The sequence below is a fragment of the Populus alba genome, chromosome 17 (assembly GCF_005239225.2).
Source record: "Populus alba chromosome 17, ASM523922v2, whole genome shotgun sequence".
NCBI classification, from domain to species: domain Eukaryota; kingdom Viridiplantae; phylum Streptophyta; class Magnoliopsida; order Malpighiales; family Salicaceae; genus Populus; species Populus alba.
Genome location: NC_133300.1, coordinates 16,278,010 through 16,331,501, shown reverse-complemented (window position 1 = coordinate 16,331,501; position 53,492 = coordinate 16,278,010). Strand labels below are relative to the sequence as shown.

Here is a 53,492-nt window from a genome sequence, read left to right as displayed (position 1 = left end):
GTTCAAAGCAAGATCAGTCGTGTACGAAGTAAATGGAGATGCCTATCTTTATGACCTCGCAGCCTGCACGCCCATATGGCACCTTAGTAATTAACAAGAATCAGGGTCAGCACAAAAATTCGTTTCTATTATATTTAAATTGTATGCGAGTTTCTTAAAAGGTCTGATGCAAGTGATTACACTGATACTGTGGAGGGAACTTGTATGTGTGCTCTGCATCACATGTTTTCGATTATATATATCCGGCTGGTTATATAAAGTCATGTACTCATCTAGAAATCTTTGATTATTTGTTTGATTGATGATTATTTTCGAACTTAAAAGGAGGATCTGGTCATGTATGTGGAAACATGCATCTTGTCCAAATAAAACCCATATCGTGAATTATTTGGTTATTTGATACCAAGGAAATCATCGCCTAAGGACTGAAATATAAGCACAAATATAAAGAATAAGCGCCCATAAAAGAAAAGGCAACTTGGTGAGAATGTAGTGTGCTTTAACACCAGACATGTTCGTGTCAACAGAAAAATCTCCTGATCCTGAAGAAGGAATTAAAAAGAAAAGCAATGGTAAGATGACAGTTTGAAAAACTTCCAGAGAATTGATTGCTAGCCTCTCCTGTTTGTGCAATCTCAATAGAACTTCAAGAGGCAGAAAATGTATTCTAATTGGGACTCTGAGTATCTGATTGCTAAACAAAAGAAATCCTAACAAAAAAATGAAGTACACTGCATAGATCTGACTGCATAGGAAATGCTCTAAACTACTAGTGTAACTTCAGAAATTAGGACAAGGATTCCAATTCTTGAGCAAACATTTTCAATGGCCAACCAACATTTTTTTTTCCAGTAACATCCACTCTGGCTTAGTTGATAAAGAATCTTTTCTTGTCATGTCTGCTCAGTTTGATCTAAGAAATCTTCTAGCAGAGAAGAAATCCTAACCTTCAAGGCTAATTCATCCAGCTGATTAACCATTTTTTCAAACTTTTTATGTGTTTCATGTTTTTAACACGAAAATGACAAAAACTAGCTTCTGCGCTTATCATCGGCCGAAATTAGCCAAATTTAATGTTCTTCAATTTTCATGAATTTAGCATTTGGTTATATGGATTTAATCTTCTACTCTATAGTTTTGATTTGAATTTGAAGTTGTCCTGTTGCCAGGACCCAAGGAAGGGAGGAGTTGACCCCAAACGAATTGCGTATTATATTAGCTGACAATCTGTAGAAGAAAGCCTTGCTCTCAGAACAGTGGTGAAGGAGAGTGCAGGATAGCTTCTTCCCTTTGAAATTTCCTTGCTTAAAAGATTTTATGTAGAATATGTTTGTGTATTTTAATGATGTCTGCTGCTTGCTGAAAAAATTTCCTTTCCGGTGTGGCGTGATGCTTTTTTTGTTGCACTTCTTTAGTGCGGTGCTTTTCCTTATTCTGTATGCCCAGGTGGAGAAGAGAGTGTTATTGTGGGCATTGCATGTTGGCGATGTTATTCGATTGGCCAGTGAGTAACTTTCTTCTTTGTGTCCTCGACTTATCCATTAATTCTGTATCTTTCATGCTCGTAGTATCTTTCTCCTGACTGTTTTCAGCGTGTCTTTACATATAGTGTTACATTATGAAGTGTTATGGATGTTGAAAAGACATGAATTAGGAACGAATGCAACTGTTTCTGCATTTGTGTCCTTGCATATTTCTGAAATTTCCTCTTGTGTTCTTTCCTTGCACAGTTCATCTCAATTGTACATTTTTCAAGGACCATCTGACTTGATGCCACTGGTAAGATTGCTGTCACCACACACACATAAATAGTTTGCTCGATAGATATCTTAGATTTTGTGTACTTGGACATGACTCCTTGTTTCTTTCCTTTTTTTTTAATTGACCTTATTCTTAATAAAGTTTGTACGTGCACGTGTTACAACTTTATGTCTGTAATGTTCTATAAATTGTTCCAAAGGTTCCGTTTGTGTTTGCATTTATGCTGCTGCCTGGTTTGCTTAAAAAAATAAACTCGGTAAGAGTTTGTAGTTTCGAAAATTAAATGAGCATAAACAAATCATTCTCTTGCAAAGGTTTTTTAGTAGTCTGTCATAACAGTTATGTAATCTTGCTTGAATAGCAAGAACGCATCATTTGCTATAATGTATCATGTGTTGTAGTAAGCTGACCGAAAAATTCTTAGAGATGCTAAGATTCGGTAAGCCTCACTTCAACGACCAAGGTTGGAAGCAGCTCTGCTGATTGTATCTCATCGGGACATGGGAGAAGTAGTTTGCTATTGAAAGAAGCTGCGGTTATTGTCAGTCCATACAGTTTTCTGGATGTAACTTTGTGGAATTATTGGTTTTTGACGTTTTTATTACTGTCAGCAGATACGACTTCTCTTTTGTCCACATTTTTTCCCTAAGCTGCTTTGCAATATAAATATAGAACAAGTGAGATTACGGTTTGTATGCACTTTTTGTGCCAAAGAGAATGTGCCTTAAAACTATTATTTGTTCTGTACGAAGCATGCATGTTGGACAACACTAGTGTTTATTTATAGCTGTCAACACTCGTCAGCCTTACCGTCCTTGTACAGAAATTTATGCTGAGCATTTTTTCCAATCCAGATAAAAGAAAAAGATAATCATTGAGAACTTTGGTTCTTTCAATCCCAACATCTAGAAGGAACCTGAAGACCAACTAGTTACATAACTTACGCGTGTCAAATTTACCTCCAGGTCTATTTCATTTTTTTGCGAATGTTATCATTGGCTTAGATATCTCCAGAACTTCTTAAATCCTAAATTACGACTCTTAATTAAGGGTAACGCTTCGCTCCAGAAGTATGATAAAAAGCTGACACTTCTCGTTTGTTTTATGTTGTGGAATAACTAGGATGATGGTGATGAAGTAGCATGGCACACCTTGTTAAGAAAATGAATATTCCTGTATGTACTAGAATAGCAGAGGTGTTGTATAAAATAGAAGATATGCATAATTCACTTTCCATATGTACAAATTCCTAATGTGTCGCTAATGAAGCTACAATGCAGGAATCAGCAACTGATCTCCTGAACTTGTAGAATCAGTTGCAGCCTCCTTCTGTATAAGTATATGATTCAGAATCAAATACCAATTTACTTCCGCAACAAATTTAATTTTTTTCTTTTTCTCTATTCTTTTCATGGTATCCCTTCAGACGAGGTGGCTTAGAATCCCGATCCATCACTGCAATTAAATCTCTAGCCCTAGCAATTTTTCTTAGTCACCATGGTCAACAATTTGAAATGTCATCAGTATACCTAGAAACTCATACAGTTTTCAAAAAGGGATGTCAAATCCCTATTTCACCGCTCACCATTCAGATCATCCAGGTTTGGTTTGATTCCAAACCCTTGATGAGATACAACTATTCTACTTGGATAAAAGGGCTATGACCCTGGCGTTGAATTCTAAAAAAAAACAAACTCAGCTTGTTAATGCTCAATCAAAGCCCCTTCAGAAGAAACTGATCCTGAAGGATGAATGCGGCGTGGATTATTGGACTATTCTTCTCGAAATATGCAATGAAATATGGTCCATTCATGGATTATAACACTCTCAATCCAAAATTATAAATCTGATAGCGTGATAATACTACTCTACTGCTCATGAAGTGAGTGAAGACCTCATTTGACTGGTTCGATCTTCTCTGTCAAAAAGCAATGCACCCCGTATGTTTGAAATTTTAGCCTATTATCGAGATATCGCTTGTTTCAGGCTAAATAAAAAGTAATAACAACTCTATGTTTCAATTTATTACACAAAAATTGAAGGGGGGCTGTGGGATGAAACTGGGCTTCCTACAGTGAGGTCATTACCATGGGGCGCTGTAGGATCAACAAAGATTAATGCAATTTTTGATGGGTTTTAAATGAGTCTTACAGTGTTGTTCGTGGACAAGTCCTCTTGATCCGGAATTCCCCTTCCTTCGGTTCGGCAAGCTTATTCCTTTGTCTCTCAAAAGAGAAAGCAACGTCTTCTAAGTTCAACACCACACATCAATGATTCAGTCAACAACGCAGCCATGGCGGTTCAAAGCAATAACAACAAATTTAATGACAGAGGTGAGCGTTCTTACCATTCTTTTAGATCGTTAAGACAGATTGACAGATAAATATCAATGGAGGCGCGCAGATTTGAACAGCAAGACAGAGATTCATTTCATAAGTGGGACGTCAGTTTGAACAGGACAGACGCCCGTTTTGGACCTCAACGAGGACGACCTCATTTGTTCCCACTGTGGAGAACCGGACATTGGGTCCAAACCTGTTATGAGCTCCACGGGTATCCACAGGGCACCCCAAGGCAAAGCACAATTCAGCCAGACGATTCAACCACAGCAACAAATCTGCAGCAAACCATGTGTCGGAGAGTTTTGCTAAAGATAATGGCAAGTCTGTTGTTGGAATTTCGGAGACACAATTGAAACAACTCTTATCTCTACTTAATGATAAAGGTGCCGAATCCAGTTCTCAAGCACATGCTGTGACAAAACCAGGTTTGCCTAAAATTGCTTCACGCAATTGGATTATTGACAGCGGGGCAACATATCATATTTCTTCATCATCTCAATCATTTTTTCCACAAGATAATAATTGCACATTGCCTCCTGTATTACTGCCTAGCGGGGAAACGACCGATATTGTTAAAAATGGATCATTGCCTCTGAATTCAACTTATTATTTGCATGATGTGCTATGTGTACCCACATTTAAAGTTGACTTGATGTCAGTCAGTCGTTTGACAAGAGGTTTGAATTGTTTGGTAACTTTTTTCCCTTATTGGTGTATTTTGCAGGATCTGGCTACGAGGAGGATGATTGGTTTGGGTAAGCAACGTGATGGACTATACTACTTGGTGGCCATTGCGACGAAGAAATCTGTGGTACGACTGCCCCACCACTACATTGACCAGCCTGTAACTTGACCATCTCATCTACCGATCTCTGGCATCAACGCTTAGGCCATATCTCACCTCATCGTTTGAGTTTCATTGCCCAACAATTTTTAAATTTTTCTGTTCAATCCAGTCATGTTTGTTCTATTTGTCCTTTGGCTAAACAAAGTCGCTTGCCTTTCAATTCTAGTGTCATTTCATTTATAAAACCTTTTGAAATAATTCATTGTGACATTTGGGGTCGTTATCGACATCCTTCCATTTCTGGTGCTTATTATTTTTTTACTATCGTTGATGATTATACCCGTTTCACATGGATATTTTTGATGCGACACAAATCTGAAGCTCAATCTCTTATAAAACGCTTCTTCAGTTATGTTCTCACACAATTTGAATCTTGAATTAAAATTTTCCGAAGTGATAATGGTGGTGAATTTATATCACTTCGTTTCCTTTTTTTCAAGATAATGGTGTTATTTTTTCAGCATTCCTGTGTTTACACGCCTCAACAAAATGGGGTTGTGGAACACAAACATCGTCATATTTTACAAGTTGCTTGAGCTTTGAAATTTCAAGCTCAACTTCCAACCCAGTTTTGGGGAGAATGTGCTCTTACTGCTGTTCACATCATCAATCGACTCCCTTCCTCAGTGCTCTCCTTCAAAACTCCATTTGAACTTCTCTACTCAAAGCCACCTTCTTTTTCTCATATTCGGGTTTTTGGTTGCTTGGCTTATGCTACAAATGTACATCCTACTCACAAATTTGATTTTCGCTCCATGCCCTCAATTTTTATTGGTTATCCTATTGGTCAAAAGGCTTATAAACTATTTGATTTATCTTTTTAAAAAATTTTCACTAGTCGCGATGTGCGATTTCATGAAAATATTTTTCCTTATGCATCGGTCAAACCCGTTTTTGTTCCACCTCCACCCGTTGAATTTGGTCCTATTCCCCTGTTAAATCCTGCCACAACTTCTCTTTATTCCATTCCACAAACTTCTCCTCCTATTAATTTACCTGCACCTTCATGTTCACCGCCACCTGCCTCCTCACAATCCCCATCAACCCAACCTTCACCCATCTTTCGCACCTATACCCGTCGCCCCAGGCCCTCTGACCCAATCCCACCAGCTGCCCCATCTCCATCATGCACTTCCCCATCTCTATTGCCATTATCTACTGCTGTTGAAAATCCACAGCCACCCGAACCCACCCCACTTCGTCGCTCCAGTCGCCATACTGCTCCGCCAGCCAAGCTCAACAATTTTATCTGCTCCACTGTTTCCTCCAACCAATCAGCCACCTTACTGCCAGGTCCAACCAAAGGTACGCGTTATCCCATGGCAAACTTTGTCTCATATCATCGTTATACTCCTGCATATCACGCCTATGTTGCTCAGCTCAGCACTGTTCCAGAGCCTAAGTCTTATGCAGAGGCTGTTGTTCATCCTGAGTGGCAGCAGGCCATGCGCACCGAACAGAATGCTCTTCAAACTAATGGCACCTGGTCTCTCACGACACTTCCATCCAAGAAACCGATTGGCTGCAGATGGGTCTACAAAGTTAAACATCATTCGGATGGTTCTGTCGAGCGCTACAAAGCTCGTTTAGTCGCCCAAGGTTTCACTCAAATGCAAGGGGTCGACTACCATGATACTTTTTCTCCTACTGCAAAAATAATCTATGTTCGTTGTTTACTTGCCTTAACAACAGCTCACGGCTGGTCCCTACACCAGATGGATGTCCACAATGCGTTCCTCCATGGTAACTTAGATGAGGAGATATACATGTCTCTGCCACCAGGTCTTCAGCGCCAGGGGGAGGATCATCTAGTTTGTCGCCTCCATAAGTCACTTTACGGTTTAAAGCAAGCATCCCGACAGTGGTTTGCCAAATTTTCCAAAGCTATGCATTCTGCTGGTTTTATACAATCAAGAGCAGATTATTCTCTATTCACCAGGAAACAGGGTATGTCTTTTACTGTCCTCTTGATATACGTTGATGATATATTGATCACTGGAAATGATCCGGGTAACATTGTTGCAACTAAACAATTCCTGCATAAACATTTTCATATCAAAGATCTTGGTGATTTAAAATACTTTCTTGGAATTGAGGTGTCTACTTCAAAGAATGGAATTTTTATTTCACAACGTAAGTATGCACTGGAAGTCATTGAGGATGCAGGTTTGTTAGGTGTTGCTCCTATTAATACTCCTATGGAACGAGGCTTAAAATTATCGGACAAGGGCACCCTACTCAAGGATACAAACTGATATAGAAGGCTGGTGGGTCGGTTGATTTATTTGACTGTATCTAGACCAGACATAACATATGCTGTACATGTCTTGAGTAGATTTATGCAGCAGCCCCGAAAACTTCATATGGAGGCAGCTTTTCGAGGTGTTCGATATCTAAAAGGAGCACCCGATCGAGGCCTATTTTTCTCTTCCAAGAGTGACTTAAGGTTGAGAGCTTATTGTGACTTAGATTGGGCTGGCTGTCCGCTCACTAGGAGATCTACAACGGGCTATTGTGTTTTTCTTGGACCTTCACTGATATCCTGGAGGTCGAAGCGGTAGAAAACGGTTTCGCTTTCTTCTACTGAAGTAGAATACCGAGCAATGACAGGAGCCTGCTATGAGTTGACATGGTTGCAATGTCTACTAAAAGACTTAGGAATTTCACACCATGAATCTGCCTTACTATATTGTGACAATAAAGTTGCGTTACATATTGCAGCCAATCCAGTGTTTCATGAGAGAACTAGGCACATTGAAATGGACTGTCATTACATCCGCAACAAGATTCAAGATGGTTCTATCACTACAAAGCATGTCGATTCTGCACATCAACTAGCAGATGTCTTGACTAAGCCCTTGGGAAAAGAGATCTTTGTTCCTATGGTTGGCAAGTTAGGAGTGCAGGATATCCACTCTCCAACTTGAGAGGGAGTGTTAAGAAATGAAATATTCCTGTATATAGAATAGCAGAGTTGTATAAAATAGAAGATATGCATTAATTCACTTTCCATATGTAATTCCTAATGTGTCGCTAATGAAGCTACAATGCAGCAACTGATTTCTGACTTGTAGGAATCAGTTGCAGCCTTCTTCTGTATAAGTATATGATTCAGAATCAAATACAATTACTTCCGCATATTCAATCTTTCTCTTCATTCTTTTCACACCTACAAAGGGCAGCTTACAGAGAAGCAGGAGAAAACCCGTGATAAAATAATAAAAAGGTAAGTGGTTTTACGTTTCATACTTCGAGTTCCTCATTTCTAGATATTTGGTGTCAAATACAATGATGATTTCGCTTGCCTTGAACACGAGACTAATCTGCATCCAGTTTTTCAATCCCCTTCAGATTTATGTTCTAGTGTCATTTAAAATGTTCATCCTGTTACCTATACTCCAAATCGAAGGACTATTTTTAGTGATGACTTCTTTCCTTTTCTCTTTCTTCTCACTTCCATGCCTTGCTTTTTCGCTGGTATTAGAAGTGTTAAATCTAAATGGTTGTATGGTTTATTGATGGAGAAGAAAAAACATTTCATCATCGCTGCATTAGTCGCTCATTTCCTGATTTTCTTGTCAGTGCTGAATAGAACTGTGCAGCTCGGAAAGGAACTAGCCTTTCTACAATCTGAACTGGGCAGGATCTTGTTTCTATTGAAGATTGCTGACCCATCTGGAGAAGCTGATCAGAAAAGGGATTCGCGAGTGAAGGATAAGAAACCTGATAAAGCAGAGGTGCCTGTTTCTGCTACCAAAAAGCAACCACCCGCCCAGGGGACCAAAGAAAAGTAGTGCATCGGGAAAACCGACCGATGTCTCCATGCAGAGGCAGAAAACTGACTAGATTGTCATTGAAGTTTCTTGGTAGTCAACTTAAAATTATAATATTATTATAATTATAAAATTTTTATTATATCAAAATATTATTCTGTTCATAATTAATATTCTTGTAAATTGAGATTGAATAATGAAAAAAAAAATTATTCTTGTAAATTAAGATATAAAAGATATATAGAATTAATATGCAGATGTTTATTGAATGATAAATACACTGAACTAACTCTTAAGAGAAAATTCATATAAAAATATTTATTTATATTTATAGAAAGGTTCACGTAATAATTATATAAGTAATTATTAGACTTAAAATTACTAAGTTATTTTATATAAAAAAAATATTATATTTTAATTATGACCATACGTTATTATAATCAAGAATAACAAACAAATATATATTAAACATAACAATTATTTCAAAACTTTTTTGACACCACACTAATCTTTTCAAGCGAGTCCTCTAAAAATTTTATCTAAAACTTATTCTATAATTAAAAAGCACAAACACAATAAACTCTCTCGAACCTCATTTAGAAATTATTTGAACTTATTATGTTACTCACAATTGCATTTTTAGATGGTTTAACTAGAGAATTTTCAAAAATTTCCTCAATAACTAAACCAGACACAATAGAATCTTCCTTGATTTTTTTTTTCACAAATTCACTTAGACTTATTGTATAAAATTCCCTTTTCTTTCAAACTTTTTTTCTTGTTTTTTTATGGTTAGGCCTCGAAGGTAATCCAATAAACTAGATATTTCTATCCTTAAAAATGATGGAAAATGAATATAATTTACTAGAAATGGTGATGCACATATCATATAGCCATGACATATTTAAAATGACATGTTATATATCCATTAGATTCACATCACACCAATTTTTATCATGATAAGCCTAAGAATTTGATAGAAAAAAGACATATTTCCTTGATTGCTATTAAAATGGTGTTAACCCATGATATGTTATATGACTTATGATATGGAATAAACTTTAAATCTAAACGAGTTACAATATTAAAAGATACTACATGAATACAACTTTTATTATTAATGGTTATTTTGCGACTTTTATCCACATACTTGATATAGGTTTGAAAAATAGCAAATCATTCTCCAATCTTCAATTTTCTTAGGTAATGTCAAGGCACATTTGACTATACTTAACCTAGTTGTCATAAACTCTATAATGTTATGCTCATGATTGATTCTAAAGATATCACTCAAGAGTCCAAAATAATTATAAATTTAAAGTTAGACACTAGATGATCATAACATAAATACAAGCAACACTAGCTTAACTTATAGATGAAATTGAGATCATAAACATATTTTCTAAGTGAAAACAAAATACAAAAATAAATCTAATTTTTTTTTTAAATATGAAAATTAATCAAAACTAGAATATATATATATATATATATATATATATATATATATATATATAAACTACGAAGATGCAACACTAAACCTTTAAATGTAAAAGGGTCAATCAAACACTTATTTCAACTTTTTACAAATTCAGGAAAGTTTGATAATTAATAAAAATGATTAGTTGCTAAATATTAATGACAAAGTTAGTTGATAAGTAAAAAATATATAGAATAAAATGAAAGATTAGATTTTTCTCTTTTATATTTATTTATTTTATAGGCATAAAAATAATATTAATAACAATTTTGAATAATAAGTACAAAAGCAAAAAAAATAAAATTCAACTAATCAAAAGATTTAGTTATTTATCACCAACATGCATTTAATGGCAATAGACCACTTGGATCATGCAAGTTAAGTTGTTAATAATGTAGGCAGGAACGCTGACTTAGTGTTGTAATGGATAACTTGTCTGTTGATGTCATTTTTTTTTTTAAAGATTACTTTAATTTTTTTACTATGATTTTTTAATTAAGATAGAAGAAAGAAGTAAAAAGAAATACAAATAAAAATAATAATTACAAAATGGAATTTTGGCAGAAGACTCATTTAATTCCATTCTCTTTCATGTCCCTCTCGGAGTTTGATTTCCTGTGTTGTTATGATCCTCATACAAATGAAGAGAGTATGGCTATTGCTGGTATGGATTGATTTGTAATGGTGAATCTCAAATGTGGCTATCTGGTGGTTGTTAGTGTTGTGTTTTCTGTATGTGGTGGTGGCTAACGGGTGTTGCTTTGGTGGTTAAGAAGATGCATTGGAACTATGGTGGGTCACAATGATCACAAGTCTCTTCATTCATTCTTGTTCAATGCAAGAACCCGGCGAAGCCTATTCCCAGAACAAAATAAATATGCTTGCTATACAACAGCATTCAGAGCTGAGTCAAAACTCACAGACCAAATGAAGATCTTCAATGCTTGACGACTCCTTTCAAGAAACTATATACAATAGAGAGGCTAGTCTCTAGCAGGAAGTTCTTCATTAGATCACAGGTTTCCATAGCCAGGCTTGGCAAGGAACAAAGAATTAATGACACCCATAAAAGAAGGGGGCCACGTTGGTGTAGCAATGAGAGGAGGACCCCTTGCACTGAATCAGTTAAAGAAATACGGTGATTCCAACACTTCCCTCAGCTCAAAGTCTCCCCGGTCAGGCAAAGGCGGAAAAGACAACGTGGGAAAAGACTTTTCAAAGCTCTCCAACAACTGCATACATATCCAACAGTATAAATGATGAGTTCTGCTTAAAAAGAAAAAACCCTCAGACTTGGATTTGACACTGCACAATTCTTTTAAATGCTAATTCAAGTTGAAATTTATAGGCATTTTTTTTATCCCAAAACATAATTGAAACAGCAGATGAGAACATATTATAAAGAATGCTTTAATTAACTGCAACAAGTGTTGTTTCTTTTAACATATGGTGCACATATCCCTTTTCTTTGTTCTTTTACTCACAACCAAAACAACCGCAATCGAATAAAGCTAGTAAAAAATAATTAATTTCCTCTTATCCGCTCTGACAAATAAACTTCAAAAATATTGTATTGGGTTTTTGCCTTCTACAAATATATAATGATGCCAATGAAGGGGCCATTGCCCTTATGAGTTTTAGAAGAATATAGCAGTGCTAATACTTACATTCTCCAATATAGGTGTTTCATAGAGTTCAACAAACTTTTCCCTCAGTATCCTGTTCATCTCATCCACATCACATGCATGCGTCCAATATGAATCGTGAACTCCTGTGATGGTATGCCAATATACAGTAATGAGAAATTAAAACTAGGAATAGGACAGCAATTGAGACAAAATCCAGCAATGAGTGAAAAACCTGCAAAGTTTAAGCCTGCCCCTTTGCAGGCAACTGCAGTCATCATCATATGAGAACTATCAAGGGAATGAACAAAATTTGGTGGGAAAGCTGTTCTCTGTCGTTGGACCATAACCTGTAACAGTAAAAGAACTGCCAAACTTTGAGATCCAAGAGCCAGAAGGTACAACCTTTTCCCCCTTTGTTTTAGTATTTTGGTCACAGTCCAGACTAAATAAAGAAAAAAAATCACGGCAATTTAGCTAGACAAAAAAGCCAAGGCACCCACTGAAGTCTACCAGAAATCATGTTCAGAAAAATTGGTTCAGAAAATTGGGAAACAGCTAGCAGAATGTACCAATGTAAGATACTATATCCTAAAACAACATTTCAGCAATAAAAACAGGTTATTTCAGATTTTTCACAATTTCATGTGTTATCAACATCTTAGCACAGACTCGAAGTCAAAGTAAAATATTATGGAATCTTGATTACCAAAGCAGAAACGAGCAACAAAGATAAAGTAACGTTACCTTGTCAGTTTCTTTTTGTAGTATTAAAAACCTGTAGTGAAGTTTTGATCTGCAGTAATTGCACAAAAGGAAGATAAGAGTACTCAAAATGCCCTCTCTATCGATATGAATGTAACAAAATGCCAATCATTTTTTTTTTCCTGTCAGTACTATATGATCTACTATGCTTCTGCAAATGTTATAGAACTCACACTTCGCGTCCCTAATTTACGATAAGGTTGTACAACAGGAAGTCCTAGGGGAGTTGTCCACCGCACTGGCTCATTTTCAGATGCGATAATCTGGTCAGGTAAAATGCAAAGAGAAAATGTAAACAGAAAGTCAGTAATGGTATAGAAACTAGATAAAAAAAATAACCAAAAAAAGAAAATCAACATAAAGGAAAAACAAATAAATTGAGACAGACTCACCTTTGCACAATCCCCAAGCCAGTTCATGATACTTCGTGCAGCTTCAAACATCTCTCCTAAAGCAGTTAAGGTCACCTGATCAAGCAACAATATAAAATATTGTCAGTGACATGTTTTATGAAAAGGAGTAAAGCTAAGGAATTATGAATCATCACTGTTGGGACGCTCCCCTCACACCTTTGCAGCATAGCAAGAACAACCAAAGATATCTGACTCCTCTGTGATACCACGCTCGTTTAACCTCCTCTTGATCTGGTCTCTAGCACCAATGTAAGTTACACCATATACAGATGTCATCACTGTCTGTTTCACCAATTTCCTATCCACCTAGATGGAGTCAAACCACCATTAGTTTGAAAGTAAAAGAACTTATCCACATTGAAAAAAGGCAAGGTACACCCTATCTTTTGAATGGGCCTAAAAAAAAGAAAAAGCATGAAACAGTGTTGACCCAATAGTAACTAAGCAATCCCTTAGTGACAGGAGACCACTATGATCAACAATCAAAGCATGCAGAAAACCTGGTTAATTAATTCTTTTGCACGCAATGCATCAGGAAAAACATCTGGATCTTTCTGTGCATCCCTCCGCATGATATCAAGTACTCTGCATCGCAAAAGTGCATGTTTATCACAGCATCCTTTTGCAGATATCTGCTTGCTTCACATCCAGAAATGCACTACAGAAATATAGGATCGAAAAAGAAAAATTCTTGTAGAGGCTTTACAAATTTGGCTCCAATCAAACATATCCAATGAATACTACAGGACTTTGACTACTGCACATGAAGGGCTAACATATGGATCTGGTCATAGGCCATGAAATAAGAGCATTGCTTGGCTAAAGTTTTGCTTTGATTGAATTGAAACAAATTAAAGTTCCTGATTTAAGCAGAAATATTAACCTTCAATTGGATGTTACTAGTTCATTACAAATGCCTGGATTTCCTTGAAAGCCAGAAAACTCGGCAATCCTTGAAAGCCAGAAAACTCGGCCAGTGAAATACGTTCTTCTTTTAGTTTTGTGAGAGCAGGGCTTCCAAACTCTTTGTCTTTGGGATGATAATGTTAATTGCAGATTTCTATTTGATCCAATACATGCTGGTAGGTATGTTTCAGAAAAACTGGGACCCAATTAGGAAGCATTTTTGGTTTATATCCCTAGGATCATATTTGCGGGTCATCCTATTAAGAGTTGGATATAAATCTAAAAATTCAGATTCTGTCATCATGTAATTAAATGGAACTTCAGATTTAAAGAAGGGTATCCCTTTATTAAGCCCACTAACCAAGAGTTTCCACAATTTTCAGCACAAGTTTTTTAGTTTCTCAAAAAATCTCTGTGTTTTCAAATCTTCGACCTAATCTTTAAATCAGTCTGAGTAAAAACAACCAGCTCCGTTGGTTTGCTTCAACAAAAGCTGATCTTAGCTCAAATCTTTTGTACTGCATCATGAGGAAACCCCTTACCTAGCAGCTATTCCCGAGTAGACATCTGCAGGCTTCTCTCCTGCAACTAGATTAACAGTAGCTGCTCCCAACTGTTCAAGATTCCAATGATTTAACAAAAGCAGAGGGATTCAAAATATAATCAAATGCATTACATTCCTTTTTCAAAAATAAAAACGAAGTTCAAAAAATAAAAGTTTGCAGACCACTTCTAAAAAACACGACTTGAATTCAACAATGATTGGCATCAGTATAGTGCCTTAGGAAACAGAAATCAGACAAACAGATTGCACATATTGGGTTTTGTTTATCAGCAGTAATCATAAAGAAAAGAAAAACTTCATAACATCATCCAATTCAAGTTAAGGACGTTACCTTGTCTCTTCCAAGTGCAGCGTAGTGTTGTAGGCCATTGCAGGAACCATCCTACAAAAAACCATAAGAGGGAAGGGGTACATCAGAAGGCAGAACAGGTTATGAGAAAAATTATAGGCCAGAAGAACAAAGATAAGCCCAGGGAAGAGTACTTAAGTTGATTGTCCCACATAGTCCAACAGTTTTTTATGTAATAGAACCAATAGAAACCACTTAAGCTTATCATTTTATTTGTTTTCCTAAAGCATACAAGGTACAATAACAAAGAATCTTGACTCTCCTTTTACCATTCATCTTCCTAACACCTCTGCCTCTCTCAATCCATTCCCTACCATTCCAGTAAAACTGTGCTCAATTGGGTAGGATGCTTTACAATCCTTAAAAAATGTCCATAAAAAGTTTATATGAGCACAATGCAATACATTGATAAGATATACCTGATGAACAGGAATATGTGAAATACATGTTTCTGGCGAGGAGCTTCTCAAAGCTTCAGTTAGGTTAATGCACACAGCCAAGAACTGAAATGGATCTTCTGCATGCAACCACCAACGCTTTCCGTCAAGTGGTTTGTCTGCGGAATCAAATATAGCATCAAGGTGATTCTCAGTAAAAGCTATCCGTCCCTTGTAAGATAGCTTGTCTACACCACCAGCAAATAGATTTGCAATGTGTATCTTCAGCCAGCATAAGCCTGACTTTCCAAGAGGGCGTCCCTCTGCGAACTCCAAAATCCCCCGGCACAGATCTGATCCAAGATGGTTTAAGTATGGGTGCATGGGGTAGGCACGCCCACGAAAGTCAATATTGTGTGGATAATAGAAACCTTCTTCATCTTTCATCTTCCGTGCTACCTGGAGCCAATTAAGAATGATGGCATGAACGCCATCAAGAAGATTGAAAGTTTACTGTCTAAAATAAAGTAAATTGAGTCTTACAGCAAGTTTAAGTTCTATGTCACAACGCTGTGCATGTCTTTCCCTGTTCTCTTTTTTCACTCCTCTGAGTTTCCACTTCCACTTCTTAAGTAGTGCTTTATCTTCTGTTTCTGGCTTCTCAGGTAAAGGAACCTGAAATGAAGAAATTAAATGAGAAAGGTTTTTTAGTTGCTATCATGATCAATTCTTGGAACACAAAGGTAAAGGTAAAGGAGTTTCTCAGGAAAAAAAAAAAAGTTACAATGAGGAAAGTTAGAAAAGATACTCACATCACTGTGGTCTACCAAATCAGCAAGACAGCCTCCATTACTCCATATTCTATCAACAACACTAAGTACCCTCTTATTTACCCTCCATCTGGTATTCCCTAGTGTATCCAGGGCCTGGAAAATTAATTCAAACAAAAGAGAATCCTTGTTAAACCAGAAGCTAAGCTGGTAAAATCTACACATGTGATAGCATGTGAAGGTATACACAATTATCAGTATAAGATTGTGTTCAAAGAACATCACATGTTAGTACCAAAAGATGATTTAGTTCAAACAATAAAATACGCATCAGCAACCATGCAATGCATCTAATGTGTACAGACCTCAAAAAACTGGTTGTAGCTGCTTCCTAGGTGCCCTCTTAACTGCTTCACGTTGCTGTTTAGCACCATGTGTCCGCATGACATAGGATGGTAAGAACAAGTGAGCTCCTTTATCATAACTGCAAAGGGCATTGAGGTTATGCTCGACAGGAGTAAGAGAGAGGTAAATATCACAAGCTATGACACAATTATCTAAGAAGAGCTTAGAACACACCAAAAAGCTACTTAAATGCCAGGTCCTGATTTGTTACTAGAAGCAATAGTGGTGTTAAGAGTTGCTACAACTACATGGGAACCAGAATACAACCACAACCTCATTAAATGCAGATTAAAGTAGCGTATGTAAGGAACATGTATTAAGAATTTGTATCTTCCAAATTTGTATACAAGGATCCAAAATTAATTTTAGTGGGGACTATGCTAATGTGCCTCCTGCAACTTGCATGATGATTGAGTGAAAGAGCCAAGACCACTATAAACTTGCTAGTAAACAAAGTGCTCTTTCCCCAAAACCAATTCATGAAATGGTTTTCATCTGATGCTCAATCTGATCAAATTAAGATATTCATAGATCAATCACTGGTTTAAATCTTTTCTTTTTGTAGATAGAAAGTGTGCCCAGGAATCTCAGTCCTAATGGGCAATTTGCAACCAAAAGCGCTAGGGAGCTTATCAGATTTAAAGGCAATAAGTTGAATGGCAGAAGCTGCTATAGAGGCCTCTTCATATTCCAAAGCATGTGTAGTTTTTCCAATGAGGATTGTGATCACCTATTCATGAAAAACTTAACCAAAGTCCATGAAAAACATATCCTAACTAACTTGCCAAACAATAAGGTTCAAAAATCTCAGTTTGACAGCAGAGATCCGTCTATGCCATTTCTCCCATGTAATCATCTGTTGTCTCCTTGCGCTTCTGGCACATTTGAAATTTGAAATAAAAACCTATATATGAATCATCACCTAAAGAAACTAAACTACTTCAATCAAGTTCTCTATGTACTATCCTAATCCTAAATTAACTACATGTCTGACTTCACATGAAAACAACAATTCGATACTCTTATCTTTTCTTGCGCTAAAATAATCCACCACAGCATCCTTGTAGAAAACCTAACACCTTTTCTTTCTCTATATTTTATCTCTAACAGCCAACCATTCTTTTCCATGAAGTATACCTCTCCCTTTAACATCAAAAACATTATAATAAAGAATTCCATAGCAATCCCTAAATTCTCCTGCCTGTGGCAATAATGTTAATTTTCCGGTATTAGACATGGCTGTGATTAGCAAATGCTCTTCAATGTTTAAAGACAGTGTTCTCCGTTTTGTTGAGAATCCTAGACAAAACCTTCCATCTCATATCTCACATTCACCATGTTTTCAATAAACACCTGCAAGACAATTAGTTTCCCTTCCAATGGAGGTTACAGAAATGGAGAGGCAGAGCCTTGAAACATGCTGAAATGTTAATTTCAATTAACTGAAATTGGGATTGGAATTCCAGTCTTTATAATCAGAGATTCATCCCTTCATCTATTATACCATTTTAAGCATTTAACTTGACATGAAAATTGAAAACAGCTCCAGGCATCAAGCAGAAGTAACCAAAACACTATGTTAATATTTCTGAACTTGGAATATATCCAACTAAAAAATATAAAATTAAAACAAGACAATCGTGGAAAAACTGTAAATATAAAACAAGTTAACATACCCTCTCCATCTAAGTGGTGGCACCAACATTGGCATATAAGGAATCACCATGTGCCTAGCCTGTTTGGAGAAACAACATTTTTATGACTTCTTGTGCAAGAAAAAAGAATGAAAGACAAACATCTGCAACTTAAGAGGCACCATGGAAATTGCCTACAAATCTTATCTGTTTCAGCTCTAAAATCTAGAAACTAACCTATCTGCTTTGAAAGTATATGGCACCCCGACACAAGTTCATGTCATAAAGAATGATAAAATATGAAACTAGATATCACTAGAAAAACAAAATATGACAGGGTTACTCACAGTTTTCTCTAGGCCTTTGAGGACTAGTGGGTCACATTGTATAACACCATATTTTTTTTGCGCCCTTCCTGTTTAAGAAAAGGCCATTGTGCATTAGTTAGGAGCAATTACAAGAAAGAAAAGATAAATTGAGCACATCGAGTCAATTAAAGAATAACTCCATACTTATTTTCATATGACACAGTTCTGAATGTATGTACAAATGCAGGTCGAGGTTCAGATGGACTATCAGCTAACTGATCACAGGGAGGCTGTATATAAGCTGTTTGTAACAGCAATTCAATTAGACGGCTTCCAACCTGCAAAGTGCAAGGACAGAAATCAAATTGGTACACGATACATTTTTTTAAGAAAATTAGCCTTTATCAATGATTACAAGCACACAAACCTTAGCCCTAGCATCTGCATTCCATGGTTTTGAATCATCCTTCCCCTTCACAATCTTCCTCACAGCTGGCAGCTTTTGTTTTTTAATCAAATCAGTAACCTTTTTTCTTAGGTTTTCTTGTTCCTTCATGACAGCAAGGGATTCACCTTCTACACCATTCTTGCTATCATTAGCCTTTTCCTTTTTCTTCCTTGTTTTCTCCAAGATATTGTGTATTCTAATCTGTTTCATCACAGAAACTGTTACAGATTCAGTCCTCAGTTCAAAGAAAGAGAACAAGACTGAAGAGTTAGGAGTTCCAAAAATGGATTAAGAATGGTACACCTAAATATCTCTTCATTGTATAGTTCTTTTTTTAAAAGAAAACAAGGAAAAGAAAAGAGTAAGCAACTCCCATAGTCAGAAGAGACAGTAGAGCAAAGTGAGCATGCCTTTAACGTCTAAACCAAGAGAAAAACTTAAACAACTTACAAAACAAAGGCACAAACAAGAACACAAATAATTGAAATGATAAAGATAATTGCTGTCCCCAACAGGGAAATGCAAAAGTATAAATCCATAGTGAAACAATGTCGAAACATGAGATGAGCTCTGACAAAGGAAAGTTGAATGTCACTCTTATGAGTCTACCATGCCCATGCTTTGAAGAAATTGTAGCTCAAAAAAGAAAGGCGTAATAGAATATTCAGCCTAACAAGGCCCGTGATATGAAAAGTTTAACACTTAATGAAAAAATTGTAAAAACTTACTATCTAAAGGATCTTACACTACATTGTTTTTCGTACCTACATTTAGTGTCCTCCCTGGAACCATGAACAGCAGAAGAACTTGGACTGAAAGTAAAAACTATAGATATATAAAAAAGAAATCCAGAAAAACTCCATTCAACATTCGACAAAACTTTACGGAACGTAACTTCAAAATCTAATTTTCCATGCACTACTAGCTCCATAGCTGATTTTTATCTCATAATTGTACATAGTAACTTTCATCTTTCTTCCTAGTTCATCACCTCAGATGAAGGTTGTCTAAAAGTAAATTTAAGAAACTTTATGTTTTCCCTTATCTTTCAATATTTTTATACGGGCACTCATTATCCTCTGTCTACAAATCAAACCGCAAGTAAAAATAAGCAAATAAAACATTAAAAATTACTTACCTCCTGCTCAATTGCATCACCAATCATACAAGCAGCAGTCACAACTCTTGCACATCCATGTTCCCCACCTGTCATTACCATTGCTGCGAGTTGATGCATTGCAATAACAGACATCTTGTCAGCTGGCAACAGATCAAAATACGGAGCATAACCCTGCCTACTCTTCCCCGTTCCAATCAACTCCTGCTCTTTCGCAATTGCATCTGTAAAAGGCTCAAACCAACCAAGGAACAAACTCTTCATATATGGCAAATTAGGAGCCAACTTATGCTCACACATATCCTTCAAAAGCTCCTTATATTCTTTCGTTGCCAGTTCCCATGCTTCCGCCTCAATCTTCACTTGCCTTCTCCTTAAGACCCTATGCTTCCTTGACCCTATTCCAGGGTTAGCATGTAGCCTCCTCCTCCTAAAGTGCTCCTCTTTCTCCTCTTCTTTCCTCATTTCTGGCAGCAATTCATCCGCACCAGACACATTATCTTCAACATCTGTTGATGACACTGCCTCAGCTACACTCACATACCCTCTTGGACAAAATCCAGCACACCGATTCCCATTAGTACTTTCACTATTTCTCAAAAAAATAGAACCGGGTTTTCCCATAAAATCTTCATGGGTTGATACTTCGCCAATTGCTCGAAAACTCAGTCGTGGACTTGTGTTATTAAGCGAATGGAACTTGAGTTTCTCAAAAAAGATGGGTTCTTTAGAGGCTCCTAAAAAGCTGTAAGTTCTTGGAAATGAAGGGAAATTGAGGGACTTTGATTGGGATTTCAAAGTGGCTTGTTTTGCGACGTTTCTCCACATAACTGTGGATGGTTTAGAGATAGAATTGTGGGTTTCTTATCAAAATCAAAAGAACAAAATTTTTGGTAGAAAATATATGGGAGTTGGTCCTCTAATTAAAGGAAATGAAAAAAGAAGAAGAAATGGAATTGAAATGATTGAGAGATGAATTGAAATGCGCGGGTAATGCAACTTGAGAAAAGAAATGAGTTCATAGAGAGGGTATGTATGGTAGTGGTATTAGCATACCGGCCGCCCTAAATCCTGCATAAACCTTCTTTGGGGTTTTTGGCTAAGTCGTCTTGTTTGTTTCTCTCTTTTCAGTTTTCACTACTTGTGTTGCCATGAATCTAGGACTAGAAGGGGCATTTGTATAATCTCAAAAGTTTCCTAGGACTTGGGGTTATAAATTGCAAGTCCTGGGTGGATTCTTAAGAGAAAGTTGGGCCAATTTGAAATAACAAAGAAAAATAATTTTGGCATATAATTTTATTAATCTTTATTGTCTGTAATTTGCAGAGCATAATTAGGAATGTAGAATTAAATTTTATTATTTTTTCTCAAACCAGTTACAAACGAAGCAAGTCCAATTTTGGAGTAAGTGATTATATATATTAATATTTATGTGTTTATATAGTTGTGAATATAAAGCTATTAATAATAAAAATTGGTGGTGCATCTAAGAAAAAAGTATAGAAGTTTATTAATTTGTCAGGCTTATAAAAACATTGTTACTAAATTAATTTTTATTAAATTATTGGATTGAATTAATTCTTTGACGGTTAGAAGAAATTAGTTTTAAAACGTAGTTATTGTATATAAATTTTAATTAAAAATTAAATTGATGAGTTAAGATTTTGTTGAAAAATAGTTTTTGCATGAATATTAATTATAACATAAAATATTAAAATACTTAAAATTAATTATAGATAAATAAAAAATAATTTCAAAGAATTATGAATGAAATTGATGTAAAACAAATTCATATTGATAAGAAATTATTGGTTTTATCTCTTAGAAATATATATTATTTTTAATTTAAATCTAACACATACACCAAAACTAGAGTTAAAAAAATAAATTGTTAAAAAACCATCTCAATCCAATAACTTAACCTGATAGGTAAAGTCATCTTTAAGTAAAAACACTTTAAACTTAAAACTTGTACATGTTTATATTATCTTGTGTTTTAATGCTTATCAAATAAATAGAAATAATAAAAATTTAAACTTATGATCATATACCATATCAAAAAATTAATTTAATCTAATAAAATTTTAAAATATAATTTATATTATTTTCTAATGCAGCTGATCAATTCAAAATAATGGTATAAATTTTCTAAAGGTAGGCTTTTCGCAATGTAAAAGTTTTAGAGCTTGTTTAATATGGAAACAATCCTTCCATCCGCAAACATGGGATTATCCTAAATTTAAGAAAAAATACATACAAAGTAAAATGTGAATCTAATTCCCCAAACCAAAACCATGAGCAAAAACTACTGAAGATCTTCAAGCTAAAGAAACTTTTGGCGGCGCAGCCGCTGCAGCAGGTGCAGCTGCACCTGCTCCTGCTGCAGCTGCAGTCGCTGCAGCTGCAGTTGCACCTGCTCCTTCTGCAGTCGCTGCAGCTGCAGCTGCCGTTGCCGGAGCACCTGTTGCCGCCGTTGCACGAGCACCTGCCGCCGCTTTCGGAGCACCTGTCGCACCTGCCACTGCTCATCGAGGTGTTGCTGGAGCACCTGCTGCAGCTGCAGCTCCTCCTCCTGCTCGAGCAGCTCCTCCTCTTGCTTAAGCTGCTGCTGTAGCTCAGGTATAGTGAAACTGTACATGGAATCGATGTTACATGTTTTGTTGGGTGTTAAAAAAAACAATTAATAAAATATTTATAGATATAATTTTTCAACATGTTTTTGTATTTAAAAAATTCTAAGTGAAAAAAAAAATTATACATAAATATAATCAAATAAATTAAGAATTATGTGTGTTAATAAATTAAAAAAAAAACAACTATAAACTATAACTAAAAGTGAAAGTGAAAAAATTGAGAAACAAGTGTAAATTAAAATATTTAATTTTAAAAGACGAGATATTTACGTGATTGTATTTATTAAATTTATTAATTAAAACAAGTTTTTTATTCAATCAAACGATAATAAAAATAGACATACACATCAAATTGATTGAATAAAATAAAATAAAATATGCAAGGCTGTACTTATTAGAAATATTATTTGAAAATAAAAAAATTTATTTTCAAAAATGAAGTTTATTTTTACAAAATGTTAAAAAAATTATAAATGAATCAGAAAAACTTTCTCAAAGATTAAATGTATAACTAAAAAATGAACCATCATTTAAAGAGGATCTCTAAACAACATAAAAATAAGAAGAAGGGATGTTAATCTAAATATAAAATAAAAAAAAAACATATAAAAGGAAAAAAAAAAAGAAGCAAAGGTCATTCATTGTTGGGACTACTAAGCGAGTCCAATTGCCGCATTTTGTTAAGGCCCCTGCTCACTAACTTTTTTTTTTTTTAGTTGCAAGATGTTTGCCAAAAAAAAAGATGAGGGTCTTTTACAAACCATATATTTTTTTCTCTTATAAAAAAGTTGTGCATGCATGTTTTTTCGATGCAAATTTATACATAAAAAAATTTAAATTGCAAATTTAAAAGCTCATACATACATGTAATCAAATAAATTGATAACTATATGAATTAATAATTATAAAAATATATTAACAATAACTAAAAATAAAATTTTAAAAAATTCAAATGTGTTAATAAACGGAACATTTACCTAGTTATATTTTTGAATTTATTTATTAAAATTAATTTTTTTATTCAATCAAATGATATTAAAAAAAAACACACATGTATTAAATTGATTAAATAAAATAAAAATCGAAAACATATTATGCAAGGTTGTTGTATATATTATGATATCTGAAAATAATTTTTTTATACAAAAAGATAAAAAAAAAATTATCGATGAATTATAATAAGTTTTTTTTTTTAAATTAAATATGAACAACAACATAAAAAATAATATCTATCCAAAAATAAATAAATAAATAATAATTATAGATGAGGAATATTAATTGAAACATAAATTTAAAAAATATTTTTAGAAAAATATATAAAAAGGAAGAATTAATTATTACCTTTTCGATACAGATGAAATCTCAACTTTATTGAGAATATCCATCCATCTTTGTACCTTCTCCTTGTTTTCCCTAAAATTTTCTTCATTCTTATCAAAGAAAACTGTGTAACTCTCTGTTTGATCATTTGTCTTTGATTCTTCGACATCATAAGAAACTGGAAACACAGTATCCAATGTCATCTCATCCATGAATCCAAAAATCTTGACAAGTTCGTTAAAGCACCAAGGTAAAGAAACACAATCTCTTGCAAATATAATAATTGATAGCCCTGATTCTTCAATGGCTTCAAAGAGTCTTGATCTAATTGCCATTACTTTCTCTTTTATTTATAAATAGTTGGAATTTTTTAATTAATTCATGATGGAAAATATTTTTATTTTATTTTGAAAAGTTAAAACCAATATATTCAAAAAATTTAGTCAATTTTTTATTTCTTATGATGAATATGTTGTCATTTCTTCACAAATTTTATTTTTTTAAGCTAACTTTTTATTTGTTCATGCTAGATTTGTTTTTCAACAGTTTTATACATTTTAATTTTTTTTAATATTTATTTTATTTTCAAAATATAAAGAAAAACCTAAGAATAGAAAGAAGTTTATATATAAAGATTAGAAATGCTTGATCATATCAGTTCAAACCTAAGAATTTAGGAGCAAGGGGAATGGAACTGGGAGTTAGCTTGGAGGAGACAATTGTTCCTCTTTGAAACTGAGCAGGTCGTCTACCTTCTCTCATCTCTAGAAAGCTTTCGGCTAAAGTAAACAACTTCATATAAAAAAGTTTGGTCCTCTTCAATAGATGGAGGTTATACAGTTAAAACTTGTTCTTTACTTATTGACAGAATTGTGAATCCAGGGCTTAGAACTTTTAAGGCTTTGATATGGCAAAAAAGGGTCCCTCCTAAGGTTCAATGTTTTCTTTGGCTAGCTGTTCAGAATCGACTATGCACTAAGGATTTCTTACTTTGCCATAATATAATCCCAGTTGATCAAGCCTTTTGTATCTTTTGTGAAAATGAGATTTCTTACTTTGTTTTTGTGATTCTCTTCTCTTTTTTTTTTTTTTTGCTTTTCTTTCATGTATCTTGTTTTTGGCTACCTTCTGGTTAGCCCTTTCAATATATCGACTTATTCAAAAAAAATATCACATATGTTAATATTCTTCTTTTTTTGCAAATTAATGGATGAAATAATCGTAATAATAGAACTAAAGTTAACTAAATATAAAAATTGAGAAACCAGATGAATAAATGGGCCAATAAAAAAAGAAAGGTAGATTTTTTTGACATGTAAGACCTGCATGTCTTAAGTTGCATAAGTGAGATCTTTACGGGTCTGTTTGCGATCGTGATAGGAATTGTGATTCAAAGTGTTTTTTGTTTAGAAATACATCAAAATAATTTTTTTTTTATTATTTTGAAAAAGTTATTTTTGATATCAGCACATTAAAATGATCTAAAAACATAAAAAAAAAAAATAATTTAAAAAAAATTCAAAATTTAAAAAAAAACACGGCAAACCATGTTCCCAAACGGACTCTACAACTCGTGAAACAATGCTAGTTTGGAAAGTTTTTTTTACCCACCTATACTAGTTTGAAATTTTTTTTACATTAATTTTATATTTTTTTAACAAAAAGGCACCTATCAAAATTTAATTCCAAATTAAAAAGAAAAACATAAAAATAAAAATATTCACAATATATATATATATATATATATATATATATATATATATTTCTCTTTTATTTATAAATAGTTGGAATTTTTTAATTAATTCATGATGGAAAATATTTTTTATTTTATTTTGAAAAGTTAAAAGCAATATATTCAAATAATTTAGTCAATTTTTTATTTCTTATGATGAATATGTTGTCATTTCTTCACAAATTTTATTTTTTAAGCTAACTTTTTATTTGGTCATGCTAGATTTGTTTTTCAACTTTTTTTAAAAAAAATTCGTTTTTCTATCTCATATTTTTTTTTCAAAATATAAAGAAAAACCAAAGAAAACAAAGGATTTTTATGTAAATATTAGAATGCTTGATCACATAAGATCAATATTTCATAAGAATTAAATTCTAAAAATCATGCATATGAAAAAATATACATTTACTACTAAGTGTTTCATCATCCAATCCATAATTTTATCATTCATTGAATATTATTTTACCATTTTTTTATTAACAAAACTCAAAGAACACTAAAGCATTTGCTAATTGATTTGCGATAATGAATATATAATAAATTGAAAAATAAATTTTCTAGTGTGAACAAAACATTCAAAAAAGATTTAAAAAAAAACAAACAAAATGATTTTCATTGGTAAATAAATGAAAAATTAGCAAGAAATTTGAGATTTTTTCTTTAATTTTTTGTTCAATATGTATTTCTGAAAAACTGTAACAATTGAAATTTGAGACGTGCTCCTCTTTTATTTTAAAAGTCAAAATTAAAGAAAAATTAGTTAGATCATAGAGAAAAGAGTCGTTAAATAGATATTTAATGGATAAAAAACATATACTAATAATTATTTAGTCAAGAATTAGTTTTGAAATTCTTGTTGTATTGTGATTATTTTGATATTTAATCACACGTTTTAATTGAAAAACATTTTAAAAAAATAAAAGAAGCAAAGTTGAAACACTAAGGGTGAATTTGAGAATAAAAAGTTGTAGATAGATTATTTACCTATTCCGGACGTCCCAGCCAGATAGATTGGCCACCGTAGAGAGACAATCTTTCCAGTTCTGGACCTTCTCCAAGTTTTCCTTGAAATTTTGTTCATGCTCACCGAAGGCTTCCTCATATTTCCGTTTCCGCTCGGTTACCTCTGAGGGATCCACATCATAAAACTCTGAGGGATCTACATCATAAAAAACTGGCAGAACAGTTTGGCCCATCTCTTTCATGCACTGAACAATCTTGACAAGTTCATCCAAGCACCATGGTGAAGATGCGTAATCTCTTGAAAATATAATGACAGAAAACCTTGATTCTTCGATGGCCTTCCAGAGAGCAGGTTCGATGGGCTTTCCTCTCTCGAGCTCCCTATCATCCATGTACACATCGATGCCTCTCTGTTTCAGATTAGAATATAGATGACTAGTAAAGTTGTTCCGCGTGTCTTTGCCTCTAAAACTAAGGAACACATCATGCATATATAGTGGAGGAGAAGAAGATGAAGATGAGGTTATTCCTTGCACGCTGGTGGAAGCCATGAAAATCCATATAGCGATAAATTAGTACCGATCCTTCTAGCCTCAACTAGCTCGCTTGGTTCAGCAATTGCTTTCCACGCTATTTTGTATAAGGCCTGCTCCTGTGGTCAAACATGAAACAGAAGGTAAGATCAAGAAATTCGGAAATTAAATATAGTAATCTACCAAATAGCAATTTCAAGCTGGAACATGTATAATTCTACTTAGAAATCAGAAAACACCAAATTTCTACGAGTATTTCACGAATCTAGACGAAACAAACCGTGTGGTAAGTGTTGGCTAAAGAGGTACAAGATCCAGCCAAGCCCAATATTTTTTATTCCAATGACTTCGAATTTATTTCCGGTTTCTTGAGGTCAAGAACTCGTAACGGTAAGTTTCCAATGATTTTCTTACGGATCTTTTTCTTTACACTGTAAAGAAGATGGAGTTTCGGTGGACAAAAAACAAAAAGAGAAATGAAAGGGATATCGAACGCGGATTGGCCACACCCATCACAATTGAGTGATTCATATTTTTTAATGAATTATCAAGTCCATATTATTTAACAAAATTTGTCTCTTTTCCAGCGCATAAAGCTTTTGCATTCCAAGAACTTTGCATTAATATGTGCATGCAAAAGTTCCAAGGTGAATCACAAAAATCGTTAATTATTGTCTATATAAAAATAGTTAAAATGAAAATAATAAGAATTTATAGAAATATTTTTAAGAGCAGGGGTTGGGACACACACATCACAGTTGAAAAGTATTTTTTAATGAATTTTCAAACTAATAACTACAAAACTCTTACTTTAAATATTATAAATTCCAATTGAATTTTTTTAAGAAATAAACTTAGCCACCACCCGATGAACTGGAACTAATTAACGAAAAACAAAAAAATATTCATATTAAATTGAGTTTAGAATCTCCAACTTTAATATTTTTATCACAAACAACCCAACTTTAATTCCTCTCCGATCCCAAATACCACTTCTTCTCCCATTCCCAATATCTCATCTCAAACCTTTTAACAACGGCGGTGCTTGGATATATAATAGCAATTATTTTTTAAAAGTTTATTTTTTTAATATATTAAAATAATTTTTTAAATTTTTTTTAAAAACAATTTTGATATAAATACGTTTAAAAATTTAAAAATACATAATTTTTTTTTAAATAAATCAAATTTTCAAAACGGTCTGAAACCGCTTTTCCAATCCAATTTTTTTGAGATATTGATTTGAATCTCTTTAAGCACTCTGCTACAAAAATCATGAGGATTATTCTTGAGGTGCCAACACTACGTTTATAGAAAGGCCTAATTGAAATAATCAAATTCTTTAAAACTTGTGTCGTCGTAAGCTTTGATTTTAACGGATATTTCCAACTACTCCGGTGCACCTTTCAATTTTCCATAGATTTATAAGTTTCTAATTAAAAACTGGTAAGGAATAAGATACACAATTTGCCGCCGCCATAGCTTTCAAGAACACTTCCCTTGGTGATGCCATTTTTTGATTTCAAGATTGGAGTTTTTTCTGCATTTCTATCAATACAAAAACCTCAATTCTTGATCGCCCTAAACTTGTCAGAAACCTTAACCAATGAACTAGCCCCTCTGTCATCGTTGCAACAACTCCGCTCCTTCACACCATCCCAAATAACCATATCAAACCACCACAACATCCACCACCCATACTAGCAGCCCCAACAACCACTCTACAGTCACCTCTTTCCCTCTCGTCAACAACTCAATAATTATAGGTTTGTAGTTATTAGTTTTTTTTTTTTTTTTATTGCTCCCCCAAAAATTGCATATTGATTTTTTTTGTTTTTTGTATTTTTGTTTTCATCCTTCTTCTTTTAAGTTTTTATTTTCATCATTGAGCTTTTAATAAAAATTTTATTTTTTTTGAATTTTGTTCTTCAATTCTAATTTATAATATATTATACTTTTCAATTTGGTTCTTATTCTTTTTATTTCTAGTTTTTTAATTGACCCTTTTATGATTTTTTTTTTTCAATTTCATCCTTCAATCCAAGTTTATTTTATTTTATTGTTTTTAATTTGGTCCTCAATTTATATTTTTGTTTCTTTTTGCCCTTTTATATAAGTGTTATTTCTTTTCAATTTAGTCCTTTGATTTTGAATTTTCACATATTCCTTTTTTTATTTGGTCTATATTATTTGGAATTTTTTTTCCCTTAACTTTTTTTTTTTAAAAAGTTATCGGCTTTTAATCTCACAATTCAATTCAAATTTATAATGTGTTATTTTTTTCAATTTGATTCTCCATTTATGCTTGCATCCCATTAAAATCCAAATCCGATATCCACAACAAGAAGTAGAAAAGGACGCGTTATTTATTGGAAGAACATGTGGTGCTATGTTTTCTCGAGAATGCTTCGATAGTCAGAAAATCAAGGGCCACCATCCATGTGCATCCTAACACCTTTTTTCTTCAGTAAAAACAAATCCTCAAACTCCTCCTAATATCTTCTGGAGACCTACTTCTAACTTCAAAATCTATTACTATCCAATTTAGTCGGTCTTAAATTGAAATCAATGTTCTGAAAAAAAAAATATGATCTAGGCTTCGATCTATGTATAGTAAAACATCATGGTCTTTTTATTTCTTTATTAATTCTAATAATAATAATAATGTTTTTATTATTAATTTTTAATATACTAGTGCTTGTATAGCAAAACTGAATCCAACCTCTTGGATAATGTAGCTAGCCACCATAGCTTGAACACTAAGTGCAAACCCAATATTTGTTTATTCTTCTAGTATCTTAGTAACCAACTTCGAAAGCCCTTTTCTTTCTTTTTATTCCAATGACTTCGATTTTTTTCCGGTTACTTAGGTCAATAACTCGTACTGGTAAGTTTCCTGGATTTTCTTACGGCGCCCTGCTCCTGTGCTCAAACATGAAACTGAAGGTAAGATCAAGAAATTTGGCAATTAAATCTACCACTTAGCAATTTCAAGCTGGAACATGTATAATTCTACTTAGAAATCAGAAAACACCAAATTTCTACGAGTATTTCACGAATCTAGACGAAACCAACCGTGTGGTAAGTGTTGGCACAATATCCAGCCAAGCCCAATATTTTTTATTCCAATGACTTCGAATTTATTTCCGGTTTCTTTAGGTCAAGAACTCGTACTGGTAAGTTTCCTGGATTTTCTTACGGATCTTTTTCTTACACTGTAAAGAAGATGGACTTTCGGTGGAGAAAAAAGTGAAAAGACAAATGAAAGGGAAATCGCACGCGCATTGGGCAGCAGAGGCACCTTCCTGTCAAGAGCAGGGATTGGCCCCACACATCACAATTGAAAAGTATTTTTTTAATGAATTTTCAAACTATTAACTATTAAACTCTTATATTAAATATTATAAATTCCCATTGATTTTTTTTTTAAATAAACTTAACCACCAACCTATTAACTGGAACTAATTAACGAAAAAAAAAAAAAATTCATATTAAATTGAGTTTAGAATCTCAATCTTTAATATTTTGATGACAAACAGTTCAACTTTGATTTTTTCCCAATCTCAAAACACCAATTCGACTCCCATTACCAATATCTCATCTCATACCATGATGCTTAAAAATGTAGTAGTAATTATTTTATATTAAACTAATTTTAATATAATTATATAACTAGTTTAATTAATATAATATTGTATAATATAATCATGTTATTTATTGTATAATTAATATGAGTAATTTATAAAATTAATGACATAACATGAAAGTTTGAAGATATAATTTAAGGTTTAAATTTTACATTTTTAAAATCAAAATTTATTTATATTAATATTTTCAGTTTTATATAATAATGTTAAAATTTTTAGGTTTGCAAGCTTCTTTTCTTCTTCTTGTTGTGTCTTTAAAAAGAGACACAAAAGCCAACCATAGATAAAGAGACGTTGGTTTTTGTATGTAGATATGTAAAAATAGTATTTTAGTAGAAGAAAATGTATTTTAACTATTCGAACAACCGGACATTACTATTGTGCTTCTTATAATGATTCAGGAGTTGCTTAGAGTTCTTGAAAACGGGCATTTCTTTCTTTTTTTTTTGATAACCGGGGTGTCCGGGCCAGCTTGCGCGCACCACAACTAATCTCCGGGCCCACTAAACATCCTGCAAACCCAGTGAGCAGGTAAGGCACCACGAGGGTGACAGGGGTACTCTTTGAGGTTCGAACCCGGGACGTTCGCAAGGATTGAACTTGCAGTTTACCACAGCAGCTAAGCCCTCAAGTGTAGAAAACGAGCATTTCTTGCATTGATGGGTGTCTGCTACACATTTGTTTATGGCTTTTTATTCTTTTGTGTGAATAGCCCCTTATTCATAAAAGCCTTATGTAATGTTGAATTAATATGCATATCAAAAGATTAAAAACAAAAACAAAGAAAGAAGGTGAATATGCTTTGTGGGATTCAATAACTATTGCGTGTTGAAGACATTTTCAGATATAAGGGGTCCCAAAACAAGCGTGGTGGAAAACAGTAATCCTTTTGTTTTCACCTATATGAACATTCAACTAAAAATACTTTAAATGAGTTTGAACTATCCAAAAAACTGTAGCAAAAGTATTGTCCAAGTGTATTAATTTTACACGGTCATTAAGCAAGGGTTTCGTGTATAAAATCTTTCAAAAAGTTATATGGTTTACTGTAATTTTTCAATCTTTTATAATGTTTTTATATGATGTTAAAAATAAATTTTAAAAAATAAAAATAAAATATTAAAAAACAATTATTACTAAACTGAATCTATATCACATGTACACTTTGATTGAATGCTTTTTTTGTCGGACTTAGATTCTTCGTAATCTGCAAAAGTTTGCCTGGATTACTTTGATATTTATTTATGTTGATACAAATAAGCTGATCAATAAATAGTTTATGCGCGCGCTCTTGTCTAGACTTTACCTTTTGTTTTTTTTCGATTTCGTTGCGTCCAAATACAGTAATTTATTCTTCCATCTTCGATTTTTATGATTGTTTCTTTTTTTCTCCTTCGAAATGGCTAATCTTGAACCTTTTTTAATAGGTTGTCAAGAAGCATAGAGAAGGGATTAAAGTTCTAGGCACTTGTAGCTTTTCCTGAAAAAAGTTGTTGGTTGTGGTGGGGAAACCATCTATAATGTTTTTGAGGTGTTTTAAAAAACATATATAAAAAATAATATAATAAATTAATATAAAATAAACATAGAGATCATTTTTAGAAACTAATAAAAATCTAAATCATAAATAAAATATAATAAACTTCATATAAAACATAAAAAAAAAAAAAAATCGATGTTTTAGCGATGCTTTGATAGATAGAAAATAGAGAGCCACCGTTCATGGGCATGCAAAATGCCATTTTCAATCATTTTTCAACTTCAAAATCATTAGCTAGAAAATCGAGAGCTACCGTCCAAAATTTTGACTTGGTAATTTTTATAGGTAAAAATTAATCAAATTGAAAATAATCACTTTTAATTTTTAGTATAAAAACCTCAAACCCATTCTAATAGTTTTTATATACCCATTTTCAACTTCAAAATCTATTCTAATCCACTTTAAATGGTTTTAAATTGAAGTTAAAGTTTCGAAGCAAAAAACATATAGGCTTTGATCTAAATTTTACGATCATGGATTGGTTGTTCATGGACACTAATCAATTCAACTCAATCTTATGACTTATATTATATTCTTTTATTTTATTATTAATTAAAATAGATATAACATTTTTTAATTTTTGAACTCTCTTTGAACAACATTTCAGCAATAAAAACAGGTTATTTCAGATTTTTCACCATTTCATGTGTTATCAACATCTTAGCACAGACTCGAAGTCAAAGTAAATATTATGGAATCTTGATTACCAAAGCAGAAACGAGCAACAAAGATAAGTAACGTTACCTTGTCAGTTTCTTTTTGTAGTATTAAAACCTGTAGGGAAGTTTTGATCTGCAGCAATTGCACAAAAGGAAGATAAGAGTACTCAAAATGCCCTCTCTATCGATATGAATGTAACAAAATGATCTACTATGCTTCTGCAAATGTTATAGAACTCACACTTCGCGTCCCTAATTTACGATAAGGTTGTACAACAGGAAGTCCTAGGGGAGTTGTCCACCTCACTGGCTCATTTTCAGATGCGATAATCTGGTCAGGTAAAATGCAAAGAGAAAATGTAAACAGAATGTCAGTTGTTGGTATAGAAACTAGATAAAAAAAATAACCAAAAAAAGAAAATCAACATAAAGGAAAAACAAATAAATTGAGACAGACTCACCTTTGCACAATCCCCAAGCCAGTTCATGATACTTCGTGCAGCTTCAAACATCTCTCCTAAGGCAGTTAAGGTCACCTGATCAAGCAACAATATAAAATATTGTAAGTGACATGTTTTATGAAAAAGAGTAAAGCTAAGGAATTATGAATCATCACTGTTGGGATGCTCCCTTCACACCTTTGCAGCATAGCAAGAACAACCAAAGATATCTGAATCCTCTGTGATACCACGTTCCTTTAACCTCCTTTTGATCTGGTCTCTAGCACCACTGTAAGTTACACCATATACAGATGTCATCACTGTCTGTTTCACCAATTTCCTATCCACCTAGATGGAGTCAAACCACCATTAGTTTGAAAGTAAAAGAACTTATCCACATTGAAAAATGGCAAGGTAAACCCTATCTTTTGAATGGGCCAAAAAGAAAAGGAAAACCATGAAACAGTGTTGACCCAATAGTAACTAAGCAATCCCTTAGTGACAGGAGACCACTCCGATCAACAATCAAAGCATGCAGAAAACCTGGTTAATTAATTCTTTTGCACGCAATGCATCAGGAAAAACATCTGGATCTTTCTGCGCATCCCTCCGCATGATATCAAGTACTCTGCATCGCAAAAGTGCATGTTTATCACAGCATCCTTTTGCAGATATCTGCTTGCTTCACATCCAGAAATGCACTACAGAAATATAGGATTGAAAAAGAAAAATTCTTGTAGAGGCTTTACAAATTTGGCTCCAATCAAACATGTCCAATAAACACTACAGGACTTTGACTACTGCACATGAAGGGCTAACATATGGATCTGGTCATAGGCCATGAAATAAGAGCATTGCTGACTAAAGTTTTGCTTTGATTGAATTGAAACAAATTAAAGTTCCTAATTTAAGCAGAAATATTAACCTACGATTGGATATTACTACTTCATTACAAATGCCTGGATTTCCTTGAAAGCCAGAGAACTCGGCTTCTTTTAGTTTTGTGAGAGTAGGGCTTCCAAACTCTTAGTCTTTGGGATGATAATGTTCTTTGCAGATTTCTATTCGATCCAATACATGCTGGTAGGTATGTTTCAGAAAAACTGGGACCCAATTAGGAAACATTTTTGGTTTATATCCCTAGGATCATATTTGCAGGTCATCCTATTAAGAGTTGTTTATAAATCTAAAAATTCAGATTCTGTCCTCATGTAATTAAATGGAACTTCAGATTTAAAGAAGGGTATCCCTTTATTAAGCTCACTAACCAAGAGTTTCCACAATTTTCAGCACAAGTTTTTTAGTTTCTCAAAAAATCTGAGTGTTTTCAAATCTTCGACCTAATCTTTAAATCAGTCTGAGTAAAAACAACCAGCTCCATTGGTTTGCTTCAACAAAAGCTCATCTTAGGTCAAATCTTTTCTACTGTATCATGAGGAAACCCCTTACCTAGCGGCTGTTAACATGTAATTAGTTGAATTAGAGGGTAGTTTTCTATATATAAAAGACATACTCTATAGGAGTCCTGAAAGGATATACATTGCAGTATTCCTTTCAGAATAGGAAAGATGTAACAAACATATATATTTGCCTATATAAGGCATCCCTCCACAGGAGAAGAAGAAGATGCAGTGGATACATCCAACCCTAAAGCCTTAAAAGTAACATGGTATCAGAGCAAGGTTGAAAGCTAAAATCTTCCTTAAACTTTTCGGCCGCCACATTAATCTTCTCCTGGGAATTGGTCTTGAAACAAGAGACCAACCATGGATGACACAAATACTTCTATTATCCCTATAAACCAAACTTCATTTTCTGCTGAAACACCTAACCTAAACACCTTACCCTTTGGATTTAAATTGAATGAGACAAACTTCAAAATCTGGTCACGTATGCTTGAACTGCATGCTGCTGGATTGAACAAACTTGGCTACTTAACTGGGCAGAATGCTAGAGTGGAAGAAGGAAATTCAGGTTACTCAAAGTGGTGCACTGAAGATGCAGTGGTACGAGGATGGTTGTTGAAAACCATGGAGCCTCATCTTATTGGTTTATTTATAGACCTGTCATCAGCCAAGGAAATCTGGGATAGTGTCACTCAAACCTTTTATGATGGGGCTGACGAGTCACAATTCTATGAGCTACGCTGCAAAACCACGAGGACGAAACAGAATGGGTGTCCAGTTAACTTGTATTACGCAGAGCTGAATAGTATATGGCAGGAAATTGACAAGCGACGACCAATTAAGATGATATGTGCTGCAGATCTTAGAACCAGACAAGAAGAAATTCAAAAGGACCGGATCTATGACTTTCTTGCAGGTTTGGATGAAGTTTTTGATTCAATACGCAGTGATCTCCTTCGAAAAAAATCTGTTCCAAGTATTGAAGAGTGCTTCAATACAATTCGACGGGAGGCTCAGCGACAAGTCACCATGCTGGGAGCAAAAAACACTGGTGAAGGTTCATCAATTGCAATGATTTCCAAATCCACCACCCCTTCTAACATGCGCACTCTTCGAGCTATTGAGGAAGCAGAAAAAGACAAGTTGCGCTGCAGCCATTGTAATGGAAGTCGCCATACTAGAGACACTTGTTTTGAGATTCATGGCTACCCTGACTGGTTTCTAGAAAAACGGAAGCAAAGTAAAGCAAGAAGTAATAAACGTCCAATCCAAGGAAAATTAACCACTGCAACAGAAATTCCTTCCAGTTTTGCTGCCATGGCAATAAGCAAAAAAGACCACACTAAACCGGATGAATTACTCTCCTTAGCGAAAACTGACCAGACTTCAGCGACAGGTAAAACTGGAGTGGTTTTGTCGACATCCACGGTTCATGATATAGGTTGGATCATTGACTCGGGTGCCACAGATCATATGACGTATAACAAATCATTATTTCAATACATGACTCCCCCGTCTAAGGAAAAGGTCATGACAGCCAATGGGGAGTCTACCCCAGTCATTGGAGCAGGATCAATTGTTCTCACTCCTGATCTTTCACTACATAATTGTTTACTTGTCCTTGCACTTTCAAATCATTTACTGTCTGTTAGTCAAATTACAGAAGAATTGGATTGTGTGGTATTAATGTTTCCCAAGTTTTGCTTACTTCAGGATATCCGGACTCAATCGATCATTGGACGTGGTACTAAGAGGAAGGGGTTATACTATGTAGATGACGTAGCTTCAGGTCACGTCCATCAAGTTCAGAGTCACAATGGTAATAATCACAAGAAAATTTGGTTATGGCATCGTCGGCTGGGTCATGCATCCTTTGGCTACTTAAAAAAATTATTTCCTTCCCTCTTTGATGACATTCCGGATCCAAGTTCCTCTCTTAAGTGTAATGTTTGCATCTTGGCCAAGAGCCATCGAACTTCATATCCTGTAAACTTGAATAAAAGAACAAAGCCTTTTGAATTGATCCACTCTGATGTTTGGGGACCTGCTCCAATTACTTCCCAATCTGGAATTCGATGGTTTCTTACATTTGTCGATGATTGCACCAGAATGACTTGGTTATATACTATGCGACACAAGAGTGATGTGCGTAATATATTCCCAATTTTTTATCGCATGGTGTGCACTCAGTTCTCCCTGCCGGTGAAGATTATTCGATCAGACAATGGTGGAGAATATCTTAACTATGAACTCTTGAGTTTCTTTCAAAACAATGGTATTCTCCATGAGACTACTTGCCCACGCACTCCACAACAAAATGGTGTGGCAGAACGCAAAAACAGGAATATTCTTGAAACTACTAGAGCTCTTCTCATTGGTGTCCATGTCCCTCAACATTATTGGGTTGATGCAGTAACCTATGCTGTGTATCTCATCAACCGGATGTCATCCCAAGTCCTCTCCTTCAGCACTCCCTTGCAGACTCTCACTCAACACATTCAGATTCCATCCCTCCTACACTTAGAACCCCGTGTGTTTGGATGTGTAGCTTATGTTCACCTGCAGAAAACTCAACGCACAAAACTGGAACCATGCGCAGTACGGTGTGTCTTTCTTGGTTTCAATCCTCACCAAAAGGGATACCGGTGCTACCATCCTTCTTCTCGCCAGATGCATGTCAGTATGGATGTTACCTTCTCTGAAACATAATATTTTTTCCATATGAATCCATCCAGCTCTAGTCCTCAGGGGGAGCTGCAATATGATGCCTACAACTGGATTGATCTTCAGTTGGATTCAGGGGAAGGAAACACAGATTCAGGGGAAGGAAATACGGAGCAGCAACAGTCAACTTCAGGGGAAGAAATGGAAACCAGTACACACACAATTAGTAATGTTGGGGAAGGAAATACAGAGCCCATCTCCAGAACAACTGCAACGGGCAATGCAGGGAAAGAACACATAGAGTACAATACACATAGCAGCAGTGATGCAGAAGAAGAATACATGCATGATGAAATAACCCCTTCCTCTCCACAAATCCATGTTCAAGATCGATCGGATATCCATGAGGTAAGTGACACTGAAAGCCCTTCCTCTTTCCCTTTATTATCTGCCCCATGCTACTCTCTCCCTCCTAGATAGAACCGTGGAAAGGCCCCTGACAGGTACTCACCGAATGGAAAAGCAAAATATGCAATCACACAGTATGTCTCTACACACAAACAACCTCCACAGCATCAAGCCTTCATAAGTGAGATGGCGAATATAAGAATACCTACAAAGGTTGAGGATGCCTTACAACACCCGAAATGGGCAGAAGCAATGGAGGCTGAAATGAGTGCATTACAAAGAAATGACACATGGAGTATTGTATCACTCCCTCCAGGAAAAAAACCTGTGGGCTGCAAGTGGATATTCAACCTCAAACATAGAGCAGACGGCACAATTGATCGGTTCAAGGCAAGGCTAGTAGCAAAGGGGTACACACAATCATTCGGCATTGACTATCAAGAAACTTTTGCTCCAGTTGCAAAAATGAACACTATCAGAGTCTTGTTGTCTTTAGCAGCAAATTTCAGTTGGCCTTTGAAGCAATTTGATGTGAAAAATGCATTTCTCCATGGGGATCTGGAAGAAGAAGTCTATATGCAACTTCCACCTGGGTTTAACAGCTCACAATCTAGTGGAAAAGTGTGTAGATTACGAAAAGCATTGTATGGCTTGAAGCAATCGCCAAGAGCATGGTTTGGGAGATTCACAGAAGCTATGAAACGAATTGGTTATCACCAAGGTAACTCTGATCACACTCTATTCATCAAACAGAAGAATGGTAAAGTTACACTGCTCATTATTTATGTAGACGATATGATCGTAACTGGTGATGACACATATGAAATAAAAAAGCTACAAGAATGTTTGTCTACCGAATTCGAAATGAAAGATTTAGGAGGACTGAAATATTTTTTGGGAATTGAAGTTGCAAGAACTAAAGATGGTATATACTTGTCACAACGAAAGTATATACTGGACCTATTATCTGAAACGGGTATGCTAGAATGCAAACCAGTAGAGTCTCCTATTGTTCAAAATCATCGATTGGCCATTCACCCAGATCAGGTACCAATAAACAAAAAAAGATACCAGCGATTGGTAGGGCGGTTAATTTATTTATCTCACACTCGTCCAGACATTGCCTATGCGGTTAGTGTGGTAAGTCAGTTTATGCATGCTCCAAGTGAAGATCATATGACAACTGTAATGAGAATTCTGAGTTATCTAAAAGGGGCTCCAGGAAAAGGATTGACATTTAAAAGACATGGAACTATGGAAGTGAAAGGATTTACTGATGCAGATTGGGCAAGAAATCTCACTGACCGGAGATCCACCTCTGGCTATTTTACATTTGTTGCAGGAAATCTTGTCACATGGCGAAGTAAAAAACAAAATGTGACAACAAGGTCCTCAGCAGAAGCAGAATAGAGAGGGATGGTACATGGAATATGCGAACTGTTATGGCTCAGGACCTTACTCACAGAAATAGGTTTTGAACCCAAAAACCCTATGTTACTATACTGTGACAATCAGGCAGCACGAGAGATAGCTAATAATCCAGTACAACATGATCGAACTAAACACATTGAGGTAGATCGACACTTCATCAAGGAAAAGTTACTTCTAAAGTTAGTGGACATCCCTTTCGTCAGATCAAGTGAGCAACTAGCAGATATTCTAACCCATGCAGTCCCTGCAGAAGCTCTTCATAAGTCTCTAGACAAGTTAGGCTTAGAAGATATCTTCGCACCAACTTGAGGGGAAGTGTTAACATGTAATTAGCTGAATTAGAGGGTAGTTTTCTATATATAAAAAACATGCTCTATAGGAGTCCTGAAAGGATATACAGTGCAGTATTCCTTTCAGAATAGGAAAGATGTAACCGACATATATATTTGCCTATATAAGGCATCCCTCCACAGGAGAAGAAGAAGATGCAGTGGATACATCCAACCCTAAAGCCTTAAAAGTAACAGCAGCTATTCCCGAGTAGACATCTGCAGGCTTCTCTCCTGCAACTAGATTAACATCAGCTGCTCCCAACTGTTCAAGATTCCAATGATTTAACAAAAGCAGAGGGATTCAAAATATAATCAAATGCATTACTTTCCTTTTTCAAAATAAAACACGAAGTTCAAAAAATAATAGTTTGCAGACCACTTCTAAAAAACACGACTTGAATTCAACAATGATTGGCATCACCATGATGGAAATAAGTGAAACTTAAACAATACAGTTTACGTAAAGAAACAGAAACAGATTTAAGATGGCAGAGTTGAGTAGAAAGATCAATAATATTCATTAACTTCAAATGCCTATATATAGGCTTACATAGAACTTGAAATGCTTTAAAACTCTCAACAGACTTGAGAGATTATTGGAATTGAAATCCTAGACTAAGCAGAATGCTTCTGCTGCAAATCCTGAAGGAAATAAACTGTTATAGAATTCAAATATTAAAAAACTGATCTTAATCTTATCTATCTAAAGGCAAAATCTCATAATTCTAACACTCCTCCTTGAGACTTGCCTTAGACAAACCAAGTTTCATCCTTAGAAATTCCAGTCTTGATCTAGGAAGAGCTTTAGTCATTATATCAGCAAGTTGAACATCTGTTGGACAGTAGTGTAGCTTTATAAGCTTGTTCTTCTCAGCTTCTCTTATAGAATGAAACTTCACATTGATGTGCTTGGTTCTGCCATGTTGAACCGGATTTAGAGCAATAGCAATGGCAGATTTATTGTCACAATGAAGCTCAGTTTGTGAGCTTTGTTCTTGACCCAAATCAGCAAGCAATTTGTTCAACCAAATTGCTTGATTTGCAGCAGCTGCCATGGAGATATACTCTGCTTCAGCTGTTGATTGTGCCACCACCTCCAGCTTCTTTGCATTCCAATAGATTTCACCTGAACCAATATTAAAAACATACCCAGAGGTGCTCTTCATGTCATCAACACTCCCTGCCCAGTCACTATCTGCATAACCAATTAGTTTTACTCCTCCTGTCTTCAAGTACCAAATGCCAAGATCAGCCGTTCCTCTGATGTACTTCAACACCCTTTTAGCAATTCCCATGTGAATATTGCTAGGTGAGCTCATGAACCTTGACAGCAAACCAGCTGGAAACATTAAGTCAGGTCTAGTTGCTGTCAAGTATAGTAAACTGCCCACCAGGCTTCTAAATCCACAGGGATCTTCAAGTTTCTCACCATCATTCTTTGAAACTTTCTCATTTTGTGCTAAAGGAGTTGCTACTTCTTTGCATGAATCAAGTTTGAACTTCTTGAGTATATCAACAGCATATTTCCTTTGTGAAACAAAAATACCCGAACTACATTGATGTATTTCCATTCCAAGAAAGTAGTTCATAATGCCAAGATCAGACATTTCAAAAACATCTTGCATTTTAGTTTTGAACTCTTCCAGTAACTTTGCATTGCTTCCAGTAACTAGCATGTCGTCTACATAGAGTGATATCACCAGCTGCAAACCATCTTCATCTTGTTTCAGATATAGTGTAGCTTCATTTTCACTTCTTTTGAATCCTAGTTGAATCAAATGAGTATCAATTCTGCTATACCAAGCCCTTGGTGCTTGCTTCAAACCATAAAGAGCTTTGTGTAGCTTGTAAACTTTGTGTTCATCACCACCAACAACAAAGCCTTCTGGTTGCTGAACATAAATTTCTTCAAGTAGTATTCCATTTAGAAAAGCAGACTTCATATCTAAATGATATACTTTCCATCCTTTTTGTCCCGCAAGAGCAAGTAGGAGTCTTATTGTGTCATGCCTAGCTACTGGTGCGAAAGTGTCTCCATAATCCACTCCAGCAACTTGAGCAAAGCCTTTAATAACCAATCTAGCCTTGTGTTTGAAGATTGAACCATCTGGATTGAATTTGGTTCTGAAAACCCACTTCACTCCAATTTCCTTTTTATCTCCAGGAAGTTCAGTCAATCTCCAAGTCCCATTTCTTTCAATGGAATCAATTTCTGATTTCATTGCTTCAATCCAAGCTGGATCTCCTGCAGCTTCAGAGTAATTTGTAGGCTCAGCATGTACAAGATTACATCTTTCATACACATCAGACAATTGTCTAACCTTAAGTACTGTTGTATCTGAAGTTGCTTCAATGGCTTGTTGATCTTCAACATAACTACTTTGTACTGGTGATTCAAGTGCAGTTGTGATAGTCTATTGAACTCCTTTTAAATCCCAATTCCAGCAGGCATTTTCATCAAATTGCACATCTCTGCTGACCTGAATTTTGGCTGAATTCAGATTGAAAACTCTGTAACCTTTTGATTCTAATGCATATCCCATAAGAATCCCTTTCTCTGCTCTAGCATCCAGTTTTCCTCTCTTGGCAGATGGAACATGAAAATAGCACAATGATCCAAACACTTTTAAATGTTTGGCAGTAGGCCGGACTCCAGACCATGCCTCCAATGGTGTTTTGTTTTGAACAGACTTGGTTGGAAGTCTATTAAGCAAGTATACTGAAGTATTTACTGCTTCAGCCCATAGAAACCTTGGCAACTTCTTTTCAAACAATATACATCTGGACATCTCCATCATTGTTCTATTCTTCCTTTCAGAAACTCCATTCTGCTGTGGAGAGTAAGGAATCGTCAGCTGGTGTACAATCCCAGCTTCTAAACAAAAGGCATTAAACTCCTTCGAAATATACTCTTCACCATTATCAGTTCTCAACACTTTGATCTTCTGACCACTTTGAGTTTCAACCATGCTTTTGAAGTTTTTGAACATAGATAGATCTTGTGACTTGTGTTTCAGAAAATAAATCCAAGTCATTCTACTGAAGTCATCAATGAATAATATAAAATACACATTATTATTCAAAGAAGTTGTGCTCATAGGTCCACATATGTCTGAGTGAACCAGCTCCAGCATGTGTGTTGCTCTTTTGGATATACTTTTAGGAAATGGTTGTCGATGCTGCTTTCCCAGTTCACAACTTCCACATGTATGAGCAGTAACATGAATTGCAGACATGTTTTCTACCATTCCAGTATCATACAACAACTTTAATGAATTAAGATTGTAATGACCGAATCTTTTATGCCAAAGAATGCTTTCATCAATCTTTGCACTAAACACATGTCCATTAACAGCATCAAGCTTCAAATAAAAGCTATTACCATCCATTTTGATTTTTGCTATCTCTGAATTATGTGTATCAGTGATAAAGCAAAATTTCTCTTTAAAAGAGACTTCATAACCATTCTTGAGCATTTGTGCAACACTAAGGAGATTTTGATCTAGTTCAGGAATGTAAAGAACATTTGTGATGGTTTTAATACCTCTATTTGTGCTGACTGCAACAGTTCCTTTCCCCTTAGCTTGCACAATATCTCCATTTCCCAGCTTAATCTTCTGTTGAACTGATTTGTCAATAGAGGAGAAAATTGACAGAAATTTAGACATGTGACTTGTGCAGCCACTGTCTATAAGCCATGTATTCAGTTCAGAGGTATTGCTAGCTTGTGTTGCCATAAACAAATGCTCCTCCTCATCTTTGCTTTCTTCAGATACATTTGCTTGTTGTTGAATTTGTTGCTGAGGTTATCTCTTCTTGATTCTGCAATATTTCTCACTGTGACCGAGATTATACAAAATAAACATTGAAGAGAAGGTTTCCCCTTAAACCAGCAATCTTTCTCAGTATGGTTAGTTCTTCTGCAATAAGAACATGGTGAGAAAGTCTGTCTTTTTAAAGGTATACTTGATTTCCTTTTAGCATACTTGACAGGTTTGTTTCTTGGTAGATTACCAGCACTCCTTTCCCTGTTGTTTGCTTGGAAAGCTCCTTCAACTGCCTCATCATCTCTCATATGAACTCTTTGCTCCTGAATATGAAGTTTGCTAATTAACTCAGCAATAGTCAGACTTTGCATATCGCAAGATTCTTCTATTGCTGAGATCTTAGCTTCAAACTTTTGAGGAACAGACATCATAAGTTTTTCTACTACCTTATGATCTTCAAATGTGTTTCCAAGAAGCCTCATTTGATTTACAACATCCATTAATTTGCCAGAATAATCTTTGACAGATTCATTGTCTTCCATCTTCATCAACTCAAATTCCCTCTTAAATGCAAGAAGTTTAATTGCTTTGACTCTGCTGCTGCCTTCAAATTCAACTTGAAGCTTATCCCATACCTGTTTTGGTGTTTCCAGATTCATTATTTTTGTGAAAATATGATCTGCAAGACCAGAATGAAGACAAGTAATGGCTTTGTCCTTCTTGAGTTTTTCTTCTTCATGTGCTTTCATTTGAGCAATTTTAGGATTTGCATTCAATGGTGGAGGATCAGAATCGGTTGCCACAACATTCCATAAGCCATGAGATCTTAGATAAAATCTCATTTTGACAGCCCAAATATGATAGAGTTCTCCACTAAACATTGGAATTGCAGATACAATATTATTTGAAGAAGTCATTGATAAAAACAGAAAGAAAATAACTCTCAAGTGTTTCGCTCACCCTCTCTGTGTTTGCCTCACCTTCTCTTATTGTTATCACTCAACAGAAAGAAAAATTTGTTTTCCCCACAGCCCGTAGGATCAATATGCTCTGATACCACTGATGGAAATAAGTGAAACTTAAACAATACAGTTTACGTAAAGAAACAGAAACAGATTTAAGATGGTAGAGTTGAGTAGAAAGATCAATAATATTCATTAACTTCAAATGCCTATATATAGGCTTACATAGAACTTGAAATGCATTAAAACTCTCAATAGACTTGAGAGATTATTGGAATTGAAATCCTAGACTAAGCAGAATGCTACTGCTGCAAATCCTGAAGGAAATAAACTGTTACAGAATTCAAATATTAAAAAAATGATCTTAATTTTATCTATCTAAAGGCAAAATCTCATATCATGAGGAAACCTCTTACCTAGCAGCTATTCCCGAGTAGACATCTGCAGGCTTCTCTCCTGCAACTAGATTAACAGCAGCTGCTCCCAACTGTTCAAGATTCCAATGATTTAACAAAAGTAGAGGGATTCAAAATATAATCAAATGCATTACTTTCCTTTTTCAAAATAAAACACGAAGTTCAAAAAATAATAGTTTGCAGACCACTTCTAAAAAACACGACTTGAATTCAACAATGATTGGCATCAGCATATTGCCTTAGGAAACGAAAATCAGACAAACAGATTGCACATATTGGGTTTTTTTTTTATCAGCATTAATCATAAAGAAAAGAAAAACTTCATAACATCATCCAATTCAAGTTAAGGACGTTACCTTGTCTCTTCCAAGTGCAGCGTAGTGTTGTAGGCCATTGCAGAAACCATCCTACAAAAAACCATAAGAGGGAAGGGTGACACGCCAAAAGCTTGATGTCTTTTCCCAAGTGCAGGAGTGTCGAAGTAATAAATAACCCAGCAAGACCGGGGTCGAACCACAAAGAGGTTAATTGTATAAATTATAAATAACAACACAACAACAACAATAACAACAATAACAATAACAATAATTATTATTATAATACTCAGTACGTGGCGTTGTTATACCTGAGAATGATCGAAAAGATCGGGTCACAAGTTTCCAGCCTATATACTGAGTTTATGAAAAGATCAAAGATATATATTATATAATATAAACAGAATATAAATAATAATAAATAATAATAATAATAATAATAATAATAATAAAAGGGGAAGATGAAGAAAATTAATGAGAACTTTGAGATGAAAGATTAACGTAAGGATTAAACAATGATAAAAACAAATGTCAAGGTTAGAGGATCCACTAATGGTACTTCAAAAACAAGTATAGTATAAACTCTTATTACTCAGTTGGAAACCACACATAAAGGAGGTTTCAATCAGATTATAAATTGTTAACATTATTACATTAGTTATCTTATTCGAATAAAGCTAATACTTGTAATGTTGGCAGGCATTCATGATTATAACTTATGTTAACAACAAATCAAGTTCCTTTCATAGCTCAGGTGTCGGTTAAAACCATACAGTATGGGCTATGAAAGTGCCAAGTATTTGTTGTACCAAGTGTTATACAACATAAATTCTAGATTAACCACTTTAACAAGCAAAGTATTAAAAGTGAACAAGATAACAAATATAAAACATGTTAGTATCCAACGTTAAGGTCCATGTTAAGTTTATATTATACTTGTTCTTACACCATTAGTGTACCCTTTTCACCTTGACATAATTAACTTAGCTAAACATAATGAAAGAAAGAAACATAAATGAACAAGATAAGAACATAAATGAGAATGAAGTTAACTAAGTAAAGGAAAGGAAATGAAGTGCATAAACTTGATATTAATGAAAGCAAAACATAAGCAATACAAAGAGAGAAAGCAAGAGCATGATCTTAATCTGAACACCAAGATGACTCAATACATGGTAAGTGCCTCCTTTTATAGGCCAAAATTTGGAACTATTGATTTGTTGACTAATTGATGAGTGGGTGGCCACATCTTGACTTGGTGACAATCCTTATCTTCTTGTCTGAACAAAACGTCATTGCTAACATCATAATTTGCCCAGAATCCTCAGGAATGTTCTAGGAAATTGTCTCAGCTTTTCAACAAAAAAAAAAAAGATGAGGTCATTTGGACTTCTAGAACTCAAGATATGGGTTGAACACTAAATAGTGTTTGGGTTGCAGGACAGCTTCGGACATCTTCGTTGTTCCTTCAATTTGGACTTCAAAACGACCTTTTTAAATCTTGGGCTCCTCATGAAAGTTGTAGGCCTTTGTCTTACCTTTCCATCCATATAAAATGGACCTAAATCCGAGATCTAGAGCTCCAGATATGATCCAATTACCGAGCAATGTTCCGGTTTGGACTACACCGACATCTCTTTTCTAAGTTTGGCCATCTCTTTGTCCTTTCACTTTCAATACTTAAACTCATCAATTAATCCTTTTATTTATGTGATAGGCCTGCATATAAGATGAGCATTTACCATAAATTAAGGTATCTTATAGTATCAAACTTGTTATTATAAAACATGCTTTAGTTAAAGAGTTATTGATACTTCAAGTGCAAAATGATGATATAAAACCTTGATAAACATGCACTTTTAAGTACTAATCAAAGGGGTACATCAGAAGGCACAACAGGTTATGAGAAAAATTATAGGCCAGAAGTACAAAGATAAGCCCAGGGAAGAGTACTTAAGTTGATTGTCCCACATAGTCCAATAGTTTTTTATGTAATAGAACCAATAGAAACCACTTAAGCTTATCATTTTATTTATTTTCCTAAAGCATACAAGGTACAATAACAAAGAATCTTGACTCTCGTTTTACCATTCATCTTCCTAACACCTCTGCCACTCTCAATCCATTCCCTACCATTCCAGTAAAACTATGCTCAATCGGGTAGGATGCTTTACAATCCTTAAAAAATGTCCACAAAAAGTTTTTATGAGCACAATGCAATACATTGATAAGATATACTTGATGAACAGGAATATGTGAAATATATGTTTCTGGCAAGGAGCTTCTCAAAGCTTCAGTTAGGTTAATGCACATAGCCAAGAACTGAAATGGATCTTCGACATGCAACCACCAACACTTTCCGTCAAGGGGTTTGTCTGCGGAATCAAATATATCATCAAGGTGATTCTCAGTAAAAGCTATACGTCCCTCGTAAGATAGCTTGTCTACACCACCAGCAAATAGATTTGCAATGTGTATCTTCAGCCAGCGTAAGCCTGACTTTCCAAGAGGGCGTCCCTCTATGAACTCCAAAATCCCCCGGCACAGATCTGATCCAAGATGGTTTAAGTATGGGTGCATGGGGTAGGCACGCCCACGAAAGTCAATATTGTGTGGATAATAGAAACCTTCTTCATCTTTCATCTTCCGTGCTACCTGGAGCCAATTAAGAATGATGGCATGAATGCCATCAAGAAGATTGAAAGTGTACTGTCTAAAATAAAGTAAATTGAGTCTTACAGCAAGTTTAAGTTCTATGTCATAACGATGTGCATGTCTTTCCCTGTTCTCTTTTTTCACTCCTCTGAGTTTCCACTTCCACTTCTTAAGTAGTGCTTCATCTTCTGTTTCTTGCTTCTCAGGTAAAGGAACCTGAAATGAAGAAATTAAATGAGAAAGGTTTTTTAGTTGCTATCATGATCAATTCTTGGAACACAAAGGTAAAGGTTAAGGAGTTTCTCAGAAAAAAAAAAAGTTACATTGAGGAAAGTTAGAAAAGATACTCACATCACTGTGGTCTACCAAATCAGCAAGACAGCCTCCATTACTCCATATTCTATGAACAACACTAAGTACCCTCTTATTTACCCTCCATCTGGTATTCCCTAGTGTATCCAGGGCCTGGAAAATTAATTCAAACAAAAGAGAATCCTTGTTAAACCAGAAGCTAAGCTGGTAAAATCTACACATGTGAAGGTATACACAATTATTAGTATAAGATTGTGTTCAAAGAACATCACATGTTAGTACCAAAAGATGATTTAGTTCAAACAATAAAATACGCATCAGTAACCATGCAATGCATCTAATGTGTACAGACCTCAAAAAGTGGTTGTAGCTGCTTCCTAGGTGCCCTCTTAACTGCTTCAGGTTGCTGTTTAGCACCATGTATCCGCATGACATAGGATGGTAAGAACAAGTGAGCTCCTTTATCATAACTGCAAAGGGCATTGAGGTTATGCTCGACAGGAGTAAGAGAGAGGTAAATATCACAAGCTATGACACAATTATCTAAGAAGAGCTTAGAACACACCAAAAAGCTACTTAAATACCAGGTCCTGATTTGTTACTAGAAGCAATAGTGGTGTTAAGAGTTGCTACAACTACATGGGAACCAGAATATAACCACAAACTCATTAAATGCCAGATTAAAGTAGCATATGTAAGGAACATGTATTAAGAATTTGTATCTTCCAAATTTGTATACAAGGATCTAAAATTAATTTTAGTGGGGACTATGCTAATGTGCCTCCTGCAACTTGCATGATGATTGAGTGAAAGAGCCAAGACCACTATAAACTTGCTCGTAAACAAAGTGCTCTTTCCCCAAAACCAATTCATGAAATGGTTTTCATTTGATGCTCAATCTGATCAAATTAAGATATTCAGAGATCAATCACTGGTTTAAATCTTTTCTTTTTGTAGATAGAAAGTGTGCCCAGGAATCTCAGTCCTAATGGGCAATTTACAACCAAAAGCGCTAGGGAGCTTATCAGATTTAAAGGCAATAAGTTGAATGGCAGAAGCTGCCATAGAGGCCTCTTCATATTCCAAAGCATGTGTAGTTTTTCCAATGAGGATTGTGATCACCTATTCATGAAAAACTTAACCAAAGTCCATGAAAAACATATCCTAACTAACTTGCCAAACAAGAAGGTTCAAAAATCTCAGTTTGACAGCAGAGATCTGTCTGTGCCATTTCTCCCATGTAATCATCTGTTGTCTCCTTGCGCTTCTGGCACATTTGAAATTTGAAATAAATACCTATATATGAATCTTCACCTAAAGAAACTAAACTACTTCAATCAAGTTCTCTATGTACTATCCTAATCCTAAATTAACTATATGTCTGACTTCACATGAAAACAACAATTCGATACTCTTATCTTTTCTTGTGCTAAAATAATCCACCACAGCATCCTTGTAGAAAACCTAACACCTTTTCTTTCTCTATATTTTATCTCTAACTGCCAACCATTCTTTTCCATGAAGTATACCTCTCCCTTTAACATAAAAAACATTATAATAAAGAATTTCATAGCAATCCTTAAATTCTCCTGCCTGTGGCTATTGGAAATGGAAATTGAAAGAGTTATGAACAGAATATTTCACTTTGTTAATCTTACTATTGTCTATTACACTGTATATATAGACTAGTTGAAAACAGATTAAGTAACGACTAATTAACAGAAATAACAAACTTCCTATAACAGCTTTAACTAACTCAAACAACTTTAACAAACTCTAACTCCTCCACTATTGCTTGCTGAAGAAGTTAACTGAAGACTGCAGGATTGCCCGTTACTGTTGCTGCTGGGGATTTGCATTGCTGTATGCATTGCTGATGTGGATAAGCTAGAGAAAACAGAATTGCATTGTTGGCTTCATTGTGGACAGTGAAGAAGATTGAATTGCATGCAGCTCAATACTCCCCCTCAAGATGAGACAGAAAAAGAATCAAGGAGAATATATGTTGTGAAGACTCATCTTGGATAACAAAGGATAAAAAAGAGAGAAGCCAAGAGCCTTAGTAAATATATCAGCGAGCTGATGTTTGGACGAAACATGAAAAGTGCGCAAAATGCTTAACTGAAGCTTTTCTCGAACCACATGACAATCAATGTCAATGTGTTTGGTACGCTCATGATAGACAGGGTTAGCTGCAATGTGAAGAGCAGCTTTGCTATCACAATAAAGAAGAGTAGTTTGAGGAGAAACCTGTAGGTCTTGAAGAAGATTACGAAGCCACACAATCTCACAACAAGTTGATGCCATTGCTCTGTACTCAGCCTCAGCAGAAGACCTGGAAACAGTGGTCTGTTTCTTTGATTTCCAAGAGATTAAAGAGTTGTCAAGGAAGACGCAGTACCCTGTGACTGATCTTCTGGTATCAACACAACCGGCCCAGTCAGAGTCACATAAGGACTTCATTTGTAAACTAGAAATAACTGGAAAGAACAGCCCTTGAGCTGGAGATGCCTTAATGTATCGCAGGACTCTAGTAGCTGCAGTTAAATGAGGGACTCGAGGCTTGTCCATAAATTGACTTAAAACTTGCACTGCAAATGAAATGTCAGGTCTGCTAATAGTGAGATAGAGTAACCGCCCAACAAGCCGTTTGTAGGCAGTAGGATTATCTAAGATTTGTCCAGAATCTTTAGATAATTGCACATTGGGTTCCATTGGAAATTGTATTGGTTTTGAAGCCAACATACCAGTATCTTCAAGGATTTCCAAAGCATATTTTCTTTGGCAGACAGAGATACCAAGCTCACTGCGAGCTATCTCTAAACCAAGGAAATATTTCAATTGACCAAGGTCTTTTAGTTTAAATCTATCATTAAGCAATTTGATAAATCCTGAAACTGCAGCAGAATTATTGTTGGCCATAATTATGTCATCAACATAAACTAGTAAGGCAATAGAAGAACCCTTTAAAATTCGTGTGAATAAAGTGTAATCAGCTTTGGATTGTATGAATCCAAACTCGAGCAGGGTAGTAGAAAATTTAGCAAACCATTGCCTTGAAGCCAGCTCATTAGTACTTAAAAGTGCATATTTATCAAGGTTTTATATCATAATCTTGCACTTAAAGTATCAATAACTCTTTAACTAAAGCATGTTTTATAATAAAAAGTCTAATACTATAAAATGCCCTAATATATGGTAAATGTTCATCTTAAATGCAGGCCTATCACATAAATCAAAGGATTGATTGATGAATTCAACTACTGAAATTTGTGAAGATAAAGAGAGGGTGAAACTTAGAAAAGAGATGTTGGTGTAGTTCAAACTGGAACACTCTTTGGTGTTTGGGTCATAACTCGAGTTCTAGATGTCCAAATGACCTCAAACATTTACACAAACTTGGTGAGACATAGGCCTACAACTTTCATGTGAACATAAAAATCTAACAAGGCCGTTTTCAAGTCCAAATAATAGCAACAATGGAGAAGTCCGAATCTGTCATACAGCCCGAACAGTGTTCAGTGTTTGGCCCATATCTGGAGTTCTAGAAGTCCAAATCATCTCCATGTTTTTTTCCTGGAAATCTGAGTCAATTTCCTACAACTTTCATGTTTTCTAGAGGACCCAGTTCGGATGGTAGCATTTTTGTTTTATTCAGACAAGAAGATAAGGATTTTCACCAAGTCAAAAGTTGGCCACCCACTCAACAATTATTCATCAAATCAATAATTCTGAATTTTGGCCTATAAAAGGAGGCATTTGCCATGTATTTGGGGGCTTGATTGTTCGGATCAAGTTCATGCTCTTTATTTCTCTCTTTATATTTTTTGTAATTCTTAAGTTTTGCTTTCATTAATTTTCTTGTTTATGCTTTTCATTTCCTTTCCTTTCCTTAGTTAACTTGTATCTTATTTATGTTCTTGTTTTGTTTATTTATGTTTCTCTTCTTCATTATGTTTAGCTAATTTTTTATTATGTCAAGGTGAAAAGGTTACACTAATGGTGTAAGAACAAGTATGGTGTAAACTCAATATGGATCTTAATGTTTAATATTAACATGTCTTATCTTTTTTATCTTACTAATTCTTAATACCTTGCTTGTTAAATGGTTAATCTAGATTTGTGTTGTATAACATTTGGTACAGCAAATGCTTGGCACTCTCATAGCCCAACAGTATGGTATTACCTACACCTGGGCTATGAAAATAACTAGATTTGTTGTTAGCATAAGTTCATATCATGAATTCCTGATAATATTTAAAAGTTTGGTGTTACGTAATTAAGATAATTAATATGATCATGTTAATAATTTATAATGAGCTTATTAATGACAAATCATCCGATTGGAACCTCCTTCATGTGTGGTTTCTAAATTGAGTAATAAGAGTTTATACTATACTTGTTTGAAATACCATTGGTGGATCCTCTAACCTTGACATTTGTTTTTTATCATTGTTTAATCATTACATTAATCTTCCATCTCAAAGTTCTCATTAATTTATTCCTCCTCCTCTTCTTTTTATTATTATTATTGTTATTACTATTACTACTACTAACACTATTATTATTATTATTATTATTATTATTATTATTATTACTATTACTATTATTATCATAAAATCAGTATATAGGCTGGAAACTTGTGACCCGATCTTTTAGATCATTCTCAGGTATAACAACGCCACGTACTGAGTATTATTATTTATTATTATTATTATTACTACTACTACTATTAATATTACTATTACTATTACTATTACTATTACTATTATTGTTATTGTTGTTGTTGTTGTTGTTGTTGTTTTCTTGTTATTTATAATTTATACAATTAACCTCTATGTGGTTCGACCCCGGTCTTGCCGGGTTATTTATTACTTCGACACTCCTGCTCTTGGGAGAAGACATCAATCTTTTGGTCGTGTCAAGTTTTTTGGCGCCGTTGTCGGGGAGGTAAAATTCCTTGTATAAATTATAGTGTTTTTTTTTTCTAACTTTGTTTCTTTTGTTTTGTTTCTTTTTGTTTTTCTTTTCTTCTCTTTCTACACGTGCATGAGAGTTTGGTCACGTACATTAAATGATAACTTTGTAAAGTATACTCATCTTTTTTAGAAAACATGGCCGAAGAGGATAATCAATCGCTTTATAATGAGAATAATGAGAATAATCGGGTTAGAACACTTAGAGACTACATGAATCCAACAAGAACAATTGCACGATCATGTCTATTTTTTCCTCTTGATGCATCTCATTTTAATTTTAAGCCAGACATTATTCAACTTTTACCTTCTTTTCATGGCTTAGATCTAGAAAATCCATACTTGCATTTGAGAGAATTTGAGGAAGTTTGTAACACTTATAATGACTCAAATTGTAGCATGAACACCATCAGATTAAAGCTTTTTCCTTTTTCTTTAAAAGATAAAGCTAAAACATGGCTACAAAATTTGAGACCAGGATCCATTCGTGCTTGGGATGA

General features: G+C 34.7%; 3 protein-coding genes and 1 pseudogene across 3 annotated transcripts; 1 reads left to right on the top strand and 3 right to left on the bottom strand.

Annotated features, from left to right (window-relative positions):
• Positions 1 to 10,993: 10,993 nt before the first annotated feature.
• Positions 10,994 to 20,745, bottom strand: LOC118030123 (DNA-directed RNA polymerase 2, chloroplastic/mitochondrial-like; annotated as a pseudogene).
• Positions 20,746 to 21,743: 998 nt separating this feature from the next.
• On the bottom strand, positions 21,744 to 26,922 carry LOC118030122 (disease resistance protein Roq1-like). Its single transcript, XM_035034117.2, has 2 exons — positions 26,552 to 26,922; positions 21,744 to 22,512 (listed from the first exon to the last, which is right to left on the bottom strand). The coding sequence occupies exons 1-2, from the start codon at positions 26,920 to 26,922 to the stop codon at positions 22,206 to 22,208; spliced, it is 678 nt and encodes a 225-aa protein (XP_034890008.2). The 3' UTR covers positions 21,744 to 22,205.
• A 5,928-nt stretch (positions 26,923 to 32,850) lies between these two features.
• Positions 32,851 to 34,686, bottom strand: LOC118030119 (DNA-directed RNA polymerase 2A). The gene is made up of 5 exons (XM_035034115.2): positions 33,893 to 34,686; positions 33,548 to 33,697; positions 33,371 to 33,445; positions 33,151 to 33,240; positions 32,851 to 33,042 (listed from the first exon to the last, which is right to left on the bottom strand). The coding sequence occupies exons 1-5, from the start codon at positions 33,962 to 33,964 to the stop codon at positions 32,911 to 32,913; spliced, it is 519 nt and encodes a 172-aa protein (XP_034890006.2). The 5' UTR covers positions 33,965 to 34,686; the 3' UTR covers positions 32,851 to 32,910.
• A 303-nt stretch (positions 34,687 to 34,989) lies between these two features.
• Positions 34,990 to 36,819, top strand: LOC140954824 (uncharacterized). The gene is made up of 2 exons (XM_073405615.1): positions 34,990 to 36,151; positions 36,469 to 36,819. The coding sequence occupies exons 1-2, from the start codon at positions 35,116 to 35,118 to the stop codon at positions 36,504 to 36,506; spliced, it is 1,074 nt and encodes a 357-aa protein (XP_073261716.1). The 5' UTR covers positions 34,990 to 35,115; the 3' UTR covers positions 36,507 to 36,819.
• Positions 36,820 to 53,492: the final 16,673 nt, after the last annotated feature.

What these genes read in the sequence shown, in the direction of transcription:
- LOC140954824 (XM_073405615.1), top strand. Translation starts at nt 35,116, where the DNA reads ATGGATGACACAAATACTTCTATTATCCCTATAAACCAAACTTCATTT. An exon ending in TGACCAGACTTCAGCGACAG is followed by an intron (nt 36,152 to 36,468) that starts GTAAAACTGGAG and finishes TGCTTACTTCAG; the next exon opens with GATATCCGGACTCAATCGAT.
- LOC118030122 (XM_035034117.2), bottom strand. Translation starts at nt 26,922, where the DNA reads ATGGATGATAGGGAGCTCGAGAGAGGAAAGCCCATCGAACCTGCTCTC. An exon ending in GGCTGGGACGTCCGGAATAG is followed by an intron (nt 22,513 to 26,551) that starts GTAAATAATCTA and finishes TTCCATGTACAG; the next exon opens with TTTCACTATACCTGAGCTAC.
- LOC118030119 (XM_035034115.2), bottom strand. Translation starts at nt 33,964, where the DNA reads ATGCGGAGGGATGCGCAGAAAGATCCAGATGTTTTTCCTGATGCATTG. An exon ending in CAAAAGAATTAATTAACCAG is followed by an intron (nt 33,698 to 33,892) that starts GTTTTCTGCATG and finishes GACTCCATCTAG; the next exon opens with GTGGATAGGAAATTGGTGAA. An exon ending in GTAAATTAGGGACGCGAAGT is followed by an intron (nt 33,043 to 33,150) that starts GTGAGTTCTATA and finishes CAATTGCTGCAG; the next exon opens with ATCAAAACTTCCCTACAGGT.